At 38.2% G+C, this 72,089-nt stretch overlaps 4 protein-coding genes across 4 annotated transcripts in view; 2 read left to right on the top strand and 2 right to left on the bottom strand.

The window, feature by feature from the left end:
* Nucleotides 1-25,528: 25,528 nt before the first annotated feature.
* On the bottom strand, nucleotides 25,529-29,976 carry PPAN (PETER PAN-like protein). The gene is made up of 9 exons (XM_087324829.1): nucleotides 29,872-29,976; nucleotides 29,641-29,799; nucleotides 28,947-29,177; nucleotides 28,753-28,845; nucleotides 28,461-28,648; nucleotides 27,072-27,265; nucleotides 26,404-26,512; nucleotides 26,191-26,330; nucleotides 25,529-26,059 (listed from the first exon to the last, which is right to left on the bottom strand). Exons 1-9 carry the CDS (start codon nucleotides 29,887-29,889, stop codon nucleotides 25,797-25,799), a joined length of 1,395 nt encoding a protein of 464 aa, XP_087180955.1. The 5' UTR covers nucleotides 29,890-29,976; the 3' UTR covers nucleotides 25,529-25,796.
* Nucleotides 29,977-37,872: 7,896 nt separating this feature from the next.
* LOC147860638 (uncharacterized) lies at nucleotides 37,873-39,669 on the top strand. Its single transcript, XM_087324128.1, has one exon. The coding sequence runs from the start codon at nucleotides 37,873-37,875 to the stop codon at nucleotides 39,646-39,648; it is 1,776 nt and encodes a 591-aa protein (XP_087180254.1). The 3' UTR covers nucleotides 39,649-39,669.
* Nucleotides 39,670-49,061: 9,392 nt separating this feature from the next.
* LOC147860637 (G-type lectin S-receptor-like serine/threonine-protein kinase SD2-5) lies at nucleotides 49,062-52,831 on the bottom strand. Its single transcript, XM_087324423.1, has 2 exons — nucleotides 50,971-52,831; nucleotides 49,062-50,394 (listed from the first exon to the last, which is right to left on the bottom strand). Exons 1-2 carry the CDS (start codon nucleotides 52,783-52,785, stop codon nucleotides 49,342-49,344), a joined length of 2,868 nt encoding a protein of 955 aa, XP_087180549.1. The 5' UTR covers nucleotides 52,786-52,831; the 3' UTR covers nucleotides 49,062-49,341.
* Nucleotides 52,832-69,186: 16,355 nt separating this feature from the next.
* Nucleotides 69,187-72,089, top strand: part of LOC147860636 (glyoxysomal fatty acid beta-oxidation multifunctional protein MFP-a-like) — a 5,902-nt gene continuing 2,999 nt past the window's right edge. The window contains exons 1-8 of the mRNA XM_087324361.1: nucleotides 69,187-69,659; nucleotides 70,770-70,841; nucleotides 70,976-71,038; nucleotides 71,132-71,188; nucleotides 71,492-71,559; nucleotides 71,716-71,797; nucleotides 71,878-71,933; nucleotides 72,018-72,089. The exon at nucleotides 72,018-72,089 is cut by the window's right edge and continues 231 nt beyond it. Of these exons, the coding sequence (XP_087180487.1) occupies nucleotides 69,566-69,659; nucleotides 70,770-70,841; nucleotides 70,976-71,038; nucleotides 71,132-71,188; nucleotides 71,492-71,559; nucleotides 71,716-71,797; nucleotides 71,878-71,933; nucleotides 72,018-72,089 (564 nt within the window). The 5' untranslated portion in view covers nucleotides 69,187-69,565. The remainder of the gene's footprint in view (nucleotides 69,660-70,769; nucleotides 70,842-70,975; nucleotides 71,039-71,131; nucleotides 71,189-71,491; nucleotides 71,560-71,715; nucleotides 71,798-71,877; nucleotides 71,934-72,017) is intronic.

Raw genomic sequence — 72,089 nt, 5'->3', positions numbered from 1 at the left:
TACTATAGAGAAGCAACAACAACAAGAGGAGTTCACGCGACGAGTGCAACAGTTAGAGTTGACAATTGTCGTGTTACAACAACAAAGGGTTGAAGGTTAGGGACTTATCAAGGAGCCCAAAATTAGCCTCCCAGCTAAATTTGATGGGTCGAGGGCGCATTTCTGCGGTTTTTTGAATCAAGTACGGTTGGTGATTCAAATGCATCCCGCACGTTATCCAACAGATGCATCACGAGTCGGGCTAGTGGGCACTTTATTGACTGGCATAGCGTTGTCGTGGTTTGCTCCATTGCTAGAGACCAATTCTCCTCTACTGAATAATTTCGAGGAATTTATCAAGGAATTTAAGGCTTGTTTCAGAGATACTGATGGGGCGAGAACAGCTATCAACAAGATTCGTACACTTCGTCAAGGTGATCAACCAGCTTCAACATATGCTGCCAATTTCCGTCTCATCGCAAGCGATATTCCTTGGGATGAACAAGCCCTAATGGAGCAATTCTGTTTAGGCCTTCGTAGTGATGTCAAAGACTTACTTCTTACCTTCCCCGAGGATCCAAGGTCACTTACAGAAGCTATTAGTCGAGCAATACGGTGTGATAATCGCCTTTTTGAGCGTCGATGTGAGCGACAACAACAAATAACAAGATCTAGATTCACACCAACTTATGCATCAATAACGGCGCAATCATCCCCAAGGCAAATGTATAGCCCTGCTCCAACTCCAAGGCAAACACGTAGTCCAGTCCCAATGGATAGTCCTACACCCATGGAGATCGATATGACTCAATGACGAGGACCGTTGTCAAACGAAGAGAAGCAACGTCGTCGAGCAAACCATCTGTGCTTATATTGTGGAGGTCCAAGACATATAGCCATTCATTGCTCCCGTAGGCCGAGACGTCAGGTAAATCAAATTCACTGTGACAATAAAAATGAGTCCAACATTTTAGAAGTAGTTAGTGAATCTAATATTATGAATAATCCACCCTTGTCCAATAAATTTGAAGTCCTAAGCCAATTAGAAGAGGAGTCAAACAAATAAGTCCGGCCAAAATAGGAGCCATTTGGTTGGACAACCCTAGATATGTACAACCTAGTGTGGGTTCCATTTCTTCCAAGCATGTTAGTAGAGTCTTCTCAGCTCTAGTACAAGTTAGGATACCCAATTGTCAACTTCAAGTCCAAGCCCTCTTAGATACTGGAGCCAATTCTTGTTTCATGGATAGAGATTTTGCCCAAAAACACCAAATATCCTTGCATACACTTCCTTGTCCAGTTTCCGTAGTAGTGATTGATGGACACCCCATAGCTTCCGGGAAGATATTTGAAGAGTCTGAGCCAATACACATACTCTTGGGTGATTTAGGATGTGTAGTTTCCTTTAACATAATCCGTAGTCATGAGCATCCAATTGTCCTCGGTTTGCCATGGTTCGAGCTACATAACCCTAGAATCGATTGGAGGAAGCGAGAAATTAGGTGCCCTTTAGCAGAAAATATCATTGTCAAGGATCGAACTCGGGATTATCCTCCCAAAGTATATAGTTCTACCGATGCACCATATCCTTCTCATCAAATTTCAGCCATCACATTGCAACAATTGCACCAAGTGGGAGGCAAGGAGGACCTTTTCTTATTTGCAGTATCAGTGACACCTTCTAGTGTCACTCAAGGGAATTCAGACATCCAAATTCCCAAAAAATATCAAGACTATGCTAATGTTTTCGACAAAGTCAAAGCTAGTGTTCTTCCAAAGCATCGGTCGTACGACTGTCCTATTGATCTCCAACCAGGAAAAGAGCCTCCGTGGGGTCCGATTTACAATTTATCACCCACTGAGCTCGAGGAAAATCTTGCACATGGGTTTATTCGACATTCAAAGTCTCCAGCTGGTGCTCCTATCTTTTTTGTGAAGAAAAAGGACGGCTCCCTTCGTTTGGTCGTTGACTATCGAGGATTAAATAAAGTCAACATAAGGAATAGGTATGCTTTACCTTTAATCTCCAATCTCTTAGAACGCATTGGTGGGGCAAAGCATTTTACCAAAATTGATCTAAGGGGTGCATATAATCTTGTTCGAATTCGGCCAGGAGATGAGTGGAAAACAGCATTTCGTACTCGGTATGGTCATTTCGAGTATACAGTCATGCCTTTCGGGCTCACAAATGCACCTACCGTATTCCAACATATGGCAAATGACATCTTCCGGGATTTCTTGGATATTTTTCTAATCATCTACCGAGATGATCTATTGATTTACTCTAAAACACAGGGGGAGCATGATATACATGTGCGGCAAGTACTTGAACGCCTAAGGAAGTATGGTCTTTACGCCAAACTTGAGAAATGCAGTTTTGATTGCAAACAAGTCGAATTTTTGGGATACACTATTTCATCCCAGGGTGTTTTCATGGACCCGGCAAAAGTCCAAACAATATTGGAATGGAAACCCCCATGCTCAGTTCGGGATGTCCAGTGTTTCCTCGGATTTGCGAACTTCTATCGCAAATTCATACATAATTATTCAAGCATTGTGTTGCCCCTTACTCAACTCACCAAGAAAAATCAAGCATTTTTTTGGAGTATCGAAGCGGACAAGGCTTTTACGCAGCTAAAAGAGGCATTCACATCAGCACCCATCCTAGCACATATTGATCCTGAAAAGCCATTTACTATTGAGGCGAATGCATCAGACTTTGCATTGGGGAGTATCCTATCGCAACCAGGCGAGGACGGGCAGATACATCCAGTCGCGTTTCACTCAAGAAAGTTTACTGTTTCGGAGATAAACTATGAGGTGCATGACAAGGAGTTACTAGCTGTGGTCGACTCATTCGAGCAATGGCGTCATTTTCTAGAAGGATCACCTCATCAGATTATCATTTATAGTGATCACAAAAATCTCACATATTTTCAAACAGCTCGAGTATTAAATAGACGACAAGCTTGGTGGGCCCAATTTCTAACGCGTTTCGATTTCAAGATCATTTTTCGCCCCGGAAAACAACAAGGGAAAGCAGATGCTCTGTCTCGGCGTTCATATCTAGCACTTCGACCTAGAGATCTGGCCTTTGACAATCAAAAGCAAACTCTCCTCGAGCCATCAAAGCTACAGGTAACAACAATTTATGCCACACCACTTGATTCTACCCTTCTTGACACTATTCGGCAACAACTTCATTCGGATGATTTTGCTAAGGATGTCTTAGCCCACTGTGGTTCAAGTCGTCCATCTTGCTCCACATTGCCAGGGTCATCTCAACATTATAAGGACTTCAAGTGGCAAGATGGTTTACTCTTCTACAAGAATCTCCTTTACGTCCCCGACGGATCACCCCGACTTCAAGTGTTGGAACATTGTCATGATGCCCCCATGGCTGGACATTTTGGTATTTCCAAGACCATTGAGCTGGTGAAACGTTCGTTTTGGTGGCCTCACTTGCAAAAATTTGTCGAAGATTATGTTCGCACTTGTGACACCTGTTGTCGCGCCAAAATACCCCGGCATCACCCTTATGGCTTACTACAACCATTACCCCCTCCCAACAAGCAATGGCAGTCTATTTCTATGGATTTCATTACGGATCTGCCACCTTCCAAAGGCTTTGATACTATTTTAACAGTAGTGGATCGGTTCACCAAGATGGCACATTTTGTACCATGTGTAAAGACCATCAATAGTGAAGAAACTGCAGATCTCATTATGCGTGAAGTGTTTCGCCATCATGGTCTCCCGAATGATATTATTAGCGATTGAGGTCCTCAATTTATCTCACACTTTTGGAAGCACCTATGGGCAGGCCTCAAAATCTCTTGCAAACTCTCTTCGGCTTATCATCCACAAACTGACAGACAAACAGAGCGCACAAATCAAACGCTCGAGCAATATCTTCAATGTTTCATTAGTTATCAACAAGATGATTGGAGTAAAATTTTACATCTTGCTGAGTTTGCATACAACAACACGGTCCACTCTTCTACCAAAGTTACACCTTTCTTTGCCTACACCGGCAACCACCCTCGATGGTGTATACTGGATCTTCCCGAGGTGTCACGAAACCCTAGTGCGGCGCATCACCTCCACCGACTACAACAAATCCAGTTCGAGTTATCGTCACATCTTCAGAAAGCGCAAGCACACCATAAGACCAATGCCGATCGACATCGTCTTAAGTCTCCGTTTAAGGTTGGTGACCGTGTATGGTTGCTTCGTCGTCACATCAAGACTACCCGACCGTGTGCTAAGCTTGACTATCAACGCTTAGGTCCTTTTGTCATCACGGCGCAGATTAATGATGCAACATTTCGTCTTAACCTTCCTGCACATATGCGGCTTCACCCTGTCTTTCATAGCTCTCTTTTGGAACCTTGCCACACCTCTTTAATTCTTGATCGTGTCGTGCCACCACCGCCTTCTGTACAACCTGTGGACGGCCCCGAATACGAGGTAGCTGCTATTCTCGATTCTAAGATTGTGCGCAATAAGCTTTATTATCTAGTTGATTGGCTTGGTTATCCTCCGAGTGATCGCACTTTGGAACCCATCGATAACGTTTGTAATGTTGAAGCTCTGGTCAACGACTTCCATCGTCACTATCCAAACAAGCCCGGCCCAACAATGTTAACGCCGACTTCCACTCGGCGTTCTCGAAGGAGGGATAGTGTCATGAACACATGACCATTATGGCGTCACCCGGACTTGAACCTCGAACCTTGTAATTCATACTTGAAAACCTCAACCATTAAGATAGCTTATTGTTATATGAAATAATAAAAGCTACTTCTTGTATTACATTGATTATTGTAAAAACTCTAGATTATTCTAGAATGTTCTAGAATGTCCTAGAGCATTCTAGGTCTAGAACATTCTAGAACATTCTAGAAATCTCTAAGCTATTCTATAGGAACCTATAAATAAGCTCATACATGTATTCTCAAATCAATTCGAATCAACACTAGTCTTTAGCTCTCATTACATATATTGTATCCATTCTCTTTCTTTCTCTATCTTATACATCCATTCTTCTCTATCCTTCTTCCATCACTCTATCTTTTATCCTTGGTTCTGACAGTTCTACGCTACGTGAGCAGCACAATGGATTGCGGCATCCTCTACAAGACCGCGATGCCAATACAACTCGAGGGGTACACAGACGCCGATTGGGCCCGGCTACAAAGCTGATAGAAGATCAACTTCCGTATTTGTTTTCTCCCTCGGCAGTGGAGCAATATCCTGGAGTAGCAAGAAGCAGCCTACCATCGCTCTTTCGAGTACGGAGGCGGAATACAGGGGCGCAGCCGTAGCTGCGTGTGAAGCCGTATGGCTCAAGAGGATTTTGAAGGATCTGGGCGTACCCATCAAGGATCTGACTTCCCTGTACTGCGACAACATGAGCAGTATCTATCTGGCTCGGAACCCGGTGTTCCATGCGCGGGCAAAGCACATCGAAGTGCACTATCACTTCATCCGAGAGCACGTTCTAGATGGCGATGTCGACCTACAACACATTAGCACCAATCTTCAAACGGTCGACATCTTCACTAAAGCCTTAGGAGCCGACAAGTTGTGGCAATTCATGACCGATCTCGGATTGATGATCCTTGACCTACCAAGCTTGAGGGGGAGTACTGAAGACACTATGCAATAACGCGTGGATTCCGCAACCATGCAACGAAGTAGCGAAGAGCCGATCTACCGCACAAAGCCGCGAAGAAAGACGCAAGGCGAAGCACAGACTTCGCAACTACGCACGCAAGCCAAAGCACAGACTTCGCACAACGCAAGCTGGACCACGAATTCCGCAACTCCACATAAAGCGAGCCGACGCGAGTCAACGCGGACTCCGGAACGCGAGTTGAAGCGGATTTCAGATACCGTCTGAAACCGACCCGACTTGAGCTTGAGGGGGCGTGTTGAGAATCAAGCTCAACTTGGTCTAGTGTGTGAACTCACCTTGAGAGTGAAGAGACACTCCAACGGTCAAGAGTCACCATTATGTCACCACTTTGTATTCTACCATTTAGTATGAGTCATAGAATCATATTCTATGACACGCAAGAGGTAAGACCATGGGTAAGCGTCAAAACAAAAGAGCACTTGGGCAAGCTGGTTTTAGACCAAAATATTCCATAGTAGATCATCGTGTTACATTAAGAATAATTATGGAAAAAAGTTGACTATAAGGAGAGACACTCTATTGTTGCGTTGTTGATTAAAAAAGCATTTGATACAATACCACAAAGTGAGCTTTGGAATAGAATGGTGGAAATTAGCATGCCATTAGAGTATTTAGTTGCTATTGCATGATTATATGAGAAAGTTAGATGTCACCAAAATACTTTTTAAGTAACATAGGGGTTAAGCAAGGGTCCATTATCACCTACACTCTTTCGTTTATGCATTGGTAGATTGGAAGAAGTGGTAAATAAGGTTGTAAGAGAAGAAGCAAAACTCGTGCAACAAGATATCTTATTGTTTTTAGATGACATGGTTATCTTTTCATATAATGTTATTGGTATGCAATGTTTACTTGGAGCATTAGAAGCATTTTGCCAAAGTAGTGGACTAATTGTACATGTGGATAAAACACTAATGATGGTAATGCAAACCATCCAACCTCACCAATACCATGTCCTGTGTTTACATATAAGGAAGAACATGTACAATTTGTACAAAGCTTTTAAGTATTTTGGTATCAATGTATGTGCCACAAATAAATGGAGCGTATGCTTTGAGTCTAGAATTCAAGCTAGAATTGGAAAATAAATGCAACCAAATGATACTCATGGATGGGAAGTGAAACAAATGTTATTTAATGCCATGGAATACAATTTTTGCTTTATAGAAGTGTGGGGAATCGCTATCTCTCTTAATGCATGGAATGAGATTGAGAAGTTTTAAAAGATGTTTTTAATCAGATAACTTAGGAGTTAAATCCACCACCTCCTATCAAGTTATGCTCTTGGAAACTAGTGTTCGACCTATAGAGATATTGGTGTTATAGAGAGTATATAGGTACATTACAAAAGTCAAGAATATGCCAATAATATATTACCACATCTTGTTGGAATGTTGGATGTAAACTGCAAAATTCTCTCATCCAGTTGGGTAGTTTACATGAAAATGGGAAGATCTCCTAGAGTTTTCAAGTGACGCTATGAAATATATAGTTATTGAGGAAAGATTTATGAACCCACTAAGAAAGAAGTGGAAAGATGTTAAAAGGACAAAATTAGAATATTACATTGCAAACATCAATCTTGAATGTTGGGTTCTATATAAAGAAAGAAGGCCTATTGATCGTATTCAACCTTACCTCATTACTAACATGAGTATTAATTCTAGTAGAGCCCTAACACTCTTTCACACTTGATCACACAACCTAGGTATTGAAGTTGTATTATGGAATCAAAATCAACCAAATATAAAGGCATGTAAGGTATGCAAGGAAGGGCTAATAAAGGATGAGTAGTACTCGCTAAGTGCTTTTTACATGCTCTGCATATAGTGCAATTCATGAAAGCTATTATGATATATTAAGAGGGTGTGATGACTTGAGTGTCACACTAAAGACAACACTAGAAGGTTGAGCTCATATGTGTATGCCTTATTCACACATCAAGACTTGGTGCTTCAATGTATCAATATCCCTTATTAGGAAGGAGACACATATCAAGATAACTTTTGTACATAAGCCCATTGGTCAATATTGGCCTCTCTATGGATGCTAAAAATCTATCTACTTCGAGCACAAGGAGTATGTCGTAAAAATCAAAGTGCCATGGAATGGGGTTACATATTGGTTGTCAGAACTATGTAGTTATCCACCTTGTTCAATCCTATCAAGGTTTTAATGTAGTTACAACTCTAGTTCAAAACATTCTACAAACGAGTTGTGTTGAATTGTTTGTATTTTGTTTGTCTTTGGGTCCTCAATTGTGATTGTTAAAGCAAATCATTAATGTAATAGAAAGCCTATAAGGTAGTGACTAAAGGGTGTTATGAGGATAACATTGGTTATATGGGTATCTTTCCATTTAATGGTTGCAGTTTGGGCATTGTGCAACTTATCTTGGATTGGTTGTGGGTAGTGGACAAGTTCTAGGAGAGAGAGAGAGAGAGAGAGAGAGAGAGAGAGAGAGAGAGAGAGAGAGAGAGAGTGTGTGTGTGTGTGTGTGTGTGTGTGTGTGTGTTTGTGTTTGTGTTTGTGTTTGTGTTTGTGTTTGTGTTTGTGTTTGTGTTTGTGTTTGTGTTTGTGTTTGTGTTTGTGTTTGTGTTTGTGTTTGTGTGGATGCAAGACCATAAGGGGAATGAACTAATGTGGTGTTGGAATGGGTATACATTCTAGTGAAGGTTGTATGAGACGCCAAGTAAAGTTAATTCAATTTATGTGTATTTGGTATTAGGACTAGAATTTGTTAAGTTCATTTCTTAGTACTCATCGTAGGCGTCGGAGTGGATTGACACCTCGCCAACAATAGACTAGCTTAGGTTCTAGCCGCGTAGAATTTGGTTCTAGGTTAGTTAGGTAAGACAAACTAGAATGACATGAGGAGAGCACAACAAAACTTCCCCACAATGTGTCCATATTTACCACAATGTAGGTTTCATGTCACAAGAACTTGAACTCAATTTTAGCAAATGCCACAAGATGATCGTCTTGCACATTTACAATTTGTTCATGGTGCCAAGATAATTACTGTTAGCCTTTCAACAACATATTCTTCGTTTTTTGCAACCTTCCAACCCATGCAGGAACATTTGTGGTTTGGATTAGGGATTGGCCACGGCTCGACTCAAGCCTAAACCATTTAGCTAAATCGGTTTAAAACGGCTTAGCGGCTCGGCTCGGCTTGAGCCTTGCCAAACCAATGGCTTGGCTTGACCTTTTCAAATATCTCAAGATAGATTTGATTGCCTCCCAATGAGCTCCACCACGATGGGACCAGGATTAGGCATGAACCTGCTAACAACTCTGATTGCATGAGCAATGTCTATATGAGTGGCAACCATAACATGCATAAGTGAACCACAAGCTAATGTGTATGTAACATTCTTCGCGTAATTGGTTGCATCGTCATCTTTGGACAATCATCTTTGGAAAGCCTAACATGTGGCTATAATGGCACTCCAAGAGGCTTAACATCGGCTACATTAAATCTGTCCAACATTTTTCCAATGTACTTTTCTTGGGATAAATGCAAAGTATATCGTTGCCTATCCCTTTTTATTCGCATACCAAGAATATGTTAGGAATATGGATCTGAATTGGGATGATTTACACTACCAACACAAGTTTCCAAATAGACGAAACCACAAGACAAAAATGAGAGCACAACGAAATTTAACGTGGAAAACCAAAAAATGGGAAAAACCACTGGAACCTTAGGTTCCGAAACAGATTCAATATTTTCTAAGTATACAAGGTGTTGACAACCTCTAGATCTTACACTAGAGGTTTGCAAACTTCAAGCTTCTCCCTTGGCAAACATCTTTTCAATGTGCATCTGTTTTTCTTCAAGCACATCTCTAATCCAATGGTACCTAACATCTATGTGTTTTGACTTAGAGTGGAAGGAAGAATTTTTGTTTAAATGTATAGCACTTTGGCTGTCACAATACGGAATGTACTTTTCTTGCATTAGTCCCAACTCTTGTAGGAATTTCTTCAGCCATAGCAATTCCTTATTGGCCTTTGTGGCAGAAATATATTCAGCCTCTGTTGTGGATAATACCACACATTTTTGCAGTCTCGACTGCCAAGAGACAGCTCCCCCCGCAAAGATCATTAAATACCCCGATGTTGATTTTCGAGAGTCAACATCACCAGCCATATCGGCATCTGTATATCCATCTAATATAGTTTGGTTCTCACCAAATTTTAGACAGGCTCTTGAGGTACCCCTCAGATATCACAAGATCCATTTCACTTCCTAGTGATCTTTTCCAGGGTTCGAGAGAAAACGGCTTACTACACCGATTGCATGAGCAATGTGTGGCCTTGTGCATACCATAGCATATATTAAATTGCCGATTGCAGATGCATATGGTATTTGTTTCATTCTCTCTTGTAGGGCATTAATCTGAACTGAGTTTAAAGTGGCCCGCGAGTGGAGTGTTAACCGGCTTACACTTGGCCATGTTAAATCTCTCAAGAACTTTCTCAATATATTGTTCTTGAGATAGCCACAACCTTTTGCTCACTCTATCTTGGTTATCTTCATCCGAAGGATTTGCTTGGCTAGTCCCAAGTCTTTCATAGCAAAAGATTGACTCGACTCTCTTTTCAGCTTTTCAATCTTGTTGGTGTCTCGACCAACAATCAACATATCATCTACATATAGAAGTAGAATAACAAAGTCATTATCTGAGAACTTCTTGAAAAACACACAATGATCTGTGTTTGTCCTATTATACCCATGGCTCAGCATGAAGGAGTCAAACTTTTTATACCAAAGTCTAGGAGCTTGTTTTAGGCCGTACAAGTTCTTCTTTAACCTTTATACCAGGTTTTCCTTTCCTTTGACCCCAAATCCCTCAGATTGCTCCATGTAGATTTCCTCTTCCAACTCACCGTGAAGGAAGGCAGTTTTTACATCGAGTTGTTCAATTTCTAGATTGAGACTGGTTGTGATCCTGAGCATAACTCTAATAGATGACATCTTTACTACTGGTGAGAAAATATCCTCGAAATCAATGCCCTTTCTCAGGCTAAAACCCTTCACAACAAATTTTACCTTGTATCTTGGTTGTGAGCAATGTTCCTCGACTTTGACCTTGAAAACCCATTTGTTTTGTAGCGCTCTCTTTCCCTTTAAAGGCAACTTTACTAGATCATAGGTATGATTGTCTTGCAAAGACCTCATCTCATCATTCATGGCCTCAAGCCATTTCTCCTTATGGTCATGTGCCATAGCTTCTTGAAAGCTCTGTGGCTCTCCTCCATCTGTAAGCAATACATGCTCATGTGGACTATATCTAGTTGAGGATCGCCTTTTTCTTATAGACCTTCACCCCTTCCACTTCCGGTGGAGCTACCGAAACATCATCAGTCTGGTCACCTAGGGTTTGATTATCACGATCTTGTTCATTTTCCTCATCAGTTGCATCATCAACCGTATCCTGATAATCCTCTACGTCTCCCCCTTAACCTTGTATGTCCTGCGCAGGAGTTGGATTGTTGGTGACCGTAGGATTAGTGGTGATCTTTGACATCTCATTCGGATCTGGATCTTGCAAGGTCTGATCCTCGAGGAATACCACATCCCTAGTTCTAATGACATTCTTCTCTACTGGGTCATAAAGTCTATAACTGAATTCCTCATGGCCATATCCTAAAAATATGCATGGTTTGCATTTTTCATCGAGCTTAGATCTTTCATCTTTTGGGATGTGGACATAAGACTTGCAACCAAACACTCTTAAGTGTTTGTATGACACCTCCTTACTTGTCCACACCCTCTCGGGTACATCACCATCCAAAGGGACTGATGGGGAAAAATTTATGAGGTCAACATCAGTCCTCATTGCTTCACCCCAAAACGATTTCGGCAATTTTGAGTGGGATAGCATACATCTTATCCGCTCACAAATTGTCTCATTCATTCTCTCAGCCACGCCATTGTGCTAAGGTGTTTCGGGAACACTCCTCTCAATATTGATCCCATGCTCATGACAATATTGTTCAAATTGTCCTCGGTACTCACCCCCATTATCCGCACGGATGCATTTAAGTTTTCTCCCAGATTCCCTTTCCATACTTACATGGAAATTTTTAAAGATCTCAAAGACTTGATCTTTAGTCCTCAATGCAAAGCACCATAATTTCCTTGAGAAGTCATCAATAAATGTGGCAAAGTACAATGCCCCCCCTAGAGTCTTATCTTTCATATAGCACAAGTCAGTGTGCACTAATTCTAGTGGCTAAGATTTTCTTTTTGGGGGAAAATGTTGACAAGCGATTCTGTGTTGTCTATTAGCCAAGCAATCAACACAAGTCTCCAAGTGCATACCTCTTATCTTAGGTAGGATGTTCTTTCTAGCTAGCACCTTGAGTCCTTTTTGACTCATGTGCCCAAGTCTCTTGTGCCACAATTCAATAGGGACTTCCTTATCGGCTACATTCACCTCTCCACCGAACACCACAACATGCATTACATAGAGTGAATTCTGTTTTAGGCATCTTGCTAATACTAGCGAGCCTTTGATGAGCTTCCATTTTCCTTCACCAAAGGAATTTGTGTAACCCTCATCATCAAGCTTACCGGCCAAAATAATATTCAGCTGAATGTCCGGTACATGCCTAACATCGTTTAATACTAGTTTGTAACCCGTGTCTGTGGTGCCAACAACCTCTATTATGTTGTGGTTAGCCATTTTGACTTTGCCAAAGTCACCACCGGCATATGACGAGAACATCTCCCGATATGTAGTGTGATACAAGGCTCCCGAGTCAATAATCCAATTAGTTTGTTGGCATGCTAACCTAACACACGCATCATCACAGGCAATGACAATGTCGCCATCACAAGTGGTTATAGTGGGGTCATTGCTCTTATTGTCAGTAGTTCCTTTCTTTTGGTCTTTCTTTTTCTTCCAACAGTCTCTCTCATAATGGTTTGGGCCACCACAATAATGACATGAAAAATATTTCATGAAGTCTTTTCTACTTCTAGATTTAGACCTCCCCTTAGAATTATTTCTGTGATTTTATGGACCCCTGGCATGGCTTCGTCCTCTAGAGGAGTTGTTTTCTATGACTAAGGCTTTATGGTCAAAGTTGTACGCATGCTCCTTTTGTCGCCCTTCTTCATGTAGAAGACTCGACTTAAGCATGTCCAATGTTAGCTCCTTTTGTTGTGTTGCAGTGCCAAGCGTCACAACAAGGGTTTCCCAACTATCTGGGAGAGAGCATAACAATAACAAGGTCAACACCTCATTTGCTAAAGGTATATCTGGAGAGATGGTTTGACTTATTAGTCCTTGAAACGTGTTTAGATGCTCTGTCATACTAGAGCCATCTTGATATCTAAGTCTTACAAGTTTCCTAAACATAGAGACTCTATTTAAGGCGTTTTTGGTCTGAAACATAGTTTTGATTTCCCCCCATAATTCGTGTGCTTTGGTTTCATCACCGAAATTGTTATATAGACTCATGTCTATAAAACAATGTATGAATGATGTTGTTTTTAGATGCATTGCTTCCCAAGTTGATGCATCTATGTTCTCAGGTTTGCTTGTACCATGTCGTACGAGCAACCACATGTCCTTACACACCAACATGTCTCTCATTTTGGATTTCCAAATGGAGTAGTTGGGTCTGGTCAACTTAATCATCCCACCTAATGATTCGTCCATATTCCAAATCTTTGCGGAGGGTATGAACCTCGGCTCGTATTAGAGATTAGGTACTAAAGTAAGCATAAAATAAGGATATATCAATGATAGATCTAGAAAGAATAGAGAGAAAAGAGAGAAAGAAGGGTGTTGATCCACCCGACCACCCCCGAGCGAAGGGATCGAGACGGACTCGAGCCTCGATCGGCGTCCCATACCACCGCCTTGGCGTCGAGTCGTACCTGGACGATAGCGCGCTTGCTACAAGAGTCGTTCCACTCACGGACAGAGTCTCGACGTAGTCAATGCATGCCCAAATGAGGGTAGCTAGGCCTCTTATTTATAGTAATTCTCAAGGCCCCCAGCCATGTTCACACTTGGCCTCATGGGTTGTCTCAATCCCGAGGATTAAAAGTAATCCTCCCCTTCTTTAGACTCTTTGTTTAACCCTCACACTTATCCACGTGTATAGAATACTACGACAATTCTCACCACGGGATATTATATGGTCATGCCCGTAACATACTCCCCCTCTTTAAAACATTGCACTCTTGCAATGGAAAGTTAGGGAAGTTAGTTCTTAGAGTCGTTTCGCATTCCCATGTGGCATCTTTGATTGATTTATCCATCCATTTTATTTTAAATTCTCGGATTTCCTTAGCACGTAATTTTTTTGTTTTAACATCGAGAATTCTTTCTGGTACATGTGGTTTAGAAGATAAATCTTCAGAAGTAACCAGAGTTTCAGTTGTAACTGTATTGTCGCCAGAACCTAGAAGTTCTTTTAGACGACTTACATGAAAGACTGGATGGATTCCAACACCATCGGGAAGAGCGAGACGATAGGCTGATGATCCAATGCGTTTGAGGACTGTAAAAGGTCCACAAAACCGTGGGGCTAACTTAGCGCACTTACCCGTAGACAATGTCTTAGAATTGTGAGGTACACGTAAAAATACCTTCTGTCCAGGGCTGAATACACGAGGTTGCCTGTGATGATCGGCATAAAAACGCGCTCTATCTTGAGCTGTTTTTATATTATCCCGTGCAATATGCAACATATCTTGCATATCCCGAAGAAAGTTTTGCGTACTTCGCAACTCATCATGATGTATATTAACATCAATCGGGGCTCGTGGCTGAAATCCATACATCAACATAAAAGGACTATATCCCGTCGACGTATGCTTGGAGCTGTTATAAGCAAACTCCAAAATTGGGAGGTAACGTTCCCATTTTGTTGGTTTTGCACCAACGTATGCTCGAAGCATATCCTCAATAATTTGATTTACTCGTTCTGTCTGTCCATCGGATTGAGGATGATCCGTGGAGCTCATGCTCAACGTAGTTTCTAACTTCTTAAAGACTTGCGTCCAGAAGTCACTAGTAAACTTCGGATCTCGGTCACTCACGATATCCATCGGTAACCCGTAAAAACGAAATAACTCATCAACGAATTGGTAAGCCAATTCAGGAGCTGTTACCGTGGTTTTAGTAGCAATAAATCTGGCCATTTTAGTCAGTCTGTCAACCACAACCCATATGGCATCATGACCTTTTTGGGTGCGAGGAAGGCTAACAATAAAATCCATGGATATACTTTCCCACTTATTATTGGGAATGTCCAAGGGATGTAAAAGTCCTGCGGCTTTAAGTCGCTCGGCTTTGTTAACCTGACATTGGTGACATTTAGTCACATAGCTATGTATGTCAGGACGCATCTTAGGCCAATAAAATTGAGTGGAGATGAGAACGAGTGTACGATGTATTCCAGGGTGCCCTGCTGAGGGTGCATCATGGCATTCAAAAAGAATTCTCTTTTTGACCTCAGGTAAATCTGGAACACAAACCTTCCCATTACGGTAGAGCAGACCGTTAGCAATGTGGAAGTATTCCTTCGAGGGTGTGGTGGTGTCTGTTCCAGACTCGACTCTTGCCCAGTATTTTGCAAAATAATTGTCATCAGGATACTTTCCTCGAAGGTGATCATAAAGATCTGATGTTATTTCAGTGAAGCTAAGCATGTTAACTTCACGGATGCGACTTAGTGCATCAGCGACAGTATTCATGGAACCTTTACGATATCGTATGGAAAAATCAAAGTCCTGGATGAGATCAGCCCATCGTGCCTTACGACCTTTCAGGTCTTGTTGGTCACAAAAATATTTCAAGGACTCGTGGTCCGTAGTTACCACAAAGCGATTTCCATAAAGATAATGGCGCCATGTTTTGAGCGCATGTATAACCGCAAATAATTCCTTTTCTTGACCGGTATACCGACATTGAGCAGAATCAAGTTTCTTACTCTCGAATGCTATTGGTTTACCATCTTGATACAAGACAGCACCTATAGCATAATCGCTTGCGTCGGTTTCAACCTCAAAAGGTTTTGAAGGATCGGGTAAAAGAAGTGAAGGAGCCTTGCATACCAAGTCCTTGAGTTCCTTAAAGGCGAGGTCTAGTGTAACATTCCACACAATAGGTTTTGTAGACTTACGCGTTTGACCTTTTAGAAGATCAGTAAACGGCGTCGTCAATTGTGAGTAATTACGAAGAGATTTTCGCAAAAATCCGACAAAACCAACGAATATTCCGAAGAGTGGGCCAAAGCTTGATTTTCTCGATGCGAGAAGGATCAATTTCAACTCCTCGTTCGGTTATGAGATGTCCAAGATAAGTAATTGATTTCTTGAAGAACTCACATTTTGAGATCTTCGCGTAAAGTTGTTTGTCACGCAATATTTGTAAAACAAAGCGGACATGTCTAGCATGTTCTTGTAATGTACGGCTATAAACTAAAATATCATCTAAGAAGATAACGACAAATTTTCCAAGTTGTTCTCGGAAAATGTCATTCATTTCTTGTTGAAATGTAGCCGGAGCATTGGTCAAACCAAAAGGCATAACCAAAAACTCATAATGGCCGTAGCGCGTACGAAATGCTGTTTTAGGAACATCGTCCTCACTTATTCGTATTTGATGGTAGCCAGTACGGAGATCAAGTTTCGTAAAATACCGAGCTCCCTGGAGACGGTCAATTAGATCGTCAGCCCGGGGCAATGGGTACGAATTCTTGATCGTCACTTTATTCAAGCGTCGGTAATTAATACACATACGCCATGTGCCCTCTTTCTTTTTAACCAAGAGAACTGGTGCACCCCATGGAGATTTACTATAACGTATATAACCCATTCGTAAATAGTCCTTAAGTTGCTTAGCTACCTCATCCTCTTCAGATCGACTTAGGCGATACGGAGGTATACTAATGGGTGCAATGCCAGGTACAATATCTATACGATGGTCTATATTACGTTTAGGAGGTAAACCATCGGGTAGTTCACTCGGAAAAACATCACGAAAATCGTTTACGATTTCATCAAGTTGTTTTTGTTCAAAATATGTTAATTGACCCGAGACATTATCGATATTGTAAACGTGAATGTCCGGATCAAGTACACAATAAAATAACGTAGAACAAGACAACTCGGATATTGATGGACACGAGGAAACAATCGAGAGGGATTGTTTTGTTACACATTGAATAAAATGCGTACAATCGTTGAGTACAAAAGAAATGGAATGGCGAACCCAATCAATAAATAAAGAAGAGCTTTTATTATAAAACCAGGGATAACCCAGTATTACATCGATGGTACTAAGATTCATTACATGGAAGTCTACTTCCTCTATATAGGTATCAATAGAAATTCCTAAAGAATGAATCGCCCCGTTGATGTGTTGTACTCTTCCATCAGCCAAGTGCACCGTGTAGGTGTGATCACTTACGGTGGGTTGGATTCCCCATATCTGTACCAAACGATCATTCACAAAATTGTGTGAGCTTCCCGAATCAAATAAAAATTGTACGGGAGATCCATTGATATACCCGTTTGCACGTAGTAAATCATTGGGACCCAATACATAATGAGGGAAAGAACATTGACAATTACTCAAATGATGTGTATAGACCTGAAGGACATTAGGAATATGACCTTTATGGTCTGTAGCTTTAGGTTTGGCGTCGTGCTCTTTTCGTTGGAGCTTACGACATTGCTCTTTTGTATGACCCTTCTTTTTGCAGAATACGCAAAAAGGATGTTGTCGCTTATAATCGCGATCCATGAATTCGTTGGGTGTCTTGCGTTTCCCAACGAATTGCGACTGCTTAGTCCCGGGCGCTTCGTTGGGTTTGTTATGGTCCTTCTTCGAAGTGCGTTGATAGCGAAGAACTATCTCAACGGCCTCTTCGAAGGATTTTGGATCCTTATCGTGCACTATCCAGTGATAGTCCGAATTGGGGATGCCATTGACAAAACAAGCTATTAACCAATTGTCCCCTTCTAGACCCGATTTTTGGATTTGGGTTCTAGCATGGTGGACATAATCTTCTAGCGAGGAAAACTTCCTGCTAGAGAGGTTCATTAAAGCTTGTGCTGCCTCGGTTCGAGAGGGAGGTTGTAGAAATTGACCCTTGAAAACTGTGACAAAGTCTGTCCAGGTCTCGGGCAATCTCCCCAAAGTTCGGAGCCCACGCCACCAAGCGGCGGCCTTACCCCCTAGTTCTCGGCCGACATATGCAATCTTCGTACTATCTGGCGTGGGATAGAGCTCAAAATGAGACTCCCATCGGCCCAACCACGTGCAGATTGCTTCTTCGGTTCTTTCCTTTTTATCTCCCGTAAATGGCTTTACGACAAATGATGGTTCACCCTGACGCTCATCAGGTCTATTAATCTCATTTTGGAGACTAATGACTCGTGCCTCGAGAGCACTTTGAGATTGCCGAAATTCGGTCAACTGCTGCGCGGTTGAACTAAGGAAATGTTGTACTTGTAAAATATACGCCTCAATGGACATTGTCCCAGGAGGATTTCCTTGAGGTCTTTCCGCTTGAGCGGAGGGCATCGGGTCGTTATTCTGAGCCATTGAATGATTATTTCTGGCAAAGAAATAAGATAAGGTCAGACAAATAGTCATAACATCTTGTCGTGGTGTAAACATATCATGGGCAAACATTAATCGATATCATGATCTCACGTCAATACCCCTCTAGACGTATGAGATGAGGTTCAAGATCAGGTTACTATGGTAACACAGAGGTGTTTTAAAAACCATGGGGGTGACAAATGAATGCCTTTCCCTGATCTCTATATCGATTTTTTTCATGGCGGCTCCCCGAGGCTCAACCATGTATGTTCGCGTCATGAATAGTTTATACACGAAAAAAATGTTAACAATAACTATGTTTCTGTGCCCACATATGTGGTTTCGGCTCTTTAAGTCCTATTACGAGGACCCCGAAGTGCACTTAGACCTAAAGTCTAAACATGTATTATAGTCATATGTATCAACGATGTTGTATGGTGTTGGTCATATTTGAACTCGAGACCTCGAGGACAAATACATTAAACACTTGAGCCAACCAAGTAGATTGCGCGTCTTGAATGTTTAATGTTTGAGGCGTATTCGAGATATGCGAGGCATTTGCCCCTATATGTTTTTTTAAAAGAAACATATAGGTCAAGTGGCCTTATTTCTCCCTCATTTATTACCCACTATGGTTGTACGCTACCTACCCTCAAGCCTCGTAAGTACAATGGCATATGCCAAAGTGTAACCTAATGGTCAAGCCGAATGAGCCCTTGTGTCTTCGTAGGCTCATGTGGCCCATCACATGGTCACGTCATTACGAATGGCGCTCGTAAGAACGAGCTCATGGTGGCATCGTATCCATGTAACGAGGGGAGATGTTGGATACGTGTGTCATTAGAGCGACCCTACTTGATGTGGATCAAGCCCGACGTATTCAACATCATTTTGGCTATACGAGGTTCGTTACGTAACGAAAGATCAAAGTGACCAACGGGAATTTCAACAATAAAAATTGTTGATAAAAGGGATGGTGACAACGCCATTCTCACAAAAATGTGAGGACGGCCACCAAAATCCTCTCCCCAATTAGGAAAACATTTGATATGAATCACGTAATCTAAAATATACACATATGTCAATATATCACATATATACGATCAGAGACGTATATAAGTGACCACATATGCGTATACTAAATGAATCGTTTTTTTTATATAGCCAACAATGATGTATTCGGGATACGTAATCGAGGCATATACCTCTACGCACACGAAACATCCGAAAATAAGGTTAAGCGTAATTCGCAATTGAGGTATTGACCTCTTACGCATAGTAAATCCAACGCATATCATTTCGAACGAATCGAGGTATTGACCTCGTACGCGAACGTAACATATGTTCGTGAACGTAATACGCAATTGAGGTAGTAACCTCGTACGCATACGACACTCATCACATATGATTTATATGTCAAACGAGGTATTGACCTCGTGGACATATGTAAACGTTTAAGATAACCAATTAAATACCACGTCAACATCATTGAATATATGAAAAAAAAACTACATATTAAGTATACACATGTATAGAAGGGAGAAGAAAAATTAGATAAAAAATTAAGGAAAATTTACCGAAGTTCTTTCGCTAATCCTTGTCTGCATGAAGGCGACCGCACAACGATCAATCGCCATCCCACGCGAAGACAAAAAGAAAACCAAAAGAAACGTTAGTACATAGGCTCTGATACCAAATATTAGAGATTAGGTACTAAAGTAAGCATAAAATAAGGATATATCAATGATAGATCTAGAAAGAATAGAGAGAAAAGAGAGAAAGAAGGGTGTTGATCCACCCGACCACCCCTGAGCGAAGGGATCGAGACGGACTCGAGCCTCGATCGGCGTCCCATACCACCGCCTTGGCGTCGAGTCGTACCTGGACGATAGCGCGCTTGCTACAAGAGTCGTTCCACTCACGGACAGAGTCTCGACGTAGTCAATGCATGCCCAAATGAGGGTAGCTAGGCCTCTTATTTATAGTAATTCTCAAGGCCCCCAGCCATGTTCACACTTGGCCTCATGGGTTGTCTCAATCCCGAGGATTAAAAGTAATCCTCCCCTTCTTTAGACTCTTTGTTTAACCCTCACACTTATCCACGTGTATAGAATACTACGACAATTCTCACCACGGGATATTATATGGTCATGCCCGTAACAGCTCGGATACCACTTGTTAGGAATATGGATCCGAAACGGGATGATTTACACTACCAACACAAGTTTCCAAATAGATGAAACCACAAGACAAAAATGAGAGTACATAGAAATTTAACGTGGAAAACCCAAAAAATGGGAAAAACCACGGGAACCTTAGGTTCCGAAATAGATTCACTATTTTCTAAGTATACAAGGTGTTGACAGCCTCTAGAACTTACACTAGAGGTATGCAAATATATTTCAAGGCTACACCATTGGTTGTACAATATTCACCCTACCGGATGGGATAAACAACAAAAAAAAACCAAAAACAAATAAACTTGTTACAAGTGGACAGAAGAGTTGATGTGACTCTTTGGGTAGTCCAGACAGGACCTCATTAGATCTCCGTCTTCACTCTTGCAACGAGTTCTCTCTCTCGATCACCCCTTTCTCGAGATCTCCTACTTGTTTCTGGTTTCTTGCAGAAGCTTTTTTGTGTTCTCTCACACACCTCTCCTAGGCTTCTCAAATCTTTGTTTTTCAACCTTACTTCTATTTACTCATGTGCAAAAAAAATTCTGTATCACGCTTTGTTTTCTCTATCTATCTCTTAGTTTTCTCTCTTTCTGTTTTTCTATCTATACCTTCTTTTTATCAGCCTTTTTGGGGTAACGTCTCCTCTTTTCGTATCTGCATTCACACATAAACATATGAAAAAGGCGCGCACACACACACACACAAGAAAAAGAGGACACATAAAAGAACGTACATACATACATACATACATACATACATACATACATACATACATACATACATATATATATATATATATATATATATATATATAGTTATAAACAAATATAACTTTTTCCTTTCTTTAGCTCTGAGCCGAATCAGCACTCAACCTGAATCGACACCTAGCCGATTCAACACTCAACCCGAATCGGTACCTAGCCGATTTGACACTGAGTTGGTAGCTGGCTCTCAGCCAACTCCATGTCATGGGCTCCACTTGAGTGGGTCTAGATCCAACAGAATATGCTCAGCTTCCCCAAGGTGTTTCATTGACATCTTCATTTTCAACCTTGTTTTCAACATGAATAGGTGGTTGCATAAGCCCATAAAGAGCCTCATTTTGTTGTCCAACATCATTTGGGTCAATAACCACTGGCTCATTATTTCCAGCCAAATGTGGTGCATCTTGAGGGTTCATATCAGATCTAACTTGTGGTTGTACATACTAAAATTTAATTCTTTATGGTCACACTTAGAGGCACAATCATTTTTTAGCAAACTTGCCTCATTAATTACAACATCTCGGTTGTGTATTACCTTCTTGAGTTGAGGTAGCCAAATCTTGTAGCCCATTTCACCGTCATCTCCAAAACCAATAAAAATTCCTTTCATGGACTTAGCATCTAACTTTCTTCTCAACCCAAGCCTTAGATGCTGAAAAGCATCACAACCAAAGATGCATATGTGGTCATATGAAGCTAGTTTGCTAGACCAAACCTCTTCAGGAATGCCACCTTTTAAGGACATATGAGGGGATCTATTGCAAACACGAGCTGCAATTTTCAAGGCCTCTCCCCAAAATCCAATAGGGAGATTATTTGTGGATAGCATGCATCTCATCCTTTCACATTAAGTCTTGTTATACCTTTCAACCACACCATTGGAAGAGGGGTTGTTTAAGATTGTTAGCTCCCTCATAATACCAAGATTTTCACAAAATCTTTTAAATTCAACACTTGCAAACTCTCCCCCATTATCTGTGTGTAAGCATTTCAGCTTTCTAGTTGTTTGGGTGATCTCAAATGCATGAAATTTCTTAAATGTAGCAAAGTCTTCATACTTAGATTTTAACAAATATACTCAAAGTTTCCTAGAGTAGTCATCGATAAAAAAAATACAAAAAATGGCACCCCTCATAGATTTGGTGGCCATGCTACAAACATCAAAATGAACTAAATCAAGAAGATTAGGCTTACAAGAGACACCAAAGTAGTAGGAATTCTTTGCTTGCTTACCATATTGGCATTGATTACAAAAATCACCTTTTGAGCCTTTAGCACATCAAACTTGTTCAAATTACATAGTTTATGAAGGCCTTTGTGACTCATGTGGCCAAATCTTTTATGCCATAATTCCATTTATGAATGGATTTTAGCCAAAGCAATAAACTTGCCTATCAAAGATTTACCATGCAAGCAATACAGAGTCCCTTTCTTTGTACCTTTAACAAATTAACCTAGAACCTTTGATAAGCTTCCATGACCCTTCCTCAAAGAGGGTACTATATCCATTTGTCCAACAAACATAAACTTTTCTTGATGCTTGGTACATACCTTACATCATGCAAAATCAGCTCATTAGTACCATCCACAATGACGTGCATTATGTCAATACCTTCAATAGAACAAGCATGGTTATTTCCAAGATATACATGTCCATGGTTGCTCAATGTCCTTTTTCTTCTTGTCACTTGTGTATTTTGATTTCTAATTCAGCTTTGTAATATCTGCAATTAGGCTTGACTTCAAGAAGTGCCCCTTCACAATCTTTAAGAAATAGAATGTCTAACACTCTCTCTTTCTATAAATCAAAACCACTACCTTCAAATCTCCTGATCTCAAACAAGATTTTGAGATCACATGAGGTAGTAGTCATGTTTGCACTTGAATAGTTTAAAAACAAATCACCAAAAAAGGTAAAATCACCTACTGTTTTGTGCACAATCACCTGATGAGACAAATTCTCTCACTCTAATACTAGTTGAAAGACAATGACGTGATGGTGTGGTTAGATCCAAAACATTAAGGGAGTGGGATGTTGTGTGAGGAGAGAGAAAGTAGAGAAAACTATGAATGGAGAGGAAAACCTAGCCACTAAAGTCCCTATCTCATCATGAGAGATTTGAGGCCAATTTTTATTTATAAGTAACTTTTAGGTCATTTGGACATGTTCACACATGGCCAATGGCCAAAAGTTATAAAGATAATGTAAATGCCTATAATAACCCCCCAATTTTGGTCCAAAAATATAGTAAAAGTATGTGTCTATAAAGCTCTTGAAGGGAACTTTCATATACAAAATGTGAGTCCTTGGGGCCTTTATCCCCAACAGACGTGTACCTTGGATGAGGTAAGATTAACAAATCAGCAACGGTTCGGTTTGGTTTGAGAATGTCAATACTAAACCGTTTAAAAATTTTGAAACTTGAACCAAACCACGAAACCATTTGAACTGAAATCGTTTAAATCGAAACCATTTTAAAAAATTCAAACCGTTAAAACCACAATTTCAGGGTTTGGTTTCGGTTTTCACCATAGGTCAAATTTCAAATTTCAAATTTTTAATATTTTAAATTTAAATTTTTCAAAATTTTAAAGTTTTTTCTAAAATGTGAGAATTAGGCTTAAAAATGAAAAGATTATTTTTATTAAAAAATTAAAAAACCATTAAACCGTTTAAACCGCAGTTTCTAACCGTTGAAACCGAACCGAACCATTTAAATTGTTAAGCCGCGGTTTCACGATTCGGTTCGGTTCAAACCGAAAAGTTGCCGACTATTAAACATGATCGTTGAGACAAAAGCCTATCTTGCACCACTGGTGTCTCAAAATTTCAACATTTGGATGTAATGTGTTTTTTGAGGGTAACGACTCGTGAGGCCTCATATTTATACTTCTTCCTAGGACCATTAAATAGATATAACTTTCTAAGAAATTCTCCATCAATTGGTTGTCAGGATCATGATATTGTATGCACATATCATTCCCTCTATCCAATCACATTAGTCCCTTTCTAACATTAGTGAATATAACTTTCACATATGATTTGTAAATATTAGTGACCTACCCTCACTTACATCATGTGTGCATAACAAACAAGTGCACGATAATAGTGGCATATATTGTAATGTATGTCATTCTTGTGGCAATCGTTTCTTCGCACTCATCAATTCATGTTCTTGGATCATGCTAGTGAGAGTTTCCTCCAAGGCATGGAAAGCTTTCATTGTTTCTTTGAGCTTGTCTATAGTTTGTTGAGGTAACAAGCTCAATGATGCACTTTGTGTGTGAACACACAGTCTTTAGGGCATGTGTAGAGATACCTTTACATTGAATAAAAGCATATACATAGATATCCCACTCACTCTCCCAATATTACCAAATTGTTCCTCAATTTTATGTGTACATTCCATGGCTTGCTATTGTATCCAAGATGGAGGTGATAATGGAGAGGAAAAGGATTGGTGATTGTAGCAACATTGAACTTTTACTTGACAACCAATGCTCACAACTTCCCCTTCTTCCCAAGAATGACCATAATCATACTAAGCTAGGTAGTGTTCTTGACAAGGCAATATAGTTGGGGTGGCATCTATCCAAAGCTCTAACTCATGTTGGTAGCCACCTCATAGAAGCAATGGGTTCAAACCTTCCATGTCTTCTTAAGATCACGCAAACACATCCTTGTACTAATTGAGAACATCAATGGGTGAGCAGTAGAATGGTGTGGTGCAAGTCTTTCATGATGTAGATAGGCCAAAGATCATTTATTGATCCAAGAAGCTAAATTGTTCCAATTTTGTTGTTGGTCAAGGCATTCAGATTTGATCATGTAATGGGGGTTTTGGGTTGTGTTCTGTGGGAGCATGACACCGAAGGTATTAGGGAGACCCACTTGCAGCAAAAATCTCAAACAAGGGGGATCACTTGGGGGCATTAGGGCAAGTACACTTGCATTCAGAGCTTTGTATATATTTATTTATTAACACAGTTGCAAAAGTTTTAAATAGAGCAAATTCAACACCTAGATACAACGAGATTGCAGTTTTCATTTCAACTCTCTTGATAGTTCCCAACCGTTATCTTTGGTTGAAGTACTTCGTAACAACTTGAGGGTTCGTACAGTCAATTTCACCCTCCAGCATCCGAATAGAACATTTTCCTTTGGTTGTACAGTTAAAATACCAAGAACAGCCTTACCTTCAAGGCATAAAGATTCGAAGCAGGGTATTACATTACATAATACTTCTGTTAATACGAAATAGTGGTGCTGTTGCATGCACAGTCAAGACTGATTCCATGGAATCAACATGAGAAGTTGGATGAAAAAACTTCTTTATGAAATTTTGGAACGAGATACAAAATTGTGGGCATTTTAGAGTAAATCTCATATTACTTTGTTCACAAAGATAGATGCCTTGGAAACAAAGTTACACACAACTCCTTAGATCACTACCAGAGAGAGCACAAAGGAGGGCTCTTAACCAGATACTGTCCAGAAATTTGTCACAATCAGCAAAGATAGCGACAACCATCTTTGCAAGGGCTGTGCCCAAAAACTATACTAAAGACAATTTCTTAAGCTCAGTTGTCATCCTGTTCGTCTCTTTTTCCTTGTCTGGCTAGATTTATTGTTTGCCTCCTCTTTCCTCTTCCTCTGAGATATAATTTTGTCTGCCATGCCGTTACCCATGTCAGTCTTGCCTGAGGCTCTCTTTCTCTTGTTAGCTTGAAAACCCCTGGTATCATTGTTATTTGATCTATTTTTCTTTGCCTTCATTTCGCGCACTTTCAATCCAGATCCTTTACTTATAGATGGTTTTGGAGTTCTCTTTGGTATACTACTTAAAAATTCTGAAATACAACAAATAACTAGTTTAACCATCACACCAAATAATACACATTGACAAACTATTGAGCAAAACCATCTGTCATCACCATAAAATATACGAAAATTTAAGTTTAACTGCATCATGTTCACTGACCTGCATCTGGCTCTTGTCCAGTTTCTTGCCTGTACCAATAAGCATCATCCTTCTCATCTTCTGGATTCTCAACTGCAGTGTTATTCGCATCATTCTGATGAACCTTTCTCTGCTTTTTCTTTCGGGCTTGTTTCAATAACCTGCACGCACGATTTTAAGACCACAATAACCACAGTAAAGATTATCCTAAAACAAGATGAAAGTATAGCCTACTCTTTTCTCTCAACATTTGCATCTTGTTCTGCCCGACGTTGCTTCCGCAAAGCCTCTCTCTGCTCCTTACTTTCTCTTAATTCCGCAATTTCTTCTGGTGTCTTTTTTACTAGAAAAAACGTTCACTTGTTTAAGATTAAGATCATTGTAGTAATTCAGCCATAATCTTATGATGTAAATCCACCTATCTTTATTATACCTAATGATAAAAGTCATACAGTTTTATCATTTGAATATCAGGGTTAACCCACTTATACATCATACAGAAATAAATCACATGACTAACCCTCTGTGCTATACAGAAATTATAACATAACCTAATCTTTCAAATTTAGAAAATCACTGTCCACTGCATATTACATTAATAACATCCATTTACTGTAGTTTACTATTTTCTTTTAACTATATAACAATTAATTATCTAGTACATAACCATAAATAATATATAATTAACCTGGCATTCATACTTCCAAACAATATTGAATCTGTAATTTTGTATATGTTATTCAAAGAAAAACACACCAAATTTGGTGATTAATTATGGCATAAAATCTGAGCTTACTTGCATTAATAAAATATTAACAAAATCAGCTGATATAATCTGATTGAAGTCTGTTGCTTATAATTTTCATCCCACTAGATAGCAGTATGTAAGGACAGAATCTTACTGTACTCATGGAAAATGATAGCACCCGAGCATAGACCCTCCTCGACCTTCACAAGTTGCATGGTCATACGTGGACCAATCTCTTGAAGTTTTACAGCACTTCTTTGAGATTGACGATTTAAACGCCCAATATCAGTAGACAACTGAATAGTTGCAGCTTCATCTTCCGCCTCACTTTCCGATCCATACCCTGCCCTACAGAAAATTACACAACATTTTTATCAAATAGTTAACTAGAAACTCTACAAAGATTCAATAAACTGATAACAAAGGGGGGAGAAATGTCTTCTCTAATTAGTCAATGAGAGCATCAAACAAGATGAAGATGACACAAATTGGGAATTTTCATAGGACACCCACTTGTAATATATGCGAAATAAAAAAACAAATATACTCCAGATCATTGACGAAAGCAGATTCAAACCCTTAGTTTACTACAGCTTCCGGGCAATGTTTACATATCTTGTATTATTTACCCTAACTGAATCTACAATGAGTAGCAGTTTCCATTTGTAAAGAAACACAAAATACAGACATCAGCCATATATATATACCGTTTTGCTCCGGCATCTGCAAGTCATCGTCACAAAACATTATTCTTTCTAAGTTGAATTTGTGCTGTGCCCTTTACTAATTTTTATCATTTCTCATGCATTAATAATGTATGATCTGCGATGTTCTCCACTATATTATTTATAACATCATGACCTTCTATATCATCTGACATTAATGTGGCGAAAAAAAGGCACAAATGCATCAATCAGGACAAACAAAAAATCCTTTTTGCAAGCTTAGCCTTCAATACGCATATGCATCTCGAAGAGTGTCCAATAGTTTTATCACCTGCATGTTTTTGTGCAGATTTCATGATATAACATCATGACCTTCTATACCATTTGTCATTAATGTGGCAAAACAAAGGCACAAATGCATCAATCAGGACAAACAAAAAAACCTTTTTGCAAGCTTAACCTTCAATACGCATATGCATCTCGAAGAGTGTCCAATAGTTTTATCACCTGCATGTTTTTGTGCAGATTTCATGATATAAAATGATGACCTTCTATACCATCTGACATTAATGTGGCAAAACAGAGGCACAAATGCATCAATCAGGACAAACAAGAAAACCTTTTTGCAAGCTTAACCTTCAATACGCATATTCATTTCGAAGAGTGTCTAATAGTTTTATCACCTGCATGTTTTTGTGCAGATTTCATGATATAAATTCTGGAAACATGTTTCACTTATCATTTTTGACATTTTCCTATTCTACAAATTCTATTTCTGTGTATAATATATTCCATACAAACAGGTATACATATATAGTGTTTAAATATTATTCCTTCTACGTATCCAAATTCATATTAATCAAGATGTAAATACATACTTTGTAACAAAATCACTGACATCACTAAAACCCCTCAAGTCGGGAATTTTCCGATTCTGAACCAGTTTCCTCAAGGGTCGTGACACTCCTGAAGGCTGAAGATTAATCGAGTAATGCCGGAACTCTATGAGCTTTGTCTCCTTATTATAACTCAGCAACACAACCCGTTGGCATGTTGCTAGTTTGACCTATGAAAATGACAAGGGATTCTAAATAGCTAATAGACATAAGTTTGGTAGTTAACTTGTAAAATAAACCTTCCATAGAGAAATATACTTGGTGTATCACTTACAGTATTCACATTGATAGCCGGGAAAATATTTTGGAACATGGTGGTTGTTAGTTTAAGATGTTCTTCTTCTCCACCAAAACCAGCCAAAACGATCTGCAAAGAGCTATTTCTTTAACACACAAACACACACACACACACACACACATATATATACATACATATGGGCAAATGTTCCAACATGTAGACTAACTTACCAATGGAGAATTTTTATATAGACCTGCAGGAGCTCTTGGCCTTAGCTGAACTCGAGCAATATCTGAATCTAATGAATAAGAATGGATTTTGAAGGTCAATGTTGGCCCTCGAGGACATCGTGCTAGTCTCAAGTACGATGATTTCTCTGTATGTGACAAGATGAGGAAGTGGGAGACTCCGAGAGGACCAGCGACATGCACAAAATCTTTCACCGAGTTTCTCTTCTTCTCCTATCAATAAGAGAGCATGGTAAATATTGAATATATGAACTGAGCTAACCATGTATGTATTGGAAGCTAAAGCTTTGAATGTCAGATGGCAATCTATACATCTCCTTTTGTTAAATGCATTTCAGTGGGTTTACAACTGACAGAAAAACTTTCTTGTCAACAAGATTCTCTTCGCCAGTACGGGACAGGTGAAGTAAAATCAATGACAAGATACACTACAGGCCTTATTTCAAAGGATGTGTATATGGCTGCATGATGTGTAAAAGTAAACAACGTTATCCTCCGAAGGCTCAGAGAACATAAGGATACATAATATACTAAATTTTCCTGTCAGGCTGACCTTTCCAGCTCCTTCCTAGTAAGATCTGAAGCACAGTCATGCATACGCAAACACCTCTATCTCTCTCTCTCTCTCTCTCTATATATATATGGGAAGCCTATTCATCGTTTCGATAGAGCTTACCTTGAGATGGAGAGCAGTATGAGGCTGCATAAGCTTGCGAAGGTCGTGTTGAAGCTGCCGAAGGAGAGGAGGGAGCTTGCCTCGTCCGATCACGAAGCTTCGAGGAACTTTCTCAGACTCCGCTTCTGTTTGGAGAGGATCCTGCGTATGCTTCTTCTTCTGCAAAGACACAAAAGACAGTCAGAGAGAGAGAGAGATCGGAGGAATGGAGAGATGAAGCTTGCGCCTCACCCTTCTGGTGCGGCCCATGGCGTTCCTCTCCGAGAAAACACAGACACGGAAGGCGAATCGATGGCACAGACAGGAGGAGCAGAGAAGCGCAGGCAGGCGGAAACCCTAAAACGCCCCCCCTTCTTTGCCATGTATCCTAGGAAGCCTCAGTCAGAATCGGCAACGGTTCGGCTTCGGCTTAACTGGTTTGGTTTGGACGCTTTGTCCAAACCAAACCAGTTAACCCTTAAACGGTTTGAGAGTTTTCAAAACTTGAACCGAACTAGTTCCTATACCGGTTTAGAGCTCAAGGACAGGGCATGCATCATAACAATCGGCAACTTCGAAACCGCGGCTTAGCGGTTTAAACGGCTCGGTTCGGGGTTTTTTAAATGGTTTGGTTCGGTTTCAACAGTTTAAAACCACGGTTTAACGGTTTTTTTTTTGTTTTTTTGTTTTTTTTTAATTAAAAAAATGATAATAAATTTAAAATTTTTGTTTTTAAATAATCTTTTCATTTTCATGCCTTATTCTCACATTTTGGGAATTTTTTTAAAAATTTTGAGATTTTAAAAATTACAAATTACAAATTTGACCTATGTTGAAAACCGAAACCGCGGTTTAATGGCTTAACGGTTTGAAAAAAATATTTAATGGTTCGGTTTTAAGGGTTTCGTGGTTCGGTTCGGGTCATGTTTCAACATCTCTAAACAGTTCGGTTCGGTTCGGTTTCAAACCCGTTTGGTTTGGACCCTCTTAAACCAAACCGAACCTTTGCCGATTGTTACATGCATCCAAATAGCCAGCCAAGAGCTCTCACAATGTGACACGTCTTCCATCGCTTGTTGGAGGAGCGCACACACAGGTATCTCCTTCGCCCCAAGGTCTCTTGTTCTTGCTCCTCGATTGTAAAGCAACTCATTTAATCAGTAACAATCAGTCGATATTTATTATTGGCCTATTGTTTGATATAGAAGGTTTTCATCCATCGTCCATTATTGAAACTCTAGGCCAACTACATAATTTGCCTCTTCGATAGGTAACAACAACACCTTGTTTTTTTATTTCTCTTCATCTACATACATATCATAAAATCCAAGTAGCTTACATCCAACTTCTATAGAGTTAGTTAACTGGGCCATCTCATAGAATTTGGGGCTTCCCTAATAACTATCAAACTTCATGTCGAATACTATTAGTTCCCACAAGAGATCGAAGCATTGTTTATGGCTTATTGGAATGTGTCAAAATGCATTTACTTGAACCAAAAAACCTTCATGTTAAAAAACCAACAACGTCTCCAGACCAAGTGCAATCTTGATACAAATGAGGATGCCCTCGACAATGCGTAGGAAGTGGCAAAGTGTGGACACTTATATCCATGAGCACATTGCATTGGTTCTCGATACATTCGTCATAACAAAGGACCATGTTCATTGAATTTGATGGATTAAATGAGCATACTAACAATATTGTAATTGATCAACTTTGTTTTATAGGTTTCATGTTGCATCGTTATTAAACATAGAAATCGGTGAAGTAAGGACACAAATCAATGGGGTGATTAAAAACTTGATCGTAGATTCAAACATCATGACCACCAATCAAACAACATCCGAAATCGATGAATTCATAACCAATAATTCATGGGAACATGGGAATTTCATCGAGCCTTGTATCCACTTCTAGAATCCTAAATGTCAAGGAACTTTATTCAGCTTTATATGTCAAGCTACTTGCCCATTTTCAACACTTTTGCCAACCGCACTAAAAAATACACATTGGTATACCATTTTTAATTGTGTAAACTTGATGAGTTTTTTTTAATTGATATGTTTTTAGTTGCCGTATATTTACGAATGTATAGTCAAACAATTTTCCATAACGTAAGCTGAATGGATAGACATAACATTAGTTGAAATGATTTGTAAAGGTTTTATGAGGAAAGTATGTTGATTAATTTACACGTGTTGAATATTAACATTGTACATATCTGAAGATTGTAGGCTATTGCATATAAATTTGTAGGCTACTGTTTCACACGATCGATCATGTATGGAAATTTCTCTACTTACTTTAGGTACTTGTTCAATTGCATCTTGAACTTTTGAAGATTCCCTTCATCAAAAGGGAGAAACAACTAATTGTTGCTTATTGGTCTGCTTTTTAGAAGCTTAGCTTTCTAGCTAAACAACAAATCCTTGTTGACTTGATGAATAAAGAAGAACAAAATGTGGATGTAGTATCATTGGTAAGTTCATCATACACTAGAACAATTTTAGCGAATCATTTATGAACCTAAGAATCCGATGCTTTTTTATATTCAAGATTCATAAATATTGGTATGAGTTTATTTAATTTAGGACATGATCTTATGATCCCATTACGCAACACGTTGATTTATCTAAAAGGCAAAATTAAAATAGTTGACAACGTTGATGAACAAAGAACCACATCACACATATTCATTAAAATATATCCCCAATGAGAAAGTTTAGCTCCACCTCCATGATTGGGTGAGAGGACAAGGGAAATCCATGTGACCTTCTATTAATTATGGAGTAAACGATAGATAGAGTATAGATTTATAAACCTACTTTATTAGCCTTTGGTTCTTGATATTTTTGAGCCTACTTGGGATTATTAGTTATGGAATCCATAGCTAGACCCGGCACATAAAAACCCAATCATCTTAATGTATCTTTACCTTGAGACTACAATCCTAGTCAAGAGTTTTCAGCCATTTAACTATATAATTGTAATCATTCTCATCATTGATGGCAGACTTAGTTGTGGGTTTTGGAAAGGGATCCCAATAGTGTGGAAAGTGGTCATCATTGAAGTTTGTACATATATGTTAAGTTATTTGATATGCATTTAAATCCAAGTGAGAAGACATTTTAACACCCTTCGATTTTGTCTTGAAGGTGGTAAGATTTACTAGTTGATGCGTGTGAAATGTTATGGATGTGCGCTACAATTATTCTCAATATTCGGTCATCTAATGATAGGTACACGAAATGATTTGTTAGATTATCTTTACATTTATACTTGAACCATTATCCATGCAATGATACATAATTTCATGGATATAAAGGGCTTTATATCAAGGCAAAACAGAAATCAAACAACTAATAGATGTTGATTCATACTCTTGGAATCCCCGATGCTTGAACTCAAGTTTTGAAAGGTCTTGTGAGGACCCATACTAGTACAACAAATGGTGTCTCATTTAACGCCTTGAGAGAGCAACAACCTCAATGAGATATGATTTTCATAGCTATCTATATAGTACATATTAAACGCTTAAACATTTCGAGTGTCAAAATTAGGAAATGTTTTTTTTCTTTCCAAAATGAAGCTACTTTCCCATTAGTTAGGAAGGATTATTACAAAGACCGTACAAGGAGGTTGATACACAAATTGGGGAATCTCCCTCAGATCAAGTTCAAGAAAATGAGACTACTTACATAGCCTTTTGGACTGACTACTTAATGTAAGTAGATACCTACAGCTAAAAACGGTGCCCTTCAGTGTTGGCTAGTACGAGCCAACTCCTGGGGCCTACAACGAATGGAGGGTGGCAGGTGAGTCGAAAACAACCAACGTGGGGGCTGGTAGTTCCACCTTAGGCCACTTCCTCCTTGTGTCACCATAGGCAGGTTCCGCCATTTTTGCCAAAAGCACAAACGAGCAGTGACCACGTCGTTGGAATGGCTGCAAACCTCATCCATTTGCCCTCGTAGGTAGCTGATAAACGCAAACCATATGTCCATGTTCACTTCCTTCGGGGGTCGTATCGGATCTTGGAAGCCTTTAGGCAACGCACTTTCCATACATACCACAGGGTGAAGCCTGCGATCAACATCCAAATTTCCGAGAACCTAGGGGATTTGGACTGCAAGCCTCTCTCAAAACGGATCTTGACGATTTTACCTCTCGTGCATATGTAGCACCAATTATCCACATTGAAGGCGTCTGTCCACCTATCAACAGAGTGATCAATCCATGCCGCTTTTTATTTTCATTCTCAATGTTAATGTCTTTCTTTGATTTATTTCAATTTCCAAACAAGAATATGAAGTGTTTGATAAACCCAAACCACATGTTTCACAATAAACAATTTTGGATTAATACCTGCAAGTCCTTGAGAGCCACTATTGTCATCTTGACATGAGGGCATTCATTTCCATGTAAACATTTTGAGTGTCAAGGTTAGGGCATGTTAGGGCATGTTTTAATTTTCATTCTTAATGTTAATGTCTTTCTTTGATGTATTTCAATTTCCAAACAAGAATATGAAGTGTTTGATAAACCCGAACCACGTGTTTCACAATAAACAACTTCGTATTAATACTTGCAAGTTCTCGAGAATGTAGCCACTATTCTAAATTGTATTTGCTTTGCATTGGTAATGGAAACTATGCTGTAGTTTAAAAAACAAATAAAAAAATGTAACCATTATTGTCATCTTAACATGAGGGCATTCATTTCCATGTATAGAAACGAGTTGTCAAACATGTTTGTCTCGATGAAGCATCTTATAATAAATTTATCAACGCATTTGCATCCATATGAGCATAGACTAGCTTTGAACACTATAAGGATGACTAATAAGTATCGACAAAAGTTGAAAGTTCAATTGTGGTTGCGTGCATTTATGTGTAGCACTAGAATAGCATACACATCTAAAGAGAAGAAATAGACATGTAACCTAACCTTTATTATACCAAAGCAATGATGCGATTTCTATATACTATTGATGTAGTTGCAATTCACTTTTCGGATGCTTTAAAACTATGTACTTACAACCTTCTAATTATATAATGGACATCATTGATATTTCGGATTGATTGATGCTACTTATCTATGTGTTGTACAATGCGAGCACATATCGACACGTAGATATAAATTAAGGTGTTTCCTTTATAATGACATCCATAGAATGATATGGTGTGGTTGTATGAGGTAATTAATTCTTCCAAGGAAAACCTGGTTCTCCTAAATGTAGAAGAATGAATGAATGAATGAAACGAGATTTAGGTAGTTTGCTATTATTCATCTCTTTATAGCCTCAATTATTGGTTCTTGTATGGACAATATATAGCCACACATGATTATCTTATATCACTGTACATATAACCCTTTTAATAGAAATGAGTATAATTATGTTACAATCTTACAAATGGAGAGTGTGCACAATGTTGAGTTCCACACACTAATCCAAGTGTCTTAACAATGTGAGAGTTTAAGCTTTATAATATACTAGAAGATATTTTGGTATAAAGGTAAAGTGAGAAACCAAGGTGATGTGTAAGGTATGTGAAGAGTCAAGTATGGAAAATCATAACAAAATATTTCTACATGTTACTTAGAAAAGTAACTCCGTTTCCTAATAACTACCCCTTCGTCAACATACTTTAAAATGTGACCACAAATACCAATATGTATGTTACACTGGTTGCAATAAGAAAAGGCTGTTGGGAGGCCTACTCAAAATAGGACACAATGAGATGAAAAAAGTTCCGAAATATCAACAACGTGTGCGAATTAAATTGGAGGATATGTTGATCAATGTTCAAATTTAGCAAGCTTCTGCATATATTGTATTAACATGCCTTTTTTTCACTGGCCACATAAAGTTTTTCACAAGCGATCACAAAAGTTCAAAGTCCTTGAGATTGGTAAGTTGTAGCCAAGAGGTTCTTGAAGCATGTGAGATAGAGAGACATTGACAGAACAACCGATGAGGTTATTAGGACCACTCACTAGTACTAGGGCACAATTAGGTTTTTAAGAGATGAAATAAAGCAAACTACTTTACAAGTTTTGTTCGTGTTCATATTTTTGTTCCAAGTAACTTAGCGATAGTAGTATAGATATGTTGGTATTACACATTTCCACAAACCTTTTCAGTATTTGTATGAAGTTATATGCTTGAACATATATAGAGTTATATGCTTTGACATATATACATTAGGTTTAACATGTAATGAGACTGTGAATTATGATAAATCATGATAACAAATTTTGAATTCCATGCATTTTGAAGCGTTGGCAAAGGTTAATTGAATTTGAAATAGTTGTGCCACATACCTATAACTTTAAAGAGTTCCCAAACTCTAATACGGTATAACTTACATGCTATAGCCTTAAAACTTGGCAAGAGATTTCAAATCCTCATATGAATGCCTATAACGAGCTAAAAACTAGAAATAGTTGCTAGACAATACATATATGTAATTTTGGTGACATGCAATGAACCTATTTGGGAGAACTTTCTTCATTTCTGGGGATAACCATATTCCCCCAGTTAAACATTCACATGACATGAAGATTCTATTTCATTCAATAAACACTACTATTATATGGTATATGGTTCAACTCAGTCATAAGATATCCCAGATGTAGTATGGGTGCACTACAAAACATTAAAATATATTACATAAGGAGAGTAAAGGTTGGTATCATAAAGATTCCCTTATAACTGCCACTCGACAAGCTCTAGAGTGGAAGGGGGTTTGATCACAAAGGTTGAGGATATTAGGTAGATGTCAAATGGAACGATTTTACTTTGCAAGTATATGGTCAAGAGTCTATAATTTAGTAAAGAAGATATTCACACATGTATATTGTTCTTTTAGGATCGAACACTTTAAAGATTAAGTCAATTCACCAATAAGAAGTAGAATTGCAATTGACTAACAAAATTTTAAATGGGAAAGATCTTAGAAGTGACATAACTATATATAAATATATTAATGGAAATAAGGATTAGAATTGACATAAAGCTCACTAGAAACAAAGATTAGCATCGTTCTCCAGGATTGTGGAACCGGGACATAGATGGTGATATAAAAAGTTTTCTCTATCTATTTTGACAAGCAAAATGGCCTAGACTATGTTTTGTTTTTAAAACAATGGAATCCAAATTTTGAATTGATTTCTAACTTAACGGAAACAAAACATAGAATTATCACTTACGTCCATGAAGTTTGGACATAGATGGCAATGTAAAGAAACATTGAGATGAGTTGACGAGTCATACGATTGAGTCGATGCATAATGATCTCTTTAACAACCAACGTATTGTATACTACTTGATATTGAACGAGACATGCGATTGAGTTGATGCATAATAATATCATTAACAAACAACGAATTGTATATTGAGCAACATTCAATGAGACATATGATTGGGTCAATGCATTATAATACTTGTTAACAATCGATGAATTGTACATATTGATCGACATTGAACGAGACATGTGATTGAGTTGATGCATAATAATATCGTTAACAAACGATGAATTGTATACATAGCAACATTCAAAGAGACATGTGATTGGGTCGATGCATTATAATATCGTTAACGATCACCGAATTGTATAATGATCAACATTCAACTATACTTAACAACATTCAACGAGACATGCGATTGAGTCGATGCATAATAATATCGTTAACAATCGACGAATTGTATACTGATCAACATTCAACAAGACATGTGATTGAGTCGATGCATAATAATATCGAACTAACAATTATTGACGAATTGTATATTGATCAACATTCAACGAGAGACATGCGATTGAGTGGACGCATAATAATTTTGTTGACAATCAATCAACGAATTGTATACTCCATCTCCATCGACATTCAATCGAGTCATGCGATTGAGTCGACGACGCAATTACAATATCGTTAACAATCGAATCGGCGTTGAAGGAGTCATGTGATTGAGTTGAGGAGGTCACCATACCTTTGGATCCTTTTCCTTTCCTAGTTAGAAGATTCAAGAATGGCTGTCTTTAGGTAATAAATTAAGTACATGGGACTTAATGTAGATAGAAAGAGAGGAGCAGTCAGAAGGAGAAAATGGGCATTATTAGGGACCCTTATTTTGAACCAATCCATTCATTTTTCTTTGTTGAAAGGGGGCATCAGAAGCAGGAATAATTTAAAAGTTCTCTCCTTTTTTTTTTGGTGGAAATGAAAGGAACAAAAAATTTAAGAGCAGAAATGGCTATGGCGGCCATGGCATCTTCACATAAGCTCTCATCCTCCTCCTCCTGCAAGAATCAAACCATAGCTTCTGCTTACTACATTTCTTCCCCTCTGCTCTTCATGATCCTCATCTTCTTATTCTTCACTCTCGTCTCCTTGCCTCTCCAATCCCTCCTCTTTCTCATTAATTTCCACAACAATTCTTCTTCTTCTTCTTCTGTTGTTCCCTTACTGAATAATCATAATGACGACGATGATGATCACGCAGATAGCTTCTACTCAATCGCCCACCATCAGGATCAAGTATACTCAATCGCCCACCATCATAATCATGCTCATAATCAAGTATACTCAATCGCCCACCATCATAATCATGGCCATGATCATCAAGATCAAGTATACCCAATCGCCCACCATCACATTCCTCAGAAATTGGTCGATCTCCATGAACCACCCATCAAGGTAATGCTAGATCCAACCAATTCAGATGATATCGCCCATCATTTCATCAATCAGTCTCACCATAGTAACAATAAGAGTAACAACTCTACTATTTCTGGCTCTTATAATTACCATGCCAGCAGCATTAATCCTCCTCCACAACCCAGTGTTAACTCGACAGGCGTGGAGAGGCGGCGATGGATCCGCGCGAATTGGAATAGCTTGAAGATCCTCCATTCCGATGACGATCTCGCCCGCAAATTCTCTAAGAGGATCGATGCATTTCTCGCAGGAATTGATCGCAATAATGCAGGCCAAAAACCTAAATTTAGCATCGATAATCATGCATACCATAATGACCTAGATCTCGACCATAATCATCATCATCATCATCATCGTGGTCGGCGGCTTCTACCCCTTAATCCTAGTACACCACAATCTAGTAGTGGCCCTTGCAAGATGAGATTCTTCATGACATGGATCTCCGCCTTGAGCTCGTTCGGGCCCCGGGAGCATCTCGCGCTCGAGAGCATATTCAAGTCACATCCCGATGCGTGCCTCATCATCCTATCCCATACCTTCGATACCCCGGCTGGGGCCGAGATTCTACGCCCGTTCCTACGCACGGGATTCCGTGTCACGGCCATCACCCCTGATCTCTCGTACCTCTCGAGCTCCACCCCAGCTTCAAAATGGCTCCAAGACCTCCGTGGGGGCCGCATCGACCCCGGCCACATCAGCATTGGCCAGAACCTCTCCAACCTCCTACGCCTCCTTGTGCTCTACAAGTACGGCGGCACGTACCTTGACACCGACATCGTGGTCACGCGGAGCTTCGGGAACCTCAACAACACGATTGGTGCCCAGAATGCCGACAAGGAGACAAGAGCATGGACCCGGCTCAACAACGCGGTCATGGTCTTCGACAAGAGGAACCCCTTGTTGGCGAGGTTCATCGCCGACTTCTGCTTGACCTTCAATGGGAGCAAGTGGGGACACAATGGGCCTTACCTTGTCACAAGGGTGGTCTTGAGCTCGAAAAGGCGTTATTCGTATGCTACCCTTAGATCACATTGCAAGGTGTTGAAGCCGATTGCATTCTATCCCGTGGACTGGGACCATATAACAAGTTTCTTCCGGGCGCCTATTGATGACCTCGAGGCTCGTTGGGTCTCTGCCAAGTTGTCGCAACTCAAGCGGAGTTCATACGCAGTCCACCTTTGGAATAAGCTGAGCCGAGACATCGAGATCGAGTCCGGGAGCATCATGGACTTGGTATTTCGACGAGTCTGTGTCTTTTGCGACAACACCACCCTCCACAATGCACTCAAAGGGATCACAAGCTCATGATTATATATACATATATATCATCATCATTATTTGGCTCATCATATGGTGCTAATCATCGTATGGTATATACCATTTTTTTATACACATTAGTATCATTGTTAACTCCCTACTTAACAATGTTTTGTATGCATTAACTATACTGTGAATCAATTGTACAATTTAATGGTCAACATGAGAAGAAAATTTTGCATTAATAAGGTGTTTAATTCATTTAACAATCTTGTAAACATTAATTGTCTTATAATATGTGCATCTAGTTTTAAATACCAAGGTATGATAAGTTTTGTCATTGGAAAAAAGGTCACTCATTCCTTCACCATGTGAATATGGATCATTGAGCTCTATCTGCACTTAGTCTCAAACTAGGAGGTTTGGATTTCATGGCCATGATAATGGTCATCCATTAGTACTACATCAAAGTAATTGTCCACTAATATTCATATGTGGAGGGCCACAATCCACATCAATGAAAAGTATTGCAAGCTGGTGTTAGAGCAGATTGGAACATTAATTGGATTAATTAAATATAAATACATGATAATTTGTCATTGGAAAAAGGTCATTCATTCTCCATGTTAATATGGTTCACTTGGCTCAAGCTCCCTTAATTTGAAACTACAACATTAGGATCTCGTAATCACGATGATGGCCACCCACTAGTACTATGACAATGTAAACTTCCACTGGAGTACATCTATCGAGTACCACAATCCACAATGTCATATTGCTCCATTAGGCCCCGCTCACAAGCCCAATAAGTTTTAAGTCCTATTGTCATAGGAAATAATAGCTTTGCTTATTCTATTTTTAGGAGTAACACTAAGCAACCATAACAAGGTACATGTACCATGTTGGTTTAGCAAGGAATACATAATATTTCATGCTCATATGCATCTAAGATTTCTTTCATGTACACATCCCAACATGCTTTCTTTGCTTTGGTCACATTTGCATATTAGGGATGCAACTTGATTGTCCTCTATCTATGTGTCTACTATTTCCTTCTTGGCCAAACTTCAATTTACAAATTAGGGATCCAATTTGAGTGCTCTCTTTGGTGTATGCCATACCACTATTTTCAATAGCTTAGGAAAGTGGTAAATTACCAACTCTTTGTCTTTGATTGGTACATTTCTATTGTTTTTTAAGCGCAATTGGCTCAATCAATAGGCTAGCCACTAAGGTGAACCTATCTCTCTCAACCAACTAAAGGCACAAGACCCAAATATTGCGTAAGTGATGTGCGAAGTACTCCTAGTGTTTTATCAATTGTAAGACGTTCTTTTTAGTAAAATCATATCTCTAGAAAAAACTACCACTTTTCCATTATTTTATGAACATGGCCTATTTTAATGCTATACTATCTCCCAATCCTTGGATTGTGGAAAAGATCTTGAGACGATCAAACTTACATGAGAAAAATGTTAATGAATTATGTGGTACTCCCACATCTATACATTTGTTTCGTAATAATACTTTCAAAAATATATAAACACAATGCTTTTTACATTTTGCGTAAACACATAGTGTCTAATACAGTTACCATTATCTAGACAATGTGATGGTGTTTCAATTATGAATAGTGAACTTGCATAGTCTCATATACAATAAACCTATGAAAGAAATATGCAAATATGTACATGAATTCGTACATCGAAACAAATATCGAGCTTACTATATTTGAATTCGAACACAACATAAGCATTTAATAGCAATCACAATATATCTTCTCTTCCACACCAAGAGTTTTGTTAGTTGGTAAAATAGTGCAATTTATGCTTGTGCACCTTGAAATAAATGTGCATGTACACCCTCCCTCCGTTAAAGGCCATAGGATCAGGCTCGTGCTGGCCGGCAATGATTGCCACTAGTTCATAGCTCTTAACTAATGGGAAAGTAGATCTTTTTTTTGTTGGAAAAATGAATATTAAAAATAAAATCCAACTTAAAATAGAGGGGCGGAGGAGAAAACGGTGACTTAGATATATAAAAATTACATACTTCTTTCAAATGTAGAGTTATCATTTTGTGAGTTATTTACTTGCTCACATGAATGCAACCCACATATTAAATGTTTCACAGGTTGGTATCAAGTGCATTTAACTAATAAATTTAGGCCATTTATTGAGCTTAAGAGTTTGCTAAAATGAACATCTCTAAGAAATTGTGACATATATACAATCCAAGCTTGAATGAATCAAAACCTCATACATGAAGAAACCATGGTGATGTGTGTGTGCAAGTTCCTAGTTCCCAATTCCCAATTCAAACACTATAGGGGGGGCCTCAATGTGTACAACATATGCGTTATTGATGACATATGTGAGCTCAACCGTGTTGAGCTCATAATGAGTCCCCAAAGTGCCCCAACAATCTTAACCCTAGTCCCAATTACTTTTGAAAACTCATGCATTGTTATTCACATATTGGCACATGATAATGTGCAAGATAAGTTCTTGGCTTATTAAGATGGATAACCTATTGGGTTAGTTGTGCAAAATTCATGTTGTTGATCTACTTTATGTTTAGTTTTTATGACTTTGGTATAAGCTTTTGCTATCACAATTTGATTTGAATATTGGAGTGGACATTTATTTAAGGAAACAACATCCATGTATGACATATTATTTTTGACAACTCTCTTGTGATCCTTAAAGAAAGCTTGGATTCTTGGAACACATTACTCTTAGTGAACATCGCCTAGAGGAAGCACCAAATTTGACAAACTTGTTGGGGAACTTTAACACATGCTACATCGGATGATTTAACCGTAGTGCTTTTATACTTTTGTTCTTCTTGTACATAAATAAGGTTCATTTTTCTTTTCCCTTTTCAATTTTATATTATTTGGGCATTGGCCTTGTTAACGGGTTTTCCCTCGACAAAACATATACAACAAATTACACAACATCTTTACCCCAAGAAGTCCTTGACTTCCCTCCTCTTCATCAAGTTGTACGGTGGGAGGCTCTTCATATTGTCAATTGGGAATTAGGAAATTCATAAAATGTCCCAAGAGCCTCATATGAAAGACATTGTGGATTTAGGAATGCATTTTTACGGTGAGTTGAAAGGCCACAAGATTAATCTACTAAGAGATGCTAAAGGATCCCAAATGTCTTGCGATGCACTGACATCGAAGCCATGCCTTGTCACCGACCTTATAGTTGGGTGGTGCAACTCCACGCCGATCAACTTTCTCTTTATATCATGCTTGGGCCTTGGCAAGTTTGTGCACTAGTTCATGGCTAGCCCTTGCTAGTATCTTGTGTTGTTGCTCCAGAGATAGATCCACGAGATTGACACTAAAGTGTGGATGAAAAACCATAGTTAGCGAAGAAGGGTATTGTATTGATCGAAGAATGTAGTGGGAAGAATTATACCCAATCGCCATGCTGATAGGTCACCATGCACTAAACATAATGTTCGGAGATATGGTTGACTCTTTTTGGTTTTATTATAGGTTTCCAGATCGAATATAGAGGGCAATTTCACTATGTTTCTGAGTCGAAAGAGACAATATGTTAGATGAAATATGGTTCAAGATCCAACATGATATCATCAAGAAGTCCACGGAGCAAAAAAACATTTGTAGTACTAGATTCAATGCATCCACACTATAGATGGTTTTTTTAACAAGGAATAGATTGAGTCATCTTTGTAAAGACATCCACAATTACAAACACAGTGTTTTATCCATTTGATAACAAAATATGGATGATGAAGTTTGTTGAAAGTGAAGACATGGTCGGATTGGAACCGGAAGTGGATGAAGGAGGCCAAGTAGTGCTACAATTCCTTGAATGTTTAAATTATGAAAACTAGCTCTTTATCATACATTTGGTAATTGATTTTGGGAGGTGAAAGCTTCCTAGAAACGATTATGACAGGAAGAAAGACATTGTGATCATCGGGTTGGAAGACGATGGCACTTAGAGAGAAATCACAAGCATTAGTCTCCACATAAAATGGCTTGGTTAGATCAGGATAGACAAGGGTAGGGGCCGCAATGAAAAGTTTCCTTCAAGATCTCGAATGCATAATGAGCCTCCACAGCCCATTGAAATAGTCCACTCTTCGAAATGAGAGTTATTAAGAGTTCAACTAGTGTGGAGAAACTACAAATGGATTGTTGGTAGAAATTTGCAAACCGAGAAAGGATTGCACATGCTTCAGATAGGTCAATCTCCCCGTGCACGGATACTTGTCCGTCAAACTTGATTTGAACCAAATTGTAGGCCCCATGGAGATCAATTTTCTAGTTTGGAGGTAGGCGAGGAGCTCTTGGATAAATGGAAAATGGTACTGATTCCAAAAGGTTAGTTGATTCCAGCCCCAACAGTCAACACAGCACTACAAGTTTCTTTTTGACAAATAAGACGGGAGCCCGAAAATAGATTTGGAATGGCGAATGAAGCCCTTCACTAAAACACTTTGACCATAGGTTGCCATGGAAGGGAGGGAGCAAGGAACCAAACGCTAGAGCAATGTCACAATGAAAAGAATGTTTGAAGGGAGCTGATTGTGATTCTTATTTTAAAACACATTTGCAAATCCTCGGCAAAGATTGTGGAGTATAACTGATCATGGGAGCTAGATCTTCGGCAAAGATTGCAGAGTATAATTGATCATGGGAGCTAGATCCTCGGCAAAGATTGCGGAGGCGAATGTGTTTGGATAGAAGAATCAATCGTATGACTAAGACACTTTACTTTATAGTCTGCACGAATGTCTCCATAACGATTAGTAAAAAAGAAATAGAGTTTGTCTATCTTGATATAGAATAAACGGAAAGTTTATGACTAAATCTCCAGTAGGAGTCAACAATTGTTTGGCTCAACCCTGAACCAAACCGTTTAATCATTATTAAAGGGTTTGGCAGTTTGGCTCGGCTCAATTTAGGCCTAAACTGGTTAACATCCCAAATAATTAATGTCTCGTGCTAGCTGAGGTGAGCTTGGTCATCATAATTTATGTTGCAGGCTAGCTGCCAGAACTCCAATGCATATGTCAACAACACCCTAGATCCTTGTTAATCGAGGATTGCCATTTCCAGACTCCTTGAAGGTCGCTTCGAACTCACTGAGAAAGGCTAGGAAATCTTCCAAAAGGGGCCATGATCCTTCACTAATTTCTCAAGTAGTCAATTAGTCTAAGAATGTCCGTTAAGTCTTTCTTTTGAACTTAAGTTGTTAGAATTACTATGAAAAGGCGGTTTTCCAAGTGATGCTAGCTCACTCTGTCAATATGCTCTAGAGTATTTGACACCCTTAGAGCTTTGACATAATGAATTGATGAGTTCTCTCCCATTGTAAGGTTAAGGAGGCAAGCTCCAGTTGAGAAGTTTAGGACTTACCTGATGTTGTCCTATTTAGTCTTACCTAATTAACCTAGAACCAAGATCTACAGATTCAGGATAATATCCACTCTATTGTGGGAGGGATGAGTACAAATGGGTGCCAATCTACTCTTAAGCCTACTAGCATGTACCAATAAATGAGCTAGCCAACTCTAAAATTAATACTTAACCGCACACTCAAAGAGTTCAAGACTTAATCCAACATGCTTAATCACTTAAATATAGATGTTATAGTACTTAACACAATAAACAACAGGAAAGCAACAAGCACTCAACTGAGAGATGGGAGTACTCTTCAAGAGTTATCACAACTAGCCCAAACACTTCAGATTAAGACTCATTATTTGGGTCATAGGGTGAGATTAAGCTAGCAATTGAGGTTATAACTAATTAGAGATTAAGAGATTTTAAATGTAAAAAAGAAGCATAAAAGACTTATCGAAGCATCTTTTATAGCTTTTACAATGGCCTTGGCATTTAAACATTATCACTGAAGTCTCGTGATTCATTTGTTTCCTTCCTTCAACACTTGTTACTTTTGCTTCTTACCAACATCCAAGTGTATGGTTAACATCCTCCCATCCTTAGACTAAGGCACCAATTCATGCAATATCTGCCCCCAATCGTTATGTTGCTGCTCTATATAATGTGAGGCAAACCCTCGCATCGATGGTAGTTCACATCCAAGAAGCTATTGCAATGCCTCTATGAGACGTCTGCTAATGACAGTGGACAACAAACCCATAGTGGGATCCGATGCTTCCCAAGTTTACTGATTATGGTGATGGTACAACCATATTGAGGGATTCAACCAAGTCTTAAGGGCTTATGGGTCAATCAGTAGTGGGACTAAGGTCACCACATTTACTGATTATGGTGATGGTACAACCATATTGAGGGATTCAACCAAGGCTTTAGGGCTTATGAATCACTCAGTAGTGTGACTAAGGTCACCACATTCAAATTAACTCGAGAGAATCATGCCCACATATGTTTCAGGACACTCCCATTAAAGAACTCCCTACATGATTATACCAATATCAAAGAGGAATTCATCAAAGAGGACAATTGTTTTGCTTAAAGCATGTGGCAACAGAGAGGTTGTTGTGACCATATCCTTTGAACTAAGAATTTATATAACCAGTATGAACGGAAAGGTAGATTGTCTGATGACAAACCTGCGAAATAGGTTCATTGGGGGTCTTTTTGACAAAACCCTAGCTATGCAACACTTTCTCTTAAGCATGTTCTATAGTGATGATCATGGAAGATTCCATGTTAGGCCTCCAACATACCAATTGTGGCTGCAAGAAGTCAGCCCGGTGCCCTATATGTCAAGATCATCATACAACCCATGAATGTCCATACCTAAATCAACGTAGATCTCAATTCTGCCACCGGTGTAGAGACTTCATCCCATACCAATATCGATGCTTTGTGACGTGAGTAATCGACCCCTTCCAGCCCAAGATTTGTATTTCCAACCGCGATTTAATTTCCTTAACTCTTCCCTCCGAATCAGCTCGGGCTCTCCGAATCCTCTCCGAAGATCGCTACTCCGGTTCCGGCTCCCTTGTTTGTTTTCCTGCATTTGGGATGGTTTTCCGATTGACTTGGTTGTGACTAGGGTTTGTTTGTTGTCCAATGGATAGGTGCTTCGCCTGAGTCAAACCTCAGAACAGCTATGCCCCTTTCCTTAAATCAATGATTTAATCTTCTTCTTCTTCTACTACTACTACTACTACTACTTCTATTTCTTCTACTACTTCTACTACTTCTTCTCCTTCTACTCTTCTTCTTCTTCTTCTTCTGCTATATATGTCTCTGGCTATGCCCCTTTCCTTAAATCAATGATTTAATCTTCGTCTTCTTCTTCTACAACTATTTCTTCTACTACTTCTTCTCCTTCTACTCTTCTTCTTCTTCTTCTACAACTATTTCTTCTACTACTTCTCCTTCTACTCTTCTTCTTCTTCTTCTACAACTATTTCTTCTACTACTTCTTCTCCTTCTACTCTTCTTCTTCTTCTTCTTCTTCTGCTATATATGTCTCTGTTCTGCTACTTTCTTTACCTTCTCTACTTCTAGTTATTTGCTCTCTCTCCCTACCTTCTTTCCTTCTTAGCTATAATCTCAATCTCAATCTTCTTAATCTACCATTAAGGCCCAAACTTAAACTTTCAATTTGTGGGATGATGCTTCTTAATACCATTAAGCGAAACATTAAGCGCAATTAACTAAATTAAGCATGTTTATCGGCATTTCGGTATTAGGTTAGGGCTTGCTTGTTCATTCTACGGTTTTTCTTCTAGGCTTCGGGGCGAACAATCACCCCCCCCCCTCTCGTTTCGTGAACAATAGATTAGTTGTCCGATCCCTATAGAGATTCGGTCGATTGCTTCCAGTAAAATGCAAATATTGTCATCGGTGCAAGACACATCACAATTAGATTTCCAGGGTCGCAAGAGTGAGGCAAAACAAGACGGGAAAGGAATCATGCCTTGGGGAATTGTTGTTTCTTTGCACATCGCCAATGTTGGGCAACGTAAAATCTATATAGGCAAGTGAAAAATTTGTTGCCATAGATAAGAAGTCGCTTAGGTACATGAGCTCAATCGTATGTGAATGAATGGTGTAGGTTCGGCATGGCACCATGTGCATGAGCAGAAGCGGGTGAGGTCGTGGAAAGAAACCGCTTGGTTTAGGCAAAGGTCTCAACGGTTGAGCTTGGATATGTCATGAAGAAAGCCAGTCGGCAATTCGAGGAAGAACTTGCATGCATGTGTCCAAGATCACAATTTCGTCATGATAGTGTTTAACGGTTATGAAGTTGACCGCACACGTTTGTAAATATCAAGTAATGTGCGATGAATAGGAAAACCTTTCGCATTAATCATGTTCTATCTTTAATCAACTTACTATAGATGCCATTGCCATACACACACACTCCAATTATTTGTTCTTGCTATTGAATAGCAAATCTTCAAATGGTTCATCCACCACTAATCCTGAAATAGGGCCCGCAAGAGTGAGCAATGCAAATAATGATGGTCAACTATTGCACCATAATAGATCATGAACAATTAAATGACCAAATGTTATTGGCAACATGCCACCATAAAGCTATAATTCTCGTTGATAACATGTCGTCCTTATATATGAATTGGTTCCTTTCTATGTACGGTAAGCAATTTGTTATCAATTACCATTTCATATATGTTTTGATATTTGTCTTGCAGCATTGAATGTTATCCATATGAATGGGCTCCTTATTTGGCACATGTTTGAAAGATGGATTGATTGGATAATGGTTGTAGACCTAATAGTGTACTTAGGCAAACTTTAGATGCATTCCATTTGTTTTAACCAAAAGAAAACGGACGCCCTAGATACTAACATTATGGTTGGATAGATTTTGATCATGCACTCAAGAACCTCCGAAATTCCTATTGCTATGAAGGTTTAGCATCAATTTATAAAAAATGGATACAAAAACAAAGTTTGTTAAGACATCCAAAAAACATTCTAGTAATAATTAATCTCAAACGTGACTTTAATTGTTCTTCTTTTGTTCAATGAAGTCACACTTAGGAGGTCATTATCTCGCAACAAAAGCTAGTTTTGACTTTACAAGCACAATTAAATGCTTCAACATGACTTTGTCAAGAGCTAAAGAATCATTTTCCACTTTTAGAGAAAGCAAGTGATGTATCTATTTTCCCTTTTTGCATTTACAAAAATGGACGATGACATTTGCATTGTTTGTATTCATTGGTTCCAATTTTGCACTACCTTTACTCTTATTGCCTATGGTATAGTCTATATGCAGATTTCATGAGTCACTACTAGTAAGTTAGACAAATCATCTATTTTCTAAGATTATCGGTATGTTTATGGAACAATGAAACTACATTTTCCAGGTCGTACACACAAAATATGCTATTTACATTATTATGATTGAAATGTCATTTTAATTTACATGAAGTTATTGGCTTTGATGATCAAACCATGAAGTTTCTTGGTGGTATGATTAAAGACCAAAGCCACAACCTCGTAGAGCAAGTAGAATATAGTTTGCGAAGATCACAAGACCCTAATACATTCTTCATAGTGACTTGGATCCAGCAAGTTGACGACATTGCTTCGACAAGAAACGTCACTTCTTGTCAAGATATATACATTATTTGCTGTATAAGCAAATGAGGCCATAATATACTCTCCACAATAGCATGAATTGATCCACTAATTGATGATATTGGTTCAACAAACAATGGTACTTACTGGTAGGAATCGATGACATTGCCCCATGACTTGTAGGTTATTTATAGTCTAGGCTAACGAGAATGTAAGAAATTTTTGCTAGTGGCATGGATTGATTCAATCGATGACATTGTCAAACTGGCAATCGAAGTAGAAGGAAAAACCAGCGGTGAAGGACGTACGACTTGTCGGGGAATATAATGGAGGTGAAGAGGAGGATCCGGAACTTGCACATGCTCTTCAAGCATCAAGAGTACAGTGCTCATTGAAGGACGATAAATCGGGTCCTCTTGGATACACCAGAAAGCAACATGGATGAGCCGGATAAGGCTCGATATTGCATCTTCTTCAGCATTTTGGTTAACATTGGTAAGTAACCTTTTGTCCACTATGTCTAGTGTTTTACCCAGCCCAGCTTGTTTAGCAGCCCAGGCAGGAAAATACCACCCTATGCCTTCATCAGGATGTTCACTCTTATGCATATCTACTATGCCATCATGTACATCATCAACATGCAAATGTGCATTCTTTCTACCCCCAACAAGCTCCAATAACACCATGCCATAGCTGAATACATCACTCTTGTCTGTCACTGGTAGATTTAGGAACCACTCGGGTGCCATGTAACCCGGAGTACCCCTCATTGCGGTTTGTGTTTGCGTATGGTCGCCTCGAGTTTCCCTCTCTATAAGCTTGCTCACACCAAAGTCCGACAATTTGGCTCTAAACATCCCATTCAACAATATGTTTTGTGGCTTCACATCCAAATGCAACACTTTGTGTCGACATCCTTCGTGTAGGAACGCAAGGCCACGAGCTGTGTCCACAGCTATCCGGTATCGGACATCCCATTTATCGATCTCTCGGATACCATAGCTCATCTCAGTAGCATTATATGCTCCATCTACTTTGATGGGATCCTTAACCTTGTGAGTATCACAAAATATCCACTTGTCTAATGATCCTTTTTCTAGGTACTCATATACAAGAAGCCTATGCACTCCTTCAGCACAAAAGCCCCTTAGCTGAACTAGATTGACATGGCTTAGGCTACCCAATGTTGCTACCTCTGCTCTGAATTGCTTCTTTCCTGTTGCTGATATGCTGATTCTCCCCAATGTTGTCACCTGTACCATTCATTCATTTCAAGTAGACCCAAAAATCAATAAAATTTGAAGACTATTGTAAATAGGGGTCCAACTACAATCCAGTAAAACAAATGAAATTGTTATGATCATGGAAATGAATATGCACAATATATTCCCTTCCTGGACCAATGTTCTCGACTATGGATTCATTCATCACGAACCTTCAAATTGATCAAGGTTTGATATTTGATGCATGTTACTACAGCATTGGCACTTGAGACGTTGTGTTGAGGGGCCTCAAAATGATGATTGAGGGGGCTTTAAAATCTGAAACAGTTGTTGATCAACGCATATGATCTTCATCGATCCTCATCTACCATTGACTCTAATGTGCTAAAACTTAATTTGATCCAATGTTTTTTACATGGCCTCTCTTTTCTAATCACTCTCCCTCTTCAGGGTCATTTTTTATCCAAGGTTTTTTATGTCAAAATTTGTTCTGACTTGAGAATCTTAGTACAATACAACAAGGAGAATAAAACAAAATGAAAAAGATTGGACAAAAATAAAGAGAGAGAGAGAGAGAGAGAGAGAGAGAGAGAGGGAGGGATGGACCTGAAGCTCCTTCACTGCAACAGTGCCCATGACATTGTTAATGTCTTCTTCATCTTCTCCAGCTTCCACTAGAATTTGTTTTCTGTGATTATCGGAAGTGTATAAGGTTACTCGACCTTCATATACTGAACCTGAGCCTCCACTCCCAAGCTTCTTACTAAAACCTTGGGTAGCTGAATGAAGCTCTTTGTAGGAGTATCTTGGAGGAAGACCAGGCAAGCTTTCGAGAAAAGCCTCCTCTTCCGAATCCGGCTCCGGATCTCCGAGTTTCAGCTTCTTCCCGATCCACAATCCGAGAATGCCAAAACCCAAGAGCACAAGACAAGCAGCCACGCTAACCCCGATGACAATGCGCTTCAAGTAGATGGAGAATTCACCATCAGACGATGAAAGGGGCACTTTAAGGAAGGCAGTCATGGAAGGGTTAGTATCAGCTTGCATTGTGTGGACTTGATTGTAAAGGTAGCAAGCACCCGTGTCGTTGCTATGGAATGCCGCGGTGCAGGAGCAATTCGGAAGGCATAAATCCTTGCATTCTTCGGGAGTTATGTTATACATGAGTGGGGCAGTGTAAGAGTTTGCAAAGTAATCTGCTCCCGGGATCTCGAGGAACTGGTGGCGTTGTACCGAGCTCGAGCAATCCAACGCTCCGGATTGCAAGCGGCAGCCTTCCAACGGATCCGAGGCGTCGATCGGTCGAAAGAGATCGGGGCAAGAGCAGGTTTGGTAGGAGCTACACAGGCTATTGATGCCACAATAAGAAGGGAGCTTGCAAAATGTGCTAAAGAAACCCTGGGTGGGCTCATTCATGGGGGTCACGAGGCCGTCCGAATCGGAGACTAGGAATGTCTGCACATCACCATCGGGCATGAGCTTTAGGTATCGGAATCCCGAGATGCCGCCCGAACGTGTGGTGAAAGTGACCCCATGGACCGTGAACCCGCCTGTCTCTGCCTCGCACTCGGGTGTTATGGTATAGCCCTCTTGTTGGAGAGAGAGCTCGATACCATCTGGATCATACACAATCAGTGTCCGATTACACGAGGAATGCAGAGCCTCCGTTAAACTGCCTCCGCTAGAGCCCGATGCATCTGTGCCGCTATACCGACCTAATGCATATGTGAAGGAATATGTGAAGAGTTCATAGGGCACATTCTTTTGCTGTTCATCTAAATCTGCATAGAAAACCACCCCTCCAGGCTCCACCCTGAGCACATACATACTCTCTGATACATTCTCTGATGAAACACTAGACACAAGGGATTGATGTGCTTTCAAGCTCTGCCCAGCCACCATGACATCTGATGGGTAGTCGAAGCTTTGCCAGAGGGTAGAGTTATGGGCATCCAGCATGAGGAGGTTTCCTGTGGCATTCATCTCCACACTGTAGATTCCTGCAGGAGAAGACCATACTATCGAATCCGATGATGGCTCTTTGTCGGCTCGATCTCTGAGGATGAATTGTCGCGAAGGTAATGCGAAGAGAAGTGTGGCATTAAGCGAAACTGGGCGGTTTCTGTTGGCCATCCACACAACAGTGGTGGTATTGGAGAGGGTATTGAGAACCACAATCAGGTATTGATCCTTAGTGCCATAATGATAAGGGTAGAATTGCCAAGAGTAAGCTCCATCGCTACTGATGAGTATAGGTATGCTCGAATTGAGCGATTCACTGATGCTCACGTTTATAGCTGTAGAAGCATACTCTGAGAGATCAAGCACAGAGGAAAAAGCTTCCATTAATGCTAGGTTAAGCGTTATAATAATAAGCATGGGGATGGCATGAATCATGAATTGCATGGTTAGATTCTCCATTAATTTTAACGACCTATCCTTGTCAAACTCGAAGAAAAATCCCTAACTGCTGTAACAGAGGAGCTGGGTGGCATGAAACCTGAATTGCTTGGTAAACCCTCAGCCTTAAATCTAACTAACAACCCTAACCCTAACCCTAAATCTTAAACCTAGATAAGAACCCTAATCTTAAACCGAACTAAGAACCCAAATCTTTAACCTAGCGAAGAACCCAAATCTTAAACCTAGCAAAGAACCCAAATCTTAAACCTAGCTAAGAACACAAATCTTAAACCCAGCTAAGAACACAAATCTTAAACCCAGCTAATGACCCTGCCCCTAAAATCTTAAAACCCAGCTAATAGCACTAACACTAACCCTAACCCTAACCTTTAAACTATTAAGCATTGCTATGATAATGTAAGCAGGCATGGCAAAAAAAAAAACAGAGGGCTGAATTGTTAGAAACCCTTAATGGTGTGATTTAGCTTCTCACATATTGGCTATATAGGTCTTCTGTGTGTGGAAATAAGGAAGAGATACACAGAGAGAGAGAGAGAGAGACAGAGATGGATTCCTTCAATCAATTAAATGATGATGATCTTACAACCGTCATATGTACAAACAAACATTTAATGATTCTGCAGCCTATGACAGGTAAAAAGCTCACTCACAATAACCGCCCATATCAGGCTTAGCCCATTGGGCCTTGGCCCTTGACCCATTAGGCTTTGGCCCATTAGGCTTAGCCCATTACGCCTTGCCCCATTAGGCTTTGGCCCATTAGGCCTAAGAGATTTGCTTCGGATTCTTGTGGCCGCATCATTCTGTCCCTCATTGCATTTCTCGATTCATTTTCATCGAGCTTATACAATGATATGATCGTCCGCACGACAAGATCTTGGATTGTATTGGGGGGGTATGTGGCATCGTCGGGGAGTTCCTTGGGGATAGATCCCCGCAACCATAGCCCACCTTTTCGGGGTGATTTGATTGGATCTTTCAGATTGGGATTGCTTATATGTTTAAACCATAGTTAGATGTGTGTTTTAGGTACACCGTAACTCTCTAAAATGACTTCAAATGCTGCATTAGAGCAGGGTCAATGCTAAAGTGATTCTTCATAAGTTGTGTGTCGTATGTTGCATTGTCGAGGAAGAGCCCCGTAACCATAACCCTCCTTTCACAAGGTGATTTGGTTGGATCTTTCGGGTTGGGATCGTTTATATGTTTAAACCATAGCTAGATGTGTATTTTAGGTACCCCATGGGCCATAACTCTATAATCTGACTTCAAATGCATTAGAACAACGACCATTACGAGTTATAGTAGGAAAATATCAGAGTTTCCCCTATTAATTGTTTAGAAGAGAATTACTTCATAAAATTAAAATCTTTTATCGTGTTGTGCTCATGAGAAGAAAAGCATCGAAACTCTAGACTACGAAGGATTGAAGGTTAGGATCAAGGTATGACTAGAAAGAGATGTGACAGGATAATCGTCAAGACAATAAAAAGACATTGCCTTTATTTGACTAACTCGTCCACATATTCCTTTTGTTGTCTAGACGGGATTTAAACCACTAACAAAACCACAAAAGGAATATGTAGAGTTTAGTTGGTCAAATGAAGGCACTATGAATGGATGGACAAGATGATTGACATTTTGCTCACACTAGGCACCATAGGAATATAATTATAAGTGCACGCAACAGGCAAAAAAGTAAGGTGCATGCTAAAAGAGGGGAATACTATATTTTATTTGCACTTAGAGCTCCAAGACCCCATGAAAGGGACAAGAGAGCTCATTGTTAAGGATTGATTATTCTACAAGGCAAAAGCGATTGCTGAAATTCTGATTGAGCTTAGAGTTGTGAATCAAGAGGGTGTGCCTGACCAAAAATGATAAAAGGTGACGTGGTCATTGCACCGAAATGCGAGGATTTCTTCCCAAAGCTCTTCTCCGTGATCTAATATTGCCTCTACTTAGCTATTTGCCACATAAATCGCTTTGTAACAAGCTTGAGATTTCATCTCATTTGCATCTCATTCAATATCTCAAACACTTGATGTGATACAGTAATTTAATACCTACAAAAATTATATTTATCGTAGACCTATTGTTTTGAGTGAATTTGTGATCGAATGAGGGTCGCGATGGATTTTTTGGCTCAAAAAATCTAAGCACGGTGTGCTTGCAATTTGACGAGTAAATTCCATTTAATTTAACAAAAGACAAACTCCAAGCTTCAATCTGAAGGGTTCGTAACACTGACACAAAAGGGTCACTTCAAGGAACGTGTAGAATTTTGATAAGGTGATTCCGAGCTCCGAGTAGGAAGATATGTAGCGAATTTCAACTTTTGGATGACTGTATTCGAACATGTTATGCCAATCAAGGTCGGCATCTCGTCCACCGGTCGACGTTCTACTAAAAAAGACAAAATCAAGAAATTTTTATAGAAAAAAAATTTAATTAAATAAATAGAAATATAATTAATCTCATTGAACCAAGAATGCTACTCTGGTTCGAGAAAAGCTCTATTTCAAGTTTTTATCAGTTGAAGGATAGCTTTCCTTGAACCAAGGAAAGCTTTGGTTCGATCCCTCAAGACACATATTGTCCCTTGATGTTAACATTGACAAATGATAACAACAAGAAACGTCTCTGCGATTTTACTTTTTACTTGCATAAATAAATATTTACATATACAATTGTTTTTTACTATTATTTGAATTAAATTTGCTATTCAAATAAATATGTTCTACTTGCCCATTAATTATAAAGTTGGTCGACAACGATTGATCAAGTTAGAAGCTTAAATTTGCTTGGTTGTGGTTCTGAACTTAAATGTAAGTTCTCGTACTCGAGGGGAGAATTAGAGGCCTATTGTCTGTTGAACGTTCCAATACATGTTTTGGCTTGGATACTTGTGAACTATGAGTTGCTTCGATTATAAACTAACTTCATCGGACACACCATAAAACGTTCTTTATCTGTTTCTCAATGATATAAAAAAAAATCATATGGTAATTCCTTTATTTATAAATGGAGGTCAAAAGGTAGATATGTATGCAAAATGTGGTGCACTAATGAATGTATGTGGCAGCCTAAGAGTAGTTGAAAAAGGTCAAAAAATTCCATGATGAAGTTGTTAAGAACATTTAGAAGTGTCCACGAATCATTTAAATCACTTTAGACATAATATAAACCATTGTTAGAAAAAAAAAAGGTGATCCCTTGCATGAAAATGAGATTAGGGAATCAAGTAGATTTGTTCATAGGATCCTTTAGTTTGCGATGATTGTCTCGATATGGAAGGAAGGCAACCACAAACATAAAATTTTCACTCCCACGTTTGTTTTCTCATTGTCAATGTTTGTTTTTAATGGCGTGAAGAACACACATCATCAATTTTGACCACATGTTCGACATGTTGTCAATTCTATAGAAGTTGATTATCTTTGCATAGAAGATAGCCTTACAGTATAAAAGATATTCACGATTTATTTTTTTTGTCAATATCAAGACAATGAGTACATCTACATAATATGCACACATTAACTAATATACTAGTTTGCATAATAAAGTTGTTATTCTTTGAGAAATTGAATTGAAGATTGCCTTAGATTGATCAAGAAACTCAAGCATTTTGATAGTGGGAACATTGACATAGACATAATACACATTGATTAGATAATATCAGTTTGTTGAGTGAAGTTGTGATTGACCAAGATGTCTATTGTTCCACATATTATATGGTTGATGCAATGTAATGCATATATTTTCAAACAAAATTGGTTACCTTTTGCTTGTATATGGATCCCATTATTGCATCATAGAGGATTATTAGTGCAAAGTGGATGAATTGATTGCCAAAAGTGATAGGGGTGGCCTTCAATAGGAGTAGGCAATTTACAACATAAGATATGATGAATAAGAAGGTGCAACACGCCATTAATACTTTTAAATTAACCATAACAAAGTGGAAGACCAGACATACGGAATAGTATAACTAAGGAACAAACTTCTAAAAAAAACACGTCACATTTGAGTGATTCACCATTTGAATGGACGCTAACTAAAACTATCATTCCTCACAATCTCAAAGTAAGACATATGAGTTTCATGATTTTTATGGATCAAATATATGCATGTATAGAATGTGTTACACAAGAAGAATGGAAATATGTTGGAGATTGAACCTTTTGGCCACTTGAGCAACAACACATTTTATTTAACCTAACACTTAAAAGGCGAGTGAACTAAACACTACATTCATGATATTATGGAATCATAGTTAATTCTATAGATACATTAGACTCTTAGAGTATGCTTCATGACATAGCATCGAGGTTTTTTTTTCCCTTAGAATCCCAAAAAATCCATATACATGACTTCCCTATCGCTTCAAACACAAGTCCACTGCATTGTGAGATCTCAAAAAGAAATTATGTAAAAGTTATGCATTGAAGGACGAAAAGAAGAAATGTTTCTATTGTGGTAATAACGATGTGAACCCCGAGTCCACAAAAGCCAAATACTTACTTCCAATAAAGTATCAAGAGATTACGGGTAGTCATGATTGATAAAGTCGATGGTGCCGAGTGGAAGGGTCGTTGCTCAACAAGTCATGCCTCAAGGGGATTTGGGTATTTGCATTGGCGAATGTTTGTTGTATATGCTATTGTGAAATACATATCTTCAATAAGGACAACATTAATATGGTACTAGAATATTGACCTTACAATTGTCTTTTTATCTTCAACCAAGTAAAGATCTATCCAAGGAACCAATTTATAAGCAAAGTTCAAGGTTCCTCGACCCTATATCAATGAGAATTTGGCAAATGGATTCATTCAACATTCCAAATCTTTTGTTGGTGCACTAATCTTCTTTGTTAAGAAGAAAATTAGTTCACTTGGACGTAGATTATTGAGGATTAAACAAGGTTATCACAATTCAAGATAGGAATGCCTTGCTTTCAAACTTAAATCTTTTGAAGTGTTTGAAGCCAAATACTTTGCAAACCTTGACAATCAAGCCAATTATATAATCTTGTTCAATATGGACATTTTGAGCATACAATGATGCCTTTTCGGTCTAATAAATGTGCAAATGGTTTTTCAACATGTGGCCAATTATGTCATTTTTCGAGCTTGGATATATTCACGATAATTTATCTAGATGTCATCTCAATCTTTTCAAGACTCAAGAGGAGCATGATGAGCATATTCACCGAGTTCCTTCACAATTAAGAGAACTTGACCTCCCTGCCAAACTCGCGAAATGTACTTTTAATCACAACCAAGTGAAATTTCTAGGGTACAATAATCTCATCCGAAGGAATCTCTAAAGATCCAACAAAAGTATAGACTATTATAGGCTTGCAAACAACACAAACTAATTTGCATGAAGTCCAATGTTTCCTAAGGTTTGCAAATGTTTACCATAAATTCATCATGAATTACTAAATGATGGTTCTACCTCTTACAAAATTAACCCAAAAGAACCAACCATTTACATGAACTACAAGTGCCATCGAGGAATTTGAAAGCTTAAGAGTGTGTTAGGAAATTGGTCCCTTCATATGGAGAGATAAGCCGAATCAGTTGATGGCTAACTCGGTCGAGGCCAAAAATCGACTAATCGACAATTGATTGAAAATCAATTTGGCTAATAATCGAATTGGTTGAAGCCGACTCAAGGCTATATTTGTAAATAGATCATATTGTATATATGAGTATAAATATTTTAGGACAAGTAGTTAGATAAAGGTGATTATCATAGTAATTGTGAAAAGTTATAATGAGTTGTTGCCTCTATAACTAGAGGGAGAGAGAGAATGTGTGTGTGTGTAGGAGAGCGAGAGAGTGTAGTAACTGTCATCTGACGAAGAAGAACTCAAGGTAGTTGTCTTAGAGTTTCTTATTTGTATTCCTCTTGCATATAGTGATAGTTTGGACTTTGTGAACTCTCATGGCTTTTCCTATTAGGGTTTTCCACGAAAAAATACTTGTGTCTCTATATTTATATTTTTTGTCCTTTGTTATTTCTGTCACTTCATTTTTGCACCCGCATTTGCACACGTAATAACTGGTATCAAAGCAATGGATGAACATTTTGGTGGAATGTCCAAGTTAACCGGCTCCAACTACTCAGTGTGGAAGTCGAAGATGTGGGATATGCTCGTGTGTAAAGATCTATGGATACCAATGCAGTTCAGAGATAAAAGACCAAACAAGTTTGATGCGTCAACCTAGGAGGTTATGCATACAAAGATGAAGGTATACATTAGGTGCTTTATAGACATGAGTCTATACAACAACTTTAATGAAGAGACCAAGGCGAACACCCAATGGAAGAAGATCGTCGTGACATGTTTAAAAACAAAAATGTCGTCAACGGAGTCTTAGTATTCCGGAACATTGTGAGACTCCGATATCAAGATGGCTCCGGCATGGCGGAGCATCTAAATGCTTTCCAAGGGCTGATAAACCAAACCACATCTCTGGAAGTACCTCTGGCCGACGAGGTATTTGTCATATTCTAGACTCAAACCTCTAACTTTTAACACACAGAGTACATTGTGATGTGTTAACCATATGGAAACTCTTGTGAACTGTCCATGTTTGATTGTGAACTTATATATATTGTAGAGTCTAGTGTATAGTACATTCGAGAATATTCTAGTCATTAGTATATTCTAGAATTATTTTGTGGTATATTCTAAATGGGTAGAAGAAAAGGAGTTTGCTTTGATAAAGATCCACACAACAGAGAACGGATCGGACATGTTGATGAAAGTGTTGTCGGCAGAGAAGTTGGATGCGTGTTGTAGACAAGTCGGGTTGATGAGGCACCTCATGTCGAAGTGAAGGGGGAGTTTGTTAGGAAACTAAATCCCTCCGGATGGAGAGATCGGCCGAATCAATTGATTGAAAATCGATTCGGCTAATAGTCGAATCGGTTGAAGCTGACTCAAGGCAATATTTGTAAATAGCTCATATTGTGTATATGAGTATAAATATCTTTAGGGCAAGTAGTTAGGCAAAGGTGATTATCATTGTTGTGAAAAGTTATAGTGAGTTGTTGCCTCTATAACTAGAGTGTGTGTAGGAGAGTGAGAGAGTGTAGTAACTCTGTTGTAACTGTCGTCTAACGAAGAAGAACTCAAGGTAGTTGCCTTAGAGTTTCTTATTTGTATTCCTCCTGCATATAGTAATAGTTTGGAGTTTGTGAACTCCCGTGGTTTTTCCCTATTAGGATTTTCCATGTAAAAATACCTATGTCTCTGTACTTCTATTTTTCGTCTTTTGTTATTTTTGTCACTTCGTTTTTGCACCCACACTTACACACGTAATAACCGGTTGTGGCTGGTTGGATCCTAACAAAGTGATGCATTTACATTTATCCCTATTTTGATTCATGTTGATCCAATCAAGTCCTTTAGTCGAGAAGGTAATGCATACGATTTTACACTCATAAGTGTCCTATCACAAACCATATTTAATCACTTTCCATTCAGGATGATTGGGTTGACTGTTTGTACTTTGTGGAGTTTGCTTACAATAATTTGTTCATTCTTCTACCAAAATTACTCCCTTCTTTGCCAACATGGGATGTCATCCCCATCGGATAATGCTTGAACATCCAAAAACTTGTTGCGGAGGATCGTCTAATTTGACTCCAAGGTTACTCTTTGTCACCATTTACATGATGCCCAAGCTACACACAACAAAGTTGTAGACATACATCGTCTCAACTCCTCACCAAAAGCACTTAAGTTTCTAGTTGAAGATCACGTATTGCTCTTACAAAGGAATGTAAAAACTAGAAGCCTTTCAACAACTTGGATTATCAATGAATTGGTCAATATGTAATTGTTGACCAAATCAACGAACTTGCACTTTGTCTCACTCTCTCCTCATATGTGTCTTCATTCAATGTTCCATGCATAGATTGACATATTCACATTCGTCGGGGTTCTCATTCGAATGCAAACGAATACGAATACGAATGGGTGGTCAAGTATTCGTTTAACTAAAAAAAAAACTGTCTCTTTTAATTTCCTAGGATAAAAAAAAGGAACTTGACAATAAATAGGGATAATAAAAGAGGGACTTGGGATTTGACAATACTAAATATTTATAATAAATGTATAACTTATAAGTTATAAGTATTCGTTTTATTTTTAATAAATAAATAAAATAAAATAAAGGCTCATTAATTTCTCACTTTTTATTCCCTCAAAATTTATGGATATTTTTATTTTGACATTAAAAATAGTACTTCAAACTAATTATATATTCAAAGTTCATATTAATCATATTTGTATAATTAATATAAAAATATTTGTTTTTTAAAAATTAATTAATTAATTGATTAATTAAAATAAGTTTAATAAACTCTCTTGACACTATAATCTATTAATGAATAATTGTTCTTTTTTTTGTAAAATAAATAAATAAATAAATATTGTATGAGTATCTTTATTTTGCAAAACGAATGGTTTTTTAATATTCTTGGGGCCATTTCGTATTCTCGAATATTGAGAATATTACACATGGAGAATATCACGAATACCACGCGTGTGTCAAATTATGGTTCCATGCATAGTACGAACCATACGTGCATTCGCATTCGAGTATGGTAAACACCATCGAAGTTGGTAAAACCATACTTTTCTATTCATTATTTACTATAAAGTAAAACTTTTTTTTGTTGTATAAAAAAGTGAGAAGAAAAAATAAAAAATGTAAGAAAAAACATATTAAGTGTGTTTTCATAACATCCGCATTCGTTTTCAGACGAATGTTTGAGCAAGAAGAATGTGGATATTATGTTCTATGGTTCCATGCATAGAATAATATACGTGTTCATGCAAGCATAAAAATGTTTGAAAAGGGCAAAACGTATACTGATCTTCTAATTTTTTTTCATTAATTGCCATTATGAATTGGCTTGCCCTAGTGATAAGTTGTCATGTCACTTTTGATTATGTCTTGGGTTCAATTCCCAATTTTCTCATCTCTCTCTCGTTAGTGTGTTGTCATAGCAATATTTTATATTAGTGCTATATTACTTTATTTCTTTTGTTATTTTTAGTGACTAGCTCAACCTAGTAGTAAGTTGTTATCCTACTTTTGCGTAGGTCTTGGGTTCAATTCCCAATTTTCTCATATCCTCTCATTAGTGTCAACCTTCAAGTCATGGCAAAATTTTATGTTAGTGTCATGTTCCTTTTTTTCCTTTCTTTGTTATTAAAAATTAGCTCACCCTAGTTAGTGGTAAATGTTACTACTGCCTATGTCAAGTTTTCTTCATATTCTTGAATATACGTTTTATGAGTTTTTGAACGTTTGATTATAATTTATAATGACATATTTTGATTCAATCTCCATAGTTCATACTCATTTTTTTGTAACGTTCTAAAGTGAGGAGGATAGAGATGCCTTGATTCTTAAGAAGCATCCCAAATGTATGAATGTGATACAATGCAAATATTCCAACCATACTTATGTTGGTGGTTCACAATGGATTAGAGTCCACTTATTGGGATTGAGAGTGAATCAATATATAATATAGACCATAGTCAATCCAATCCAACTTTGAGATGATTTACCATACACATTTGATTGAATCATTCTCGAATGTGAATGCACGTATGATACGTATGGTTCATTCTATGGTTCCATGCATCACTTTTGGAACATTAACATGAAACATGTAGTTAGTGACGCAAAAACATGTCCCTAATGGTGGTACTTCAGTAATGTCATTGTGCGACATAGTGACGCCAATAGTGATGTGTGTTTTTTGCGTTGATAATGGTGTCACACGACAATGTGACAATTTTTACAAAAGAAAATATTTTTTTATTGAGACTTTTAAATTGTAATTTATCTTAATTATCATGTATTTGGCCTCCAATACAATCATTGGCGGGTTGCTCATCATACAAAATAAGATTATTAGAGAGAGAGCGAGAGATACCATCGTTTTTGCACATTTGTTGTATACAAAAAAACATTAATTACTTGTTCACTTATAGATTTTATATATAATAGAGATCAATATGGATAGTTGACACATTATTGAATAAGAAAAAACCAAATATTAAAGAAGAAAGATGAAATGGATTAGATGCAACACAAAAATATTGAGGACCGAATATTGAAGAAGATAACAGTTTTTGGGGGTTGTACGTGATGTAAAGGGGAGGTGTATCTTTAAGGGTTCCCATTTTATAATTAAGTTTACAAAGAGATTTCTACTAACAATTGAGTTTGATGAAACATGATTTGTATCAAGTTCCATAAGTCCTACAATTCTCCAAAGATTATTTGGAACATCTAAACACAAAGCCACCTAAAGAAGATGGTGGGACATGAGGCAAACAAGAAGGCATTCTTCTATTGGAAGTTTTATCACCATTTTGTTTTGAGTCATTAAACCTTTGGCTATGTCCACCATTTGCAAATCCATTATTTATAGCTTGATAGTTAGCATTTGATCTAAAGGTCCCTGATAGTTAGCATTTCGAGTATCCCCCGGAAACATCATTGTATGATGGTGTTAGAAGCCAATTGTTTTAGAAACTTTTAAGCCACAAAAACGATAAATTCAATGGTTTTGCAACTTTAGCCTACCTCCATTACACCATCCAATTGTCAAACCATGAGATTCATGCACACTTAATTGCCTTATTAGACAAGAAAGCAAGGAAGATTGACATCTAAATTGCTCACGACATCTCGTAATATCTTGATCCTCTTGAAAAGCTCTTTAATGACTTCATTTGTTTTTGCATTGCATTACACAAAAAAGAAAGCCTAATAACATATTATATGCCTATATTGCATTCCCACCAAGATTTACCTCATAGAGTTATAGAGTTGGTTGAGCACTACATCTTTATCCATTTCTCTCAACTTCACACAGAACCATCGCCTCTAACAAAACTCAAGAGTAACCTTTTTTTCCCCAAAAAATCAAGAGTAACCATTATGTAAAAAGACTCACTTTAGGGATATTTGTTGTTAAACTATTTAAAACAACTTCGACATAATCCTGAAACTTCTTGAGCCATCAACTTCAAGTCTTCATGTAGATCAAGAGGCCTTCTCACAACACTATCCTATCTAATTTTCAATGAAATCTCATTTCCAAACTAAAGATACTCCCTCAATTTTCAAATTAACACATTTGGGACACCAAAGATATGGGTTTTATATCTTTCGTTCATATATCAACAAAATTGGCATACATCATTCATTGTCATGTTTCGAATACCATTAAAAACAAAAATGAATACCAACACAAGTGAACTAGCTGATAAACTTCACATAATTGTAGGGGTTGTGCCATTTGAAGAGCCTTCCACAGGGGAACTCCCTTTACCTCCCTAAGCTTTAATAAACAACTTAGCCATGAATGTGAAGGCGGATGGTATGGTTGGTTTTTTTTATTTTTAGCATTAGGTGCCAGAGAAAAAGTAAAGCATGCAAATGGCGAAAAAAAAGCATGGTCATGCTCAAATAAAAAAGCACCCACTATTTTTATTTGGGATAGAGCCTCTTGAATTTTACAAAAGGGTGACAACATCCAAGACATAATGTTTTTTCGGAGGAGAATCCCCAACCCTTTGCGGATTCTATTATGCTTTCGTTGATAAAAGCTTATACGAAATCTTCATCCATTGGGGTGATATCAACAAAATTGTCCTCTTTGTCTATGGCCATCTCAGTCTTTAAGTATTATTGTGTGGTGTGTTATAGATATCATCGTTGATTTAGAATCGTAAACTAGCATTAAATCTTCAATACCATACAACAAGTTAAACAAGCATACCCTTTACAACAATCTTATATGATACTTTATTGCTACTTTTGAAGAAGAATCCATCATTGATGTCTAGTGCATTTCTTTTGTCAAACATGTGTGATGGCATTGAATTTAGAAAGCATGGGTTTGTTAAAAACTCAAATAAAGGCCATTATAAACCATGTATATTGGCTTGAAATTTGCTTAAAGCGTATATAGTTAAAATCAATTCCCCATATGTACTCAACATAAAGTTAACTTTGATTGGATGCAAGCAACTTGAATGTTATTGCATCAACAATTTCTTCCGAGGAAATTTCTTTTTTAGACATAAAAAGATAAATTCTTTACCCATTACATGGTTTGATTCATTCATCGCACCTTCTCATAATTGAGAATAAGGAAATATAGAAGAAGTTGACGATCTTTATAAATGCACTTGGTAACATTCTCTTACCCTACAAATAAGCAAACTAGAACATATATTGGTCAATATTCATCACCCATAATCAAGTTTCATCATATGAAACAAATGTGTTATGTTACCACCATTGTAAACACTTATCATAATCACCATTGTAATTACTTTGTAATCGTTTTGTAAACCCTATTTCGTAAGGGGACTTTCGTGTAAAAACTAAAGTTTTGGGTTTTCATCATGGTTTTGTTGTATTAAATGGTTGTAATTGGCCTTAATCCTACGCCAATCACTTAAGCACCACTTCAATCAGAGGGAGAGAAAGAGCTTGGTTGAGCGACAACATCGGGGGAAGGTGAAATAATTCCTTGACTCGATCTTTCCTCGACTTTGAGGTTTCCTCAAGTCTAAGCTTCAAAAGTAACATAGGCAATTCACAAAAAAGGGAAATTACACAAGGCAGCCGATGAGGGGGTTTCTCACACAACATCACATCCTCCTTGGTTTAAGTTCCCAACAACAATCCCACTGGTGCATGCCCGTTTATGCGACAACATTGACACGTTGATCTTGTACATGCGATAGGAATTTAGTTATTGGCAAGGCTTCCCTTGAGTGAATGAGCATATATTATGTCCTTTTGAAGAACTTGTGGAGACACTATTTCGTGCAAGCCATGTTGGTCACTCATTGTCCATAATGACTCAACTCAAAAGAACTACTTAATGAGGCTCTCTATGAGAGAACATGTTCATGTCCTCGTGGAACATGCGGAGACGCCCATTCATGTAGGTTTCAATGATGATTCCAATACCCACCATTTGAATTTACATTTAGTGTAACTCACCACTAAAAACCAATGAAAATTATAATTGGACTGAGAAATTGGGAATTTACTACTTTGACAAGTGAGGAGATTCAAACTCATGTCCTTGAATATTGAATCTTGTGGATAAAATGCCACCCCTTACCTAACATATAACCTAATAGATGTCAACATTAGATTAGGTGTTGAGCCTAGGGCTCACACCCTTGGAGACCAATAATAAAACAAACACACACCACCTAGAGTTCATTTCCCCTTCCCTCTCACTTCTCCCTACATGCGAACACTTTGTAGGGAAATTATATTTTGAAAATACCATCCAATTTTAATAAAACCCCAAAAATTATTCTTAAATACCAAATACATAATCATCAACCCAATCTCCCCTTGTTCAATGCGTCAATAGACCCACTCATATTTCACGAGCTCGCTGTAATAGCTTGTGATAATGTGACATCAAAAGGCCTCGACACATAAACAAGCATTTAACAATGTTTTGAAAATAGCTCAATAATAATCTTACCTTAATCTCAACTCATCTTAACCTTGAGATGCCTTGTGTTCATTTTAGCCTTAGTTAGATGAACATCTTACGGATAAGTTACAAAAACTCACTTTTGTACATCTATCATCTGTCTAACTTTTATTAGTTTGTTATAAGCATTTGTCATTGCCTTTTATTTTTAACTTGAATAAGATAATGTCGTTTTATTTCCACATTGTTGTGGACGTTTATTCAATGAGCTACTACTACCAATTTTGCCTCAACTTCTCTTTTGCTTTCTAGCTATGGAAAAGTATTAGTCATTGAAATGAAATTTGATCGAGACATTTACTCAATGAATTGTGATCGTATTTCCATAATTGTCTCTTTTGCTTTTTGGCTACCAAAAAGTGCTACTCCTGGGAACCAAATTTAATCATGGACATGCCTTTCATCTTTCATTAATGGGACAAAGTCTATATGTGACGAAATGGCCATTGGGGGGAGGAAAACATGTAAATAAGGTTCGTCTCTCATTGCACAAAAAGCTCCGCCTTTTTTTCTTTGATTTCCATAAAAACCAAATTTTTTTCTATCTTTCCATATCACACTATCGGTTTTCCTTCATATATCCTCTCATTTTGTTGTGCATAAACGAGATTCAAGGAGATGACCACAACCTAATTTCGTTCTAATCAGTGGCTATTGCTAGGATTTTAAACATGAAAAAGGATAGATCAAATGAGATGGCTGGTTGGCAATTATCATTTTTGAATCCACGTTTTACAAATGTCAACATCTTGTTTTATAGAGACTCGAGAGTAAGCAAGCATGTCACATGGGCACACGTTTAGTGTTTCTCAAATAAGATATCATATTTCTTTTCTTTTTTTCTCTAAAAAAACTCATTTCATTAGTCAGATGAGAATGTTATATAGAAATCCCTATAAGGATGCGATAGTTCCATCTTACGTGGGTACCCACTAATGATCGGCAACAGTTCGGTTCGGTTTGAGAGGGTCAAAACCAAACCGTTCAAAAAATTTGAAACCTGAACTAAACTGAACGGAACCACGAAACCGTTAATTTTTTTTCAAACCATTAACCCGTTAAATCCACAGTTTCGTGGTTTGGTTTTGGTTTTCAACTTAGGTCAAAATTTAATTTTTAAAATTTAAAATATTTCATTATTTTAAAGTTTTTAAATTTTAAAGATGTTCATGAAATGTGAGAATAAGGCCTAAAAATGAAAAGCTTGTTTAAAAATAACTTATTATTATTTTTAATTTTTGTAAAAATAAAAAAACCTATTAAACCGTGGTTTCTAACTGTTGAAACCGAAACCGAATTGAACTGAACCAAACCATTTTTACCGTTAAGCCGTGGTTTCCCGGTTCGGTTCAAATTGAACCGTTGTTGATTGTTAATACCCACTGACTCAAGAAGGGAGAGGATCATATTTCTCTCCCCCCATTTATTATTCTTGTGATGACAATCAGAAGAGAGTCTTTCTATACTGTATATATTTTTATCATTAAGGGAAGAGTTAGAGTCTTTTCACAATGTTACAATGAACATTATTCTCGTTTATCCCTTGGAACCTTGAACCACTCGGGGAGCTTTAACTACTACTCCAGTGATCGTGCGCACACACAACACACACACACACACACACACACACACTATTGTGCACGCAGGCATAAATAACACTCTCACCTCCATGTGCCTTGCATGCATGTGTGTGTGCACGCACACACACACTCGTGTGTTCGAGATGTTGGACGAGCACATAAATCACACATTCATGCACGTAGAGAGGGACACACTTGCACACTTGCACACTCACTCATTCAAATGTATGGACAAGCGGGCACATGTGCACACATTCATTGACGTGATCATAAAGCACACGCTTATGCACGTAGACAAACACGAACACACACACACACACACAAACTCACTTGTATAGATAGATATGTATGGATAGGCAGGCACACATGCACACGTTCATAGACCTACACATTAAAAGCACATGTTTCATTTGTGCACGTAGACATGGACACAAAACAAACAAGTGCTCGCTCATAAACACGAACCCGAACCCAAACACGAGCACAAACGCACGCATGAACACGAACACGAACACCGTGTTGGGGTCAACCGTTGTCCGTCCGTCCAGGGGGAGATGGGCGGACACAAGTGCTCCTCTAAATTTGGGCAGCGAGAAGGCCGCCTATAAATCTGGGCCTTTGGCCCCCGCACGCCCCAAATCACGCATGACGTCACCCCCTCTCTATCCGCCCAAGAAACGTTTTTATTAATGGGATATACATCGAATTTCTTTATCCTTTTATTTCTCAAATAGATAAATAAATAAATAAATAGATAAAACTAAATAGATATGTAGATAGGCAAATAAATAAATAAACAAATAAAATTAAAAAAAAAAAACAGATAGATAGATAAATAAATAAATAAATAAATAGATAAATAAATAAATAGATAAATAAATAAATAAATAGATAGATAAATAAATAAATAGATAAATAAATAAATAGATAAATAAATAAATAGATAAATAAATAAATAAATAAATAAATAGATAAATAGATAAATAAATAAATAAATAAATAAATAAATAAATAAATAAATAAATAAATAAATAAATAAATAAATAAATAAACAGATAGATAGATAAATAAATAGATAAATAAATAAATAAATAAATAGATAAATAAATAAATAAATAAATAAATAAATAAATAAATAATTCTGATAAATATGTACACAGCAAAATAAGACTCAGAACACAGAAGACGCTGCAGACAAAGAAACCATCAAGAACGCAGAGAGCCAAGTCGATCGAACTCAGAGAAAGAAAGAACGAAGGAAGGACCAGGTCCGATCGATCCCCCCCTCTCTCACAAGAATCTCGCCATCTCTTTCCTGCTCCCATCCGATCGAGACGGCCTCTCCGCCCGACGCATCTAAAGCGACAAAAAAAGAAATATCAGCGAGAAGGAGGAGGAAAACTGTGGAAGGAATCTCTCTGCCCTGCTGAAGAGGAAGAATCGGAGGAAATCGGCATATAAAAGGAAGCAAGAAACAAGACGTAAGGGAAGAATTCTGCTGCTGAGGAGGAATTTGACAAGGACGAAGTAAAGGAGGTCGAGAAGACGAAGAGAAAAAGGAAATAGAGGAGGAAGACGAAGAAAATAAGGAGAAGAAGAGAAGGACAAATCTTGCTATGGAGAAAGAAGCTGTTCGTCTTGAGGTCTTTCCTGATGGCGTGGCCGTTATTACTATCGATAACCCCCCTGTGAACTCCCTTTCTATTCCAGGTTGGCTGCACGATCTCCAGCCTTTGATATATTTTTTCATTTCGTCTTTTCTATCTTGGATCTTTGATACAATTGATCATTTGAAGGATCTCGATCTTCATATCCTTTGATATTTTTTTGCAACTTTTGGTCTTTGATCGATTAATACATGTCTTGTAATAGGGACAGAACGGTCGTGTTCATTTTTTTGTTCAGATCACTGTCCAAAACTTAGCAGTTAGTCACTGATTGATAGATATGGGTACATTAGTAATACTTGAGCATAGAAATATTGATATAGATAAGAATCAGGAGTTTAGTTGAGAATAGATTAGCCTATATACATAAACGAGAAGGTAAAACCAGGAAGGTTTTTAAGTGCAACGTATAATGAAGCATAGTTAGTTTGAAAAAGATTGATCTTGACATTAATAATGATAAATATGATTGTAGTGATTAAGCTTTGCTAGGCATAGGAAGTTTGAGAATAACAAATATGGAAGCTTCTGAACATGTGATATATATGCAAGTTATAAGGAAAATTTGGTATTTTAGATAATTGCTATCAGAATCAGTGCTCAGAATGTCACATCACTGAAGCCCGTAAAGGATTATATAGCCAAGTGGACCTAGAGAACATGAAAATGAACTTTATGACAATGACTTTTATAACATATGCAAACAATTTGTAAGTAAAGAAAATGGTATTATGGAAAGATCCGGCATTGAAAATTTCCTTTCTATTGTAAGATTAGAGAAGAGCACATTACATAGGCCCGATGCTAGCAAAAGTCAGTAATTTGGTACTTTATGCATACATGGAAATTAATCACGTTGCCAATTTAGAGCATTTTTCTGGCATAAAATTTAAAATTTAAGTATACAGTGAATATTATAGAAAATTGGGAGTGACTCAGTGCAGTAAACAGTTTCTGTGAAGTATTTTCTCTGAAGAATCGAGGGTATGTGAAGCATGCATTGTTTCTGATAAATATTTTTTTGTTAATATATTGGGTTCTTCTTTCATATACTGGCTTTTTTAAAGTAATATATGCTTTGTTTGGGATTCTTTCATGTAAATATGTAATTATGACATATATTGTGCTTAATTCTCAAATTACTTTTTGCCAGTATTCTTGGGTTTGAAACAGAAATATGACGAGGCAATGGGAAGGGATGATGTGAAAGCTATTGTGCTTACAGGTGCAATGATTTGCTAATGTTAACATTCACATACATACAATGGAGGATGTGCCCCCACAATGTGTGGTTCCTTAAGCTGCATAATATATATGCATATGCCTATGCTACATTAGTGAATTGCGACTTTAATGCAGGTGCTAAAGGTGTTTTCTCTGGTGGGTTTGACATTATGACTATGCAAGCAATACAAGCTACTGGTTTGTTCTAATTTGCTAGCTCATCAAGTTGACACTACAAAGTTGTCCAGTGAGAATGAGAGTATTGATCTATGATATTTATTTTTGTTTCAGGTGATTTTTTAAATGTTTCATCTGCATCCCCCAACCTCCAAACAAATCTGATGGAAGGTAGAAGAATATATTTGATCTTCACGAATCCATTTATTTACTGTTTATGCATAGTTCAATATTTATCAGGGTGATTTTTTTGTCGCTTCAATACTTTTTAAGATTCAAGGTACAGCTTCTTGCTTTCTTCTCTGCAGCAATGCAAATCTATACTCACATGAGCACATGAAGAAAATGAGCAAACATTGTTTATCACTAAGGAAGAGATGTGTCAGTTTCATGTAATTAAGTGCATGCATGTACATATAATAAATGTGCAGGTAAGATTCTCTCATATTGAGGCATTTCTTCTTGTGTTTTCAGGGGGTAAAAAACCTTCTGTTGCTGCTATCCAAGGGCTTGCGCTTGGTGGGGGCTTGGAACTGACAATGGTATGTTGAGATAGGATTAAAGAGTGTTGTCAGATTCTTGCATAGAACCAGTGGCTGATGTGGGACTTTTTGTAAATATTACTGAAAGAGATACATACATAATTAAAGCTTGCTTTTATCATAGGATTATATTGAAGTCACCTTGTTTTATTCTAGTGTTGCCATGCTAGGATTGCATCACCAAAGAGTCAACTTGGTCTACCTGAACTTCAATTAGGTGTTATTCCAGGAGGGGGAGGTAAAGTTTATTATGTTTAAGTCGTTGAAACCATCACAAGAGAATTGTAATAGGTCTCAATTTGTTTATCTTGTTATTAGGCACTCAACGCCTGCCCCGACTAGTGGGTTTATCCAAAGCTATAGAGATGATGCTGGTAATTGCGATGGAACTTCATGCTACTACAATTTCTTTGAAGTTTTTCTTGGTGCCAAACTAATTACTTTCTGTACACTTCTAGACTTCAAAACCTATCAGTACTGCAGAAGCTGTGGAGTTGGGGCTTGTAGATGCTGTTGCACCACCTAAAGAG

Source organism: Azolla caroliniana, unplaced genomic scaffold (assembly GCF_043228905.1).
Source record: "Azolla caroliniana isolate FFs.n. ecotype wild unplaced genomic scaffold, voAzoCaro1.0.p SCAF_9, whole genome shotgun sequence".
In the NCBI taxonomy this organism is placed as follows: Eukaryota; Viridiplantae; Streptophyta; class Polypodiopsida; order Salviniales; family Salviniaceae; genus Azolla; species Azolla caroliniana.
Note: the sequence above shows the minus strand (reverse complement) of the source record. Positions and strands in the feature narration are given on the sequence as shown.

Coding starts and splice junctions, on each gene's coding strand:
- PPAN (XM_087324829.1), bottom strand. Junction 26,513..27,071: donor TATCATTTTCCATGAGTACA/GTAAGATTCTGT, acceptor CGTTTTTTCTAG/TAAAAAAGACACCAGAAGAA. Junction 26,060..26,190: donor TGGACAAGAGCCAGATGCAG/GTCAGTGAACAT, acceptor GTTGTATTTCAG/AATTTTTAAGTAGTATACCA.
- LOC147860638 (XM_087324128.1), top strand. CDS start 37,873: ATGGCTATGGCGGCCATGGCATCTTCACATAAGCTCTCATCCTCCTCC.
- LOC147860637 (XM_087324423.1), bottom strand. CDS start 52,785: ATGGAGAATCTAACCATGCAATTCATGATTCATGCCATCCCCATGCTT. Junction 50,395..50,970: donor TTGCAGTGAAGGAGCTTCAG/GTCCATCCCTCC, acceptor TGAATGGTACAG/GTGACAACATTGGGGAGAAT.